The sequence below is a fragment of the Chrysoperla carnea genome, assembly GCF_905475395.1.
Source record: "Chrysoperla carnea chromosome X unlocalized genomic scaffold, inChrCarn1.1 SUPER_X_unloc_1, whole genome shotgun sequence".
Classification (NCBI taxonomy): Eukaryota; Metazoa; Arthropoda; class Insecta; order Neuroptera; family Chrysopidae; genus Chrysoperla; species Chrysoperla carnea.
The window spans coordinates 209919-282007 of record NW_025408044.1 but is presented as its reverse complement, the minus strand read 5'-3'; the positions used below and the strand labels follow the sequence as shown (position 1 = coordinate 282007).

The 72089-nt window shown below is 27.2% G+C and overlaps 5 non-coding genes across 5 annotated transcripts; 1 reads left to right on the top strand and 4 right to left on the bottom strand.

The window, feature by feature from the left end:
* Window positions 1-16924: 16924 nt before the first annotated feature.
* Window positions 16925-17043, bottom strand: LOC123303500. Its single transcript, XR_006535617.1, has one exon. It is a non-coding gene; the product is annotated as a 5S ribosomal RNA (ribosomal RNA).
* A 6425-nt stretch (window positions 17044-23468) lies between these two features.
* Window positions 23469-23587, bottom strand: LOC123303499. Its single transcript, XR_006535616.1, has one exon. It is a non-coding gene; the product is annotated as a 5S ribosomal RNA (ribosomal RNA).
* A 6412-nt stretch (window positions 23588-29999) lies between these two features.
* LOC123303498 lies at window positions 30000-30118 on the bottom strand. The gene has a single exon (XR_006535615.1). It is a non-coding gene; the product is annotated as a 5S ribosomal RNA (ribosomal RNA).
* Window positions 30119-36477: 6359 nt separating this feature from the next.
* Window positions 36478-36596, bottom strand: LOC123303496. The gene has a single exon (XR_006535613.1). It is a non-coding gene; the product is annotated as a 5S ribosomal RNA (ribosomal RNA).
* Window positions 36597-57998: 21402 nt separating this feature from the next.
* LOC123303529 lies at window positions 57999-58117 on the top strand. The gene has a single exon (XR_006535644.1). It is a non-coding gene; the product is annotated as a 5S ribosomal RNA (ribosomal RNA).
* Window positions 58118-72089: the final 13972 nt, after the last annotated feature.

Sequence of the window (72089 nt, the reverse complement as noted above, 5' to 3'; positions counted from 1 at the left end):
CAGCAGCTTTTAAATATTTTTTAATAAATGGTGAAATTTTATCAGAATCCACTTTATAATTTGCAGCTAAATATTTTTTAATTGCTTGTAATGATGAACCACCACGTTCTTTTAAATTTTTAATTGCGTTAACAACCATTTCTGATGTACGTGGATGTGTTGGTTTTGAATGTTGTTTTGTACGTTTAGCACCAGAAGCTGTTGCTTTTTTTGTTGGTGTTGTAGAAGCAGCAGTAACCGCAGTTGCTGCAACAGCTGTAGAATTTTCTTCGGCCATATTTTTTACTTTATAAAAATAATGTATTTATTATAAATATTTAAATGATAAAATATAATAATTCTATCAAATAAAAAATAAAGGTTTTCAATTATATCATTATTCACAATAATATAAGTCCCTATGTAAGTCAAAGTACCATGTAGAAAACACATAAAAATTAAATAGTATTTCTAATTTACTGTCGTAGTAAACATGATTTATTTTTTCAATTTCTATAATATATAAAATAATAAATTATAAATTTAATAATAATATTTATTTTATAAATTAAAATATATTTAATTTTTTTATTAACAATTATTAATAAACATAGTTTAATATTAATTATTTCAATCATACAAAACAATAATATTTTTAAGGTAAACTTAAAAAGTATATATTTTTATTTTTTATTTAATATCGATTTATTATAAATTATTAGTATATAAATAATTAAAAAATTTAATATATAAATATATATATTATAGTATAAGATTTCATTTTTAGAAAAACTTTTTTTGTCAATAATGAAAACGTATTATTATGAAATGTGTTAATCGAACATTGACAAAATATATTTCATTAGAAAATACTTTTATTTATGCATTAATATCAATAATTAACTATTAAATTAATTTTTTCATAATTATATAAAGAAATTTTATACTGATATAAGTATTTATATATTATAATATTTATTTTAAATATAAAAAAATTTATGACAAAATATATTATTAGAGTATTTGTTGAGATTAATATAAGATTATTTTAAATAAGAATTAATTTATATAATTATTAAAATATTATTAATTTTATGTTATGTAATTTTAATAAAAATAAATAATAATAATAAATATAAAAATTTTTTAACAATTTAAATTTTATATGATCTAAATAATTTTGTTAAGTACGATATGAGAAATCATTGTAAGCTTCGTTAAGAAACTTTGTAATATAAAATAATAATAATAATATTAAATATATAAATAAATAAAATAAATTTGATACATATTTTTGGTTCATTCTGTGTATAAATCAAAGGATACCGAATAATTGGTAACGGATGCGATATATTATAGTATCGAGTATTAAAACATAATATATAAATTTATCTTGTTATTCAAATTTTTTGTTACTTAACTTATGTATTTAGAAAATTTATAATATTATTTATATAATTGACATAAAATCTTATAAATTGAAATTTTATTAATATGTATCAAAAGAAGAGAGTAACGTATTGATATAATATCAAAGGATACTGATTATTTAAATAACGAATACGTCATATATTGTTTGTGTAACAAAGTTCACTTGGCCATCTAGTTGAAAATAACATTTTCAATAGAAAGTTTATATGCTTTTTTTTTTCTTTAATTATTAAAAAAATAAATTGAAATTTAATTCAATCAAATTTTATAATAATTTTTAAAAAATTTTTCCTTTTAAAAAATATTTTGTGATGTTGTGATAATATGTATTAATACAAGTGCATCCTGATACTTTTATCTCTAGTAAAGGTATGAGTATCATGAACAGTTTTGTTATCTAATGATATTATTTTGATAATATTTTGTGTATATTCTTATAATATTTTGTCTAAATATCATCATAATACAATATTATTTTGATAATATTTTATGAATATTCTTATAATATGTTACCTAAATGTCATCATAATATGATGAATTATTTCCATAATAACATATAAAAAAGAAAAAAAAAAAAAAGAATCATTAATTTATAATTATTTAAATTGATTCTTTAAAAAAATATTATAATATATTATTTATAAAAATAATTTTTACTCTTATTTTAAATAAATTTGTGGCCTTTTATTAAAAGGCCTATGATCGATGTATTATTATTATAAAAATTAATGCAATGTTTTTAATTTATGCTTTCTTTTCAGTTTTCTTTGGTAATAACACTGCTTGAATGTTTGGTAATACACCACCTTGAGCAATTGTTACACCAGATAATAATTTATTTAATTCTTCATCATTACGAATTGCCAATTGTAAATGACGTGGAATGATACGTGTTTTTTTGTTATCACGGGCAGCATTACCAGCTAACTCGAGAACTTCTGCAGCCAAATATTCCATAACAGCAGCCAAATATACTGGGGCACCAGCACCTACTCGTTCAGCATAATTTCCTTTTCGTAATAATCTGTGAATTCTTCCAACAGGAAATTGTAATCCTGCTCGGCTTGATCTTGACTTTGCCTTTCCCTTTACTTTACCACCTTTACCTCGTCCAGACATAGCGAATAAATTTATTTAATTAATATTTTTTTTTGTAAATATAATCACACAGATGTGTACGTTACGGGGATTGTAACATAAATGTTTAAAATGTTATTTGGGTATTTTAATTTATAATATTTATAAAATATAAAACTTTAAAAATAAACCAATCACCTTATAGTATTATTTTCAGCCAATCAGAGAGTAGTATTCATTTTTATTGTTATATCCATCTTCGCGTATATAATACGCTAGTTGTATACACGACACGCTCATACATATACTGACTGGTGTTCTGTAACTATCTGTGTATATTAATTGTTTGTAACAATGCCACCAAAAACAAGTGGAAAAGCAGCAAAAAAAGCTGGCAAAGCTCAAAAAAATATATCAAAGAGTGATAAGAAAAAGAAGAGGAAGCGCAAGGAATCATATGCAATTTACATTTACAAAGTATTAAAACAAGTGCATCCTGATACTGGTATCTCTAGTAAAGCTATGAGTATCATGAACAGTTTTGTTAATGATATTTTTGAACGTATTGCTGCTGAAGCATCACGTTTAGCACATTATAATAAACGTTCAACAATCACAAGTCGGGAAATTCAAACCGCAGTTCGATTATTATTACCTGGTGAATTGGCAAAGCACGCTGTTAGTGAAGGTACTAAAGCTGTTACAAAATATACAAGTTCAAAATAAATAAATCGAAAATATTATTTAATTGATAACATAAAAATACATCAACATATAAAAACGGCTCTCTTTTTAAGAGAGCCATCAAATTTTTTAAATAAGAGTAAATTATTTTTATATATACAAAAAAATTAAATAAACAATTATTAATATCATATTTAATATAAAATTTTATATATTAATAGCTTGAATATATCTATTATTAGTATATCAATATTATTAATTTTAAATATAATAAAGGATATCGCGGAATATATATCGTAAATCAATGTAATGCATTTGCATTACATTACCTTTATTATTTTCATTTTACATTTACTACTTGTTTATGTACGCTTATAATTATTAGAAAAATATTTTTAATAATTTTAAAAAATAAATGAAATAATAAAAATTTAATAATAAATTATTTATTGAAAGTATAAAAAATGGTATAGCAAAATCTTTATTTTCTTTGATTAAGGCGAAATGTTTTATTAGTTATAAATTCGATAATCTCCTATCGATACTTGTTACTCTTAACTTGTATATATAAAAAATATAATAGTATATTAATTTATAATAAAATTTTTTCAAAAATTCAATAAGTTATTGTAAAATAAAATAGATAATATACAAATTATAATTTATTATTGCAGATATATTACAATAAAAAAAAAAAATAAAAATATTTGGTAATGTATGTTATAAACAAAATAATTTGTTGTAAACAAATTATATAATATGTTATATTTATTAACAAATTTATTTACTCTTATATAAATAAAATTAGTGGCTTCCCAAAAAGGAAAGCCTGTTTAAATTTATCGGATGTATTAAATATTCTTTAATAAATTTACTAAATATTTTAAGTAAATTATTATATTTTCTTAACCTCCAAAACCATACAAAGTACGACCTTGTCGTTTTAATGCATATACAACATCCATAGCTGTAACTGTTTTACGTTTTGCGTGTTCAGTATATGTAACAGCATCCCGAATAACATTTTCAAGGAATACTTTAAGTACACCACGTGTTTCTTCATAAATTAAACCAGAGATACGTTTTACTCCACCTCGTCGTGCTAAACGACGAATTGCAGGTTTTGTAATACCTTGGATATTATCACGCAAAACTTTTCTATGACGTTTTGCACCCCCTTTTCCAAGACCCTTTCCACCTTTTCCTCTGCCAGTCATTTTAATAAAAAATTATTTACAATATTTTAACGAACGGATAACACGTGTGTTAACCTCACAAGTATTGTAATGTATGTGAGCGCCGGTACAATTGTGCCTTTTTATATAAAGCATTAAAGATTTTTTAAGCCACGCCTATACAATTTGATTAGTCCATACTCTGATAGCTATCCAATAGGATATGACAACAAAAATTTTGAAATTTCATATAAATATAAATACAACACATTTATTTCGCATTTAAACATTTGACTTTGTAGTATCAAATTGTCGAATATAATTTTTAAAATTGTGTGTTTTTTTGTAAAAACATTATTATTTGAAAATGGCTAGAACCAAGCAAACTGCACGTAAATCAACTGGTGGTAAAGCACCAAGAAAACAATTAGCAACGAAAGCTGCACGTAAAAGTGCACCAGCAACTGGTGGAGTAAAAAAACCACACAGATATCGTCCTGGTACAGTAGCTTTACGAGAAATTCGTCGTTATCAAAAAAGTACTGAATTGTTAATTCGTAAATTACCATTCCAACGTTTAGTACGTGAAATTGCACAAGATTTTAAAACCGATTTACGTTTTCAAAGTTCAGCTGTTATGGCATTACAAGAAGCTAGTGAAGCCTATTTAGTAGGTTTATTTGAAGATACCAATTTATGCGCAATTCATGCAAAGCGTGTTACAATTATGCCTAAGGATATACAATTGACGTATTCGTGGAGAACGTGCATAAGCGTTTTAAATGACAATTTAAAAAAAAAAAAACAAATAAGAAATATTTTCGGTCCTATATATAGGACCAACATATATTATTAAATAAGAGTATATTATTTTTATTAAAAAATATATATATATATATATATATATAAATTATTGAAATAAAATTAAACATTATTAAAATTTTGTTATAATTATAAGCGATTGCTATTTCTAAAAATAAATAAATTTCATAAAATTTATATTATTTTATATTCATTTGAAATATTAAAAAAACTTCTCGCTTTAAAGTAACCATGATATGAGTTATAAATGCAATAAAATTTTATACAAAAAATAATATTTATTTGTTGACGAATAATATAAAAGGTTTACATTTCTAAATAACATATATTTATATATGGTGTGTAAAAAAAAAGAAAAGAAGAAAAATAATATATATTTTTAATATAAAAAGGCAACCGCACACAGTGTTCCCAAGCGGTCACCCATCCAAGTACTGACTGTGCCCAATGTTGCTTAACTTCGGTGATCGGACGAGAACCTTCAACTTCAAAATAAACTTTATTAAAATTCAACAATTACATTCTATGTACAAGGCTGATTTACAACATTATAACATATTACATTTCATTTAATTACATTTATTAAAGGTTATTAGCCTTAAACATACGGCTTTCATCCTTAATTATAATAGAACTTTGTATGCCTGCTATAGCGCAATGCGTACTTAAACTAGTTTAGGTAGAATTTATTATGTTCCTTTTAAATTTTATAAAGTTTTTGATAATCTGTAGGAAACTAGCCAAAAACCTACTTTACTTAATAGGCAACTGTTTTTGCATATCTGCCGTTGCCTTGATGGTGTTGTTATGTTAGATTGATAATTTTTGTTCCCTGTGTTTACACTTCAATATGCTTGATATACAAAAATACAGCACACACTTTCATATTTTAAATCACTATTCACATAGTATTAGGTAATTTTAAATAAAATAAAAAAAAAAAAAATAAAAATAAAAATAAAATGTAACAGAAAAAAAAAGATTATGGAACTACCGGGCACCGAACATGGTGATTTTGAGTGGTGTCCGATGCTCTTACCACTGAGCTACGGAGACTTATGAAGAAGTGTTCATTATTCAAGTTTAAAGAGTAGTTCAAGTATTAGCCTTCCATTTGTAGTATATTGACTTATGTTTGTCGTTGGTGAGTGAGTTTGATGACAGCATGTGTTTGGTTAGTTCGCTGTTCATAATTGTTTTTGTATAGAATGTGTTCGACTGTTGCATTACGTAATTTTTAATTAATGTTATGTTCGTTCGTCTGTGTAGGTCATCAATTTTTGCGTATCTATCACGGTTGAGTACGAGCCTCAGACACTTATTTTGTATACGTTGTAGTTTGTGCAATGAAGTGTCTGAGACTCCGCTCCACACAGGGGCTGCGTAGGTCAGAATTGGTCTTATAACTGCAGTGTACAACAATTTTTTATTATTTGTGCTTAGGGCGCTGTATTTGTTCAGAAGTGGATATAGCAGCCGTATACACCCATGTCCCTTTTTGACAAGTTGGTTAATGTGCGGTGCGAAAGATAAGGTTTTATCCAGATACACCCCTAGATATTTTATCGGGTTTTTGGTCGGTTGAATTTTAACGCTTTCTATCTTAAGCGGGTCGTGAATTTTTATATTAGTGAATTTTTTACTAAATATTTTGAATTCAGTTTTGGATTGGTTGATTTTAATTTTCCATACCTTGGTATATTTTAGTATCATATCCAGGTGTATCTGGATTTGCTTAGTAGCCACTTGCGCGTTAAAGGAGTGGGTGTATACTGCAGTGTCATCCGCGTATACAGCTATCTTTGTTTTTGGAAAAAGCGGGATATCGTTGATAAGATAGTTAAATAGGGCTGGCCCGAGAACCGACCCTTGTGGTACCCCAGCTTTTGGCTCTCTAAGATCCGAGACACTATTGTTGACTTTAACATAAAAGTTCCTGTTTTTAAGGTAGCTGTCCAGTATTGCGATCAGGTACCGTGGGAAGTCGTATTTAATCAGTTTATATAATAAGCCGTCGATGTAGACGGTATCAAAGGCCTTTTCGATGTCCAGAAGGGCCACAGCAGTTACATTATTTTTGTTGAAATTAGTAGCAATATCGTTGGCGATTCTTGCCACCTGCATGCTTGTGCTGTGCCCACTTCTGAACCCGAATTGTTCATTTTTGATGATGTTTTTCTTTTGATTAAATTTGGTTATTCTTCCCAAGATAACCTTCTCGGCAATCTTGGACAGCGAGCTCAGTAAACTGATAGGTCTGTAGTTCAGCGGGTCCTGGTTATCTTTATTTGGTTTAGGTATGGGGACCACTATAGCAGTTTTCCATGCTTTGGGGAAATGTCCTGTTTTTAGCATAGCGTTAAAGATATAATTTAGTTGGACAATAGCTTTAGTTGAAAAGTTTTTAATTAGCTTATTGTCCACCTCATCTTTGCCAGGAGCTTTGTTGTTAGGAAGGGTTCGGATTATTTCCCTAATCTCTTGGGGAGAAGTGAGTTTTATTTTAGCTGTCCTTTCGGTTTGCGTGTTTAAAAAGTACTTTTCTAAGGTATCTTTTATTTCGATTTCAAGAGGAGATATAAGTTCGTTGGTTTGTATCTCCTCTAGCGTTTCGCTTATAATATTCGCTTTTGCTTTATCAGTCAGGTAGGTTTTGTTGTCTTTAATCAGAGTAGGGATGGTTTGTGGCACTTTTTTAAAGTTTTTGGCTATCCTCCACATGGCTTTGTCCCCAGGGCGAAGGTCCTTGAGGGTTTTTTCCCACTGTTCGTTAATCTTTCTTTTAATATTTGTCCTGATAAGTTTGTTGAGTTTATTGATGTCTTCCTTGAGATATGGCAGGTTGCGCTTTTGATAGAGCTTCCTCATACCATTTCTGGCTTTTATCAGGCGTTTTGTTTCATCGTCCAGGAGGTACCTGTTATTATTTATCATAACCCGCTTACTGTGGAGCTTTTTGGCATCTGTTATTGCTCGTGTAAGCGCCTCTACTTCATATTCGACCTCTTGCGCAGTTTTAATTTTGTTATTTATTTTGATTTTGGCGTTCAGAGTATTTCTGAACTCTGCCCAATTAGTCGTTTTGTATGAGGTAAAGTGCTTGTGTAGACTTTCCTTATGTTGATAAGTTAAGTTAAACAGTACCGGATTATGATCAGAGGGTAGCTCCGGAACGGAAACTGGGTCAGTGAGGTTCGATATATTTTTGTTAATCACAAGATCAATAAAGGTGGGGGTCATGCCATTTGAAGGATAGTGAGTGGGGTCCACCGTATTTTTGATGACAATATCGTTGTCAGTGGCGAATTTGTATAGTGTTCGTCCGTTAGTGTTAGTAATGTGATTGTTCCAGGTTGGGTGCCGGGAGTTTAGATCGCCTACTACTAACACCTTATTTCCTACCCCAAAGAGCGTTTCCAGGTCTTTTGTTGTAAATTTATTACACGGAGGGTTGTACACTGCAATTATGCTTAAGTTATTTTGCAACTGAATGCTAATAACTTCTAATGATACGGGGTCTTTAATTTTGGTTCTTTGGAACGGAATGCTGTTTTTTATTATTATGGCTACACCTCCACCATTGGCTGTGCGGTCTTCACGTATGACCGTGAAGTCTTTAATCTTGATTTTAATTTTTTCTGTGAGTTTTGTTTCGTTTATTAACATTAGGTCTATTTTTTTTCTCAAGAATGAAGGATCTGATTTCGCCAAGGTTTTGGTGTAGGCCATTTGCGTTCCAAGTACAACATTTTATGGTTGGCATTGGCTGCTACTGAAATATTTTTTACAGAAATTATTAAAAGTTATGAACTTTTCGAGTTCATTTTTACATTGTTTTAAGTGATAATTCAATTCATTTACATATGCAAACATTCGATCTACATTTATTAATTTGTTTAGTTCATCAAACTCACTTACCAGTTTAAACATACCGTCAGCAGCTTGTGAGTGTTGTTGTGTATTGGTAACGTTGTTTATTATAGAGGTGTGTTCACCATGAGCGTAGCCCTGGTGTACTTCAGCATTCTGAATTACATTTGTTGGTTTAAAAGGGGAACACCTGGACCAGGGATTTGTGGCTGGTTGAGGAGCTGCAATGAACTTCTGAGTTTTGTTTCGTAGTGTAGCGGCCTGAGATTGTTTCCTCCTTTCAATTTGTTCTATTTTTGCCCTGTAAACTGGGCAATTTGTTGAGTTTGCTGTGTGATTTTCTTTGCAGTTTGCACACTTGATTAATTTTTGGTTTTCATCATTTTTTTCAATGATGGTGCATTCTCTGGTCCAATGTGGACCTGCGCATTTTAAGCAGGTGGGCCTTGCGCGGCAGTTACTTGTGGCATGCGACCATTCTTGACAACGGTGACATTGGATGATTCTCTTGGCGTTATGATGACGTTCCCAAGAGATTCTTGTATTGTACACATAGCGCACATTTTGCACTATGTGTTTTAGTGTTGCTTTTTGATCCATAATTACTAGGAACAATGTCCTACGGGTGTTTTTCATTTTAAAAACGTTGATGATACGTATGTCGTGCCTAGTTTCAATGTCTTGTTTAATATCCTCCTCAGTGACGTCATTGGTTAGTCCACTGAGCACAAATGCGTGATGTTTCTCATCTTTTCCAGTAAAAGTATGGAACTCCTTACCGCTGTCATCCAGGGCACTAACATACTTTTTGTATTCTGTATTGTCGTGAATAAAAAGATTGGTTTTCTTTGTTGTGTATTTTATGTGGAACCCTTTCTTAATTCCTTGGTTAAGCTCCTGTATAAAGTCTTTATGACTTGTAGGAATGCCGTGTATAACTATCGGTGGTGGTTTCGATTTTTTGGCGTTATTGTTGCTTTGGTTAGTCACTTCGCCATCCTCGTTAGGTACGTCGTTGCCGCCTGGGAGTTTGTCCAGAGGGGCAAATCTATTTTGAGTTTGGACTTGTATTACGTCTTTCGTAAAGCTGGTTTTTATTGTCATTTCACTTTTGTCGGAACTAGGTCCGGCCACTGCACTATCACAGCCACACATTGTTTTTGTGGTATCACTGCTCGTGTCGTTACCTTCATTTGCTCGTGTTGTTTCAGGTGTTTGTTCTTGTTGTTGGGTATTTATAAAGTCATCTGATTGGACTTTCGGTAGTTTGCTTGCTGCTGGGGAGCGACCAGGTCGCCCCCTCTTTTTACCCGTTTCGGTACGCTCACTAATTTTGTTCACTATTATTTATAATATTTCACTTGATAATAAATGCAATGGTATTGTTTGTTTAAGTATTGGTTTATTATTTTTGTGCGTCAGAGTGTATTTATTTAAGTTGTAACAATTTAAATAATAATACGTCTATTCAGCACGGCTAATAGACTAAGAATCGGGACGAGAACCGGTGTTTTCAACGTGGTATGGCTGTTGCCAGTAATAAATGAAAATTTTTACAAATATATATTTTTCATAAATATCATTAATATTAAAGTATATTATTAAAATTTTCAATGAAGTAATCAATTTAAATATATACTTATTTATTATACCATATATTTTAAATAAAAATGCAACCGCACACAGTATTCTCAAGTGGCCACCCATCCGTGGTACTGACTGTGGCAAATGTTTCTAAACTATTATTTTATAAAATATTTATACAAAAAATAATTTACTCTTATCAAATATTAATTTGTGGCCTGTATTAAGGCCTATGTTATTTTCATTTTTTAGCAAAAATAATGAAATATTTCAATATATTATTAAAGTAACAGATCATTTCTTTTTTGGTGCTGCTTTTTTAATTTTTGTAGGAGATGATTTGGCAACAGAAGCTTTCTTAGCTTTTGGTGCTTTCGGTTTACGAGCAGGGCTACTTTTGGCAGCGGATTTTGTACTTTTTGCTGGTTTTGCTTTAACTGGTGCTTTTTTTGATGCCGCTGATGATTTTGCAGTAACTTTTTTAGCAGCAGTTGATGATGATGGAGTCGCTTTTTTTGCTTTAGGCTTTTTGGCTGCCAATGATGTAGTTGTGGCTTTCTTTTCTTTTGGTGCCCGTTTACTTTTAGCACTCTTTGCTGAACCTTTTGCTCCACTTTCTTTTTTGGATACTTTTGATTTAGCTGAAGAATTAGATGAAGCGGAAGCAGCCAATTTGAATGAACCAGATGCACCTTTACCTTTAGTTTGTACCAAGGCTCCCTCAGTTACAGCAGCTTTTAAATATTTTTTAATAAATGGTGAAATTTTATCAGAATCCACTTTATAATTTGCAGCTAAATATTTTTTAATTGCTTGTAATGATGAACCACCACGTTCTTTTAAATTTTTAATTGCGTTAACAACCATTTCTGATGTACGTGGATGTGTTGGTTTTGAATGTTGTTTTGTACGTTTAGCACCAGAAGCTGTTGCTTTTTTTGTTGGTGTTGTAGAAGCAGCAGTAACCGCAGTTGCTGCAACAGCTGTAGAATTTTCTTCGGCCATATTTTTTTACTTTATAAAAATAATGTATTTATTATAAATATTTAAATGATAAAATATAATAATTCTATCAAATAAAAAATAAAGGTTTTCAATTATATCATTATTCACAATAATATAAGTCCCTATGTAAGTCAAAGTACCATGTAGAAAACACATAAAAATTAAATAGTATTTCTAATTTACTGTCGTAGTAAACATGATTTATTTTTTCAATTTCTATAATATATAAAATAATAAATTATAAATTTAATAATAATATTTATTTTATAAATTAAAATATATTTAATTTTTTTATTAACAATTATTAATAAACATAGTTTAATATTAATTATTTCAATCATACAAAACAATAATATTTTTAAGGTAAACTTAAAAAGTATATATTTTTATTTTTTATTTAATATCGATTTATTATAAATTATTAGTATATAAATAATTAAAAAATTTAATATATAAATATATATATTATAGTATAAGATTTCATTTTTAGAAAAACTTTTTTTGTCAATAATGAAAACGTATTATTATGAAATGTGTTAATCGAACATTGACAAAATATATTTCATTAGAAAATACTTTTATTTATGCATTAATATCAATAATTAACTATTAAATTAATTTTTTCATAATTATATAAAGAAATTTTATACTGATATAAGTATTTATATATTATAATATTTATTTTAAATATAAAAAAATTTATGACAAAATATATTATTAGAGTATTTGTTGAGATTAATATAAGATTATTTTAAATAAGAATTAATTTATATAATTATTAAAATATTATTAATTTTATGTTATGTAATTTTAATAAAAATAAATAATAATAATAATAAATATACAAATTTTTTAACAATTTAAATTTTATATGATCTAAATAATTTTGTTAAGTACGATATGAGAAATCATTGTAAGCTTCGTTAAGAAACTTTGTAATATAAAATAATAATAATAATATTAAATATATAAATAAATAAAATAAATTTGATATATATTTTTAGTTCATTCTGTGTATAAATCAAAGGATACCGAATAATTGGTAACGGATGCGATATATTATAGTATCGAGTATTAAAACATAATATATAAATTTATCTTGTTATTCAAATTTTTTGTTACTTAACTTATGTATTTAGAAAATTTATAATATTATTTATATAATTGACATAAAATCTTATAAATTGAAATTTTATTAATATGTATCAAAAGAAGAGAGTAACGTATTGATATAATATCAAAGGATACTGATTATTTAAATAACGAATACGTCATATATTGTTTGTGTAACGAAGTTCACTTGGCCATCTAGTTTAAAATAACATTTTCAATAGAAAGTTTATATGCTTTTTTTTTTTTTTCTTTAATTATTAAAAAAATAAATTGAAATTTAATTCAATCAAATTTTATAATAATTTTAAAAAAATTTTTCCTTTTAAAAAATATTTTGTGATGTTGTGATAATATGTATTAATACAAGTGCATCCTGATACTTTTATCTCTAGTAAAGGTATGAGTATCATGAACAGTTTTGTTATCTAATGATATTATTTTGATAATATTTTGTGTATATTCTTATAATATTTTGTCTAAATATCATCATAATACAATATTATTTTGATAATATTTTATGAATATTCTTATAATATGTTACCTAAATGTCATCATAATATGATGAATTATTTCCATAATAACATATAAAAAAAGAAAAAAAAAAAAGAATCATTAATTTATAATTATTTAAATTGATTCTTTAAAAAAATATTATAATATATTATTTATAAAAATAATTTTTACTCTTATTTTAAATAAATTTGTGGCCTTTTATTAAAAGGCCTATGATCGATGTATTATTATTATAAAAATTAATGCAATGTTTTTAATTTATGCTTTCTTTTCAGTTTTCTTTGGTAATAACACTGCTTGAATGTTTGGTAATACACCACCTTGAGCAATTGTTACACCAGATAATAATTTATTTAATTCTTCATCATTACGAATTGCCAATTGTAAATGACGTGGAATGATACGTGTTTTTTTGTTATCACGGGCAGCATTACCAGCTAACTCGAGAACTTCTGCAGCCAAATATTCCATAACAGCAGCCAAATATACTGGGGCACCAGCACCTACTCGTTCAGCATAATTTCCTTTTCGTAATAATCTGTGAATTCTTCCAACAGGAAATTGTAATCCTGCTCGGCTTGATCTTGACTTTGCCTTTCCCTTTACTTTACCACCTTTACCTCGTCCAGACATAGCGAATAAATTTATTTAATTAATACTTTTTTTTGTAAATATAATCACACAGATGTGTACGTTACGGGGATTGTAACATAAATGTTTAAAATGTTATTTGGGTATTTTAATTTATAATATTTATAAAATATAAAACTTTAAAAATAAACCAATCACCTTATAGTATTATTTTCAGCCAATCAGAGAGTAGTATTCATTTTTATTGTTATATCCATCTTCGCGTATATAATACGCTAGTTGTATACACGACACGCTCATACATATACTGACTGGTGTTCTGTAACTATCTGTGTATATTAATTGTTTGTAACAATGCCACCAAAAACAAGTGGAAAAGCAGCAAAAAAAGCTGGCAAAGCTCAAAAAAATATATCAAAGAGTGATAAGAAAAAGAAGAGGAAGCGCAAGGAATCATATGCAATTTACATTTACAAAGTATTAAAACAAGTGCATCCTGATACTGGTATCTCTAGTAAAGCTATGAGTATCATGAACAGTTTTGTTAATGATATTTTTGAACGTATTGCTGCTGAAGCATCACGTTTAGCACATTATAATAAACGTTCAACAATCACAAGTCGGGAAATTCAAACCGCAGTTCGATTATTATTACCTGGTGAATTGGCAAAGCACGCTGTTAGTGAAGGTACTAAAGCTGTTACAAAATATACAAGTTCAAAATAAATAAATCGAAAATATTATTTAATTGATAACATAAAAATACATCAACATATAAAAATGGCTCTCTTTTTAAGAGAGCCATCAAATTTTTTAAATAAGAGTAAATTATTTTTATATATACAAAAAAATAAAATAAACAATTATTAATATCATATTTAATATAAAATTTTATATATTAATAGCTTGAATATATCTATTATTAGTATATCAATATTATTAATTTTAAATATAATAAAGGATATCGCGGAATATATATCGTAAATCAGTGTAATGCAAATGCATTACATTACCTTTATTATTTTCATTTTACATTTACTACTTGTTTATGTACGCTTATAATTATTAGAAAAATATTTTTAATAATTTTAAAAAATAAATGAAATAATAAAAATTTAATAATAAATTATTTATTGAAAGTATAAAAAATGGTATAGCAAAATCTTTATTTTCTTTGATTAAGGCGAAATGTTTTATTAGTTATAAATTCGATAATCTCCTATCGATACTTGTTACTCTTAACTTGTATATATAAAAAATATAATAGTATATTAATTTATAATAAAATTTTTTCAAAAATTCAATAAGTTATTGTAAAATAAAATAGATAATATACAAATTATAAGTTATTATTGCAGATATATTACAATAAAAAAAAAAAATAAATAAAAATATTTGGTAATGTATGTTATAAACAAAATAATTTGTTGTAAACAAATTATATAATATGTTATATTTATTAACAAATTTATTTACTCTTATATAAATAAAATTAGTGGCTTCCCAAAAAGGAAAGCCTGTTTAAATTTATCGGATGTATTAAATATTCTTTAATAAATTTACTAAATATTTTAAGTAAATTATTATATTTTCTTAACCTCCAAAACCATACAAAGTACGACCTTGTCGTTTTAATGCATATACAACATCCATAGCTGTAACTGTTTTACGTTTTGCGTGTTCAGTATATGTAACAGCATCCCGAATAACATTTTCAAGGAATACTTTAAGTACACCACGTGTTTCTTCATAAATTAAACCAGAGATACGTTTTACTCCACCTCGTCGTGCTAAACGACGAATTGCAGGTTTTGTAATACCTTGGATATTATCACGCAAAACTTTTCTATGACGTTTTGCACCCCCTTTTCCAAGACCCTTTCCACCTTTTCCTCTGCCAGTCATTTTAATAAAAAATTATTTACAATATTTTAACGAACGGATAACACGTGTGTTAACCTCACAAGTATTGTAATGTATGTGAGCGCCGGTACAATTGTGCCTTTTTATATAAAGCATTAAAGATTTTTTAAGCCACGCCTATACAATTTGATTAGTCCATACTCTGATAGCTATCCAATAGGATATGACAACAAAAATTTTGAAATTTCATATAAATATAAATACAACACATTTATTTCGCATTTAAACATTTGACTTTGTAGTATCAAATTGTCGAATATAATTTTTAAAATTGTGTGTTTTTTTGTAAAAACATTATTATTTGAAAATGGCTAGAACCAAGCAAACTGCACGTAAATCAACTGGTGGTAAAGCACCAAGAAAACAATTAGCAACGAAAGCTGCACGTAAAAGTGCACCAGCAACTGGTGGAGTAAAAAAACCACACAGATATCGTCCTGGTACAGTAGCTTTACGAGAAATTCGTCGTTATCAAAAAAGTACTGAATTGTTAATTCGTAAATTACCATTCCAACGTTTAGTACGTGAAATTGCACAAGATTTTAAAACCGATTTACGTTTCCAAAGTTCAGCTGTTATGGCATTACAAGAAGCTAGTGAAGCCTATTTAGTAGGTTTATTTGAAGATACCAATTTATGCGCAATTCATGCAAAGCGTGTTACAATTATGCCTAAGGATATACAATTGGCAAGACGTATTCGTGGAGAACGTGCATAAGCGTTTTAAATGACAATTTAAAAAAAAAAAAACAAATAAGAAATATTTTCGGTCCTATATATAGGACCAACATATATTATTAAATAAGAGTATATTATTTTTATTAAAAAATATATATATATATATATATATATAAATTATTGAAATAAAATTAAACATTATTAAAATTTTGTTATAATTATAAGCGATTGCTATTTCTAAAAATAAATAAATTTCATAAAATTTATATTATTTTATATTCATTTGAAATATTAAAAAAACTTCTCGCTTTAAAGTAACCATGATATGAGTTATAAATGCAATAAAATTTTATACAAAAAATAATATTTATTTGTTGACGAATAATATAAAAGGTTTACATTTCTAAATAACATATATTTATATATGGTGTGTAAAAAAAAAGAAAAGAAGAAAAATAATTTATATTTTTAATATAAAAAGGCAACCGCACACAGTGTTCCCAAGCGGTCACCCATCCAAGTACTGACTGTGCCCAATGTTGCTTAACTTCGGTGATCGGACGAGAACCGGTGTTTTCAACGTGGTATGGCTGTTGCCAGTAATAAATGAAAATTTTTACAAATATATATTTTTCATAAATATCATTAATATTAAAGTATATTATTAAAATTTTCAATGAAGTAATCAATTTAAATATATACTTATTTATTATACCATATATTTTAAATAAAAATGCAACCGCACACAGTATTCTCAAGTGGCCACCCATCCGTGGTACTGACTGTGGCAAATGTTTCTAAACTATTATTTTATAAAATATTTATACAAAAAATAATTTACTCTTATCAAATATTAATTTGTGGCCTGTATTAAGGCCTATGTTATTTTCATTTTTTAGCAAAAATAATGAAATATTTCAATATATTATTAAAGTAACAGATCATTTCTTTTTTGGTGCTGCTTTTTTAATTTTTGTAGGAGATGATTTGGCAACAGAAGCTTTCTTAGCTTTTGGTGCTTTCGGTTTACGAGCAGGGCTACTTTTGGCAGCGGATTTTGTACTTTTTGCTGGTTTTGCTTTAACTGGTGCTTTTTTTGATGCCGCTGATGATTTTGCAGTAACTTTTTTAGCAGCAGTTGATGATGATGGAGTCGCTTTTTTTGCTTTAGGCTTTTTGGCTGCCAATGATGTAGTTGTGGCTTTCTTTTCTTTTGGTGCCCGTTTACTTTTAGCACTCTTTGCTGAACCTTTTGCTCCACTTTCTTTTTTGGATACTTTTGATTTAGCTGAAGAATTAGATGAAGCGGAAGCAGCCAATTTGAATGAACCAGATGCACCTTTACCTTTAGTTTGTACCAAGGCTCCCTCAGTTACAGCAGCTTTTAAATATTTTTTAATAAATGGTGAAATTTTATCAGAATCCACTTTATAATTTGCAGCTAAATATTTTTTAATTGCTTGTAATGATGAACCACCACGTTCTTTTAAATTTTTAATTGCGTTAACAACCATTTCTGATGTACGTGGATGTGTTGGTTTTGAATGTTGTTTTGTACGTTTAGCACCAGAAGCTGTTGCTTTTTTTGTTGGTGTTGTAGAAGCAGCAGTAACCGCAGTTGCTGCAACAGCTGTAGAATTTTCTTCGGCCATATTTTTTTACTTTATAAAAATAATGTATTTATTATAAATATTTAAATGATAAAATATAATAATTCTATCAAATAAAAAATAAAGGTTTTCAATTATATCATTATTCACAATAATATAAGTCCCTATGTAAGTCAAAGTACCATGTAGAAAACACATAAAAATTAAATAGTATTTCTAATTTACTGTCGTAGTAAACATGATTTATTTTTTCAATTTCTATAATATATAAAATAATAAATTATAAATTTAATAATAATATTTATTTTATAAATTAAAATATATTTAATTTTTTTTATTAACAATTATTAATAAACATAGTTTAATATTAATTATTTCAATCATACAAAACAATAATATTTTTAAGGTAAACTTAAAAAGTATATATTTTTATTTTTTATTTAATATCGATTTATTATAAATTATTAGTATATAAATAATTAAAAAATTTAATATATAAATATATATATTATAGTATAAGATTTCATTTTTAGAAAAACTTTTTTTGTCAATAATGAAAACGTATTATTATGAAATGTGTTAATCGAACATTGACAAAATATATTTCATTAGAAAATACTTTTATTTATGCATTAATATCAATAATTAACTATTAAATTAATTTTTTCATAATTATATAAAGAAATTTTATACTGATATAAGTATTTATATATTATAATATTTATTTTAAATATAAAAAAATTTATGACAAAATATATTATTAGAGTATTTGTTGAGATTAATATAAGATTATTTTAAATAAGAATTAATTTATATAATTATTAAAATATTATTAATTTTATGTTATGTAATTTTAATAAAAATAAATAATAATAATAATAAATATACAAATTTTTTAACAATTTAAATTTTTATATGATCTAAATAATTTTGTTAAGTACGATATGAGAAATCATTGTAAGCTTCGTTAAGAAACTTTGTAATATAAAATAATAATAATAATATTAAATATATAAATAAATAAAATAAATTTGATATATATTTTTAGTTCATTCTGTGTATAAATCAAAGGATACCGAATAATTGGTAACGGATGCGATATATTATAGTATCGAGTATTAAAACATAATATATAAATTTATCTTGTTATTCAAATTTTTTGTTACTTAACTTATGTATTTAGAAAATTTATAATATTATTTATATAATTGACATAAAATCTTATAAATTGAAATTTTATTAATATGTATCAAAAGAAGAGAGTAACGTATTGATATAATATCAAAGGATACTGATTATTTAAATAACGAATACGTCATATATTGTTTGTGTAACGAAGTTCACTTGGCCATCTAGTTTAAAATAACATTTTCAATAGAAAGTTTATATGCTTTTTTTTTTTTTTTTTCTTTAATTATTAAAAAAATAAATTGAAATTTAATTCAATCAAATTTTATAATAATTTTAAAAAAATTTTTCCTTTTAAAAAATATTTTGTGATGTTGTGATAATATGTATTAATACAAGTGCATCCTGATACTTTTATCTCTAGTAAAGGTATGAGTATCATGAACAGTTTTTGTTATCTAATGATATTATTTTGATAATATTTTGTGTATATTCTTATAATATTTTGTCTAAATATCATCATAATACAATATTATTTTGATAATATTTTATGAATATTCTTATAAATATGTTACCTAAATGTCATCATAATATGATGAATTATTTCCATAATAACATATAAAAAAAGAAAAAAAAAAAAGAATCATTAATTTATAATTATTTAAAATTGATTCTTTAAAAAAATATTATAATATATTATTTATAAAAATAATTTTTACTCTTATTTTAAATAAATTTGTGGCCTTTTATTAAAAAGGCCTATGATCGATGTATTATTATTATAAAAATTAATGCAATGTTTTTTAATTTATGCTTTCTTTTCAGTTTTCTTTGGTAATAACACTGCTTGAATGTTTGGTAATACACCACCTTGAGCAATTGTTACACCAGATAATAATTTATTTAATTCTTCATCATTACGAATTGCCAATTGTAAATGACGTGGAATGATACGTGTTTTTTTTGTTATCACGGGCAGCATTACCAGCTAACTCGAGAACTTCTGCAGCCAAATATTCCATAACAGCAGCCAAATATACTGGGGCACCAGCACCTACTCGTTCAGCATAATTTCCTTTTCGTAATAATCTGTGAATTCTTCCAACAGGAAATTGTAATCCTGCTCGGCTTGATCTTGACTTTGCCTTTCCCTTTACTTTACCACCTTTACCTCGTCCAGACATAGCGAATAAATTTATTTAATTAATACTTTTTTTTTGTAAATATAATCACACAGATGTGTACGTTACGGGGATTGTAACATAAATGTTTTAAAATGTTATTTGGGTATTTTAATTTATAATATTTATAAAATATAAAACTTTAAAAATAAACCAATCACCTTATAGTATTATTTTCAGCCAATCAGAGAGTAGTATTCATTTTTATTGTTATATCCATCTTCGCGTATATAATACGCTAGTTGTATACACGACACGCTCATACTTATACTGCCTAGCGTCCTGTAAGTTCCAGTGTATATCAATTGTTTGTAACAATGCCACCAAAAACAAGTGGAAAAGCAGCAAAAAAAGCTGGCAAAGCTCAAAAAAATATATCAAAGAGTGATAAGAAAAAGAAGAGGAAGCGCAAGGAATCATATGCAATTTACATTTACAAAGTATTAAAACAAGTGCATCCTGATACTGGTATCTCTAGTAAAGCTATGAGTATCATGAACAGTTTTGTTAATGATATTTTTGAACGTATTGCTGCTGAAGCATCACGTTTAGCACATTATAATAAACGTTCAACAATCACAAGTCGGGAAATTCAAACCGCAGTTCGATTATTATTACCTGGTGAATTGGCAAAGCACGCTGTTAGTGAAGGTACTAAAGCTGTTACAAAATATACAAGTTCAAAATAAATAAATCGAAAATATTATTTAATTGATAACATAAAAATACATCAACATATAAAAACGGCTCTCTTTTTAAGAGAGCCATCAAATTTTTTAAATAAGAGTAAATTATTTTTATATATACAAAAAAATAAAATAAACAATTATTAATATCATATTTAATATAAAATTTTATATATTAATAGCTTGAATATATCTATTATTAGTATATCAATATTATTAATTTTAAATATAATAAAGGATATCGCGGAATATATATCGTAAATCAGTGTAATGCAAATGCATTACATTACCTTTATTATTTTCATTTTACATTTACTACTTGTTTATGTACGCTTATAATTATTAGAAAAATATTTTTAATAATTTTAAAAAATAAATGAAATAATAAAAATTTAATAATAAATTATTTATTGAAAGTATAAAAAATGGTATAGCAAAATCTTTATTTTCTTTGATTAAGGCGAAATGTTTTATTAGTTATAAATTCGATAATCTCCTATCGATACTTGTTACTCTTAACTTGTATATATAAAAAATATAATAGTATATTAATTTATAATAAAATTTTTTCAAAAATTCAATAAGTTATTGTAAAATAAAATAGATAATATACAAATTATAAGTTATTATTGCAGATATATTACAATAAAAAAAAAAAATAAATAAAAATATTTGGTAATGTATGTTATAAACAAAATAATTTGTTGTAAACAAATTATATAATATGTTATATTTATTAACAAATTTATTTACTCTTATATAAATAAAATTAGTGGCTTCCCAAAAAGGAAAGCCTGTTTAAATTTATCGGATGTATTAAATATTCTTTAATAAATTTACTAAATATTTTAAGTAAATTATTATATTTTCTTAACCTCCAAAACCATACAAAGTACGACCTTGTCGTTTTAATGCATATACAACATCCATAGCTGTAACTGTTTTACGTTTTGCGTGTTCAGTATATGTAACAGCATCCCGAATAACATTTTCAAGGAATACTTTAAGTACACCACGTGTTTCTTCATAAATTAAACCAGAGATACGTTTTACTCCACCTCGTCGTGCTAAACGACGAATTGCAGGTTTTGTAATACCTTGGATATTATCACGCAAAACTTTTCTATGACGTTTTGCACCCCCTTTTCCAAGACCCTTTCCACCTTTTCCTCTGCCAGTCATTTTAATAAAAAATTATTTACAATATTTTAACGAACGGATAACACGTGTGTTAACCTCACAAGTATTGTAATGTATGTGAGCGCCGGTACAATTGTGCCTTTTTATATAAAGCATTAAAGATTTTTTAAGCCACGCCTATACAATTTGATTAGTCCATACTCTGATAGCTATCCAATAGGATATGACAACAAAAATTTTGAAATTTCATATAAATATAAATACAACACATTTATTTCGCATTTAAACATTTGACTTTGTAGTATCAAATTGTCGAATATAATTTTTAAAATTGTGTGTTTTTTTGTAAAAACATTATTATTTGAAAATGGCTAGAACCAAGCAAACTGCACGTAAATCAACTGGTGGTAAAGCACCAAGAAAACAATTAGCAACGAAAGCTATGAGTCTGTCTGCGTTTGCTACTAGTCTAAGGCATTTATTTTGAATTCGTTGTAGTTTAATAAATTGCGTTTTGGATGCACTGCACCAGACCGGTGCTGCGTTTGTTATAACTGGTTTTATTATTGCATCGTACAGCAACTTTTTTGTTTTTAGCGTTAGTGCACTGTACCTGTTAAGCAATGGATACAGTGTACGCACTACCCCGTGACCCTTGGCCACCAGGTGGTTTATTTGAGGCACAAACGACATGCCCTTATCCAGATATAAGCTAGTGAAGCCTATTTAGTAGGTTTATTTGAAGATACCAATTTATGCGCAATTCATGCAAAGCGTGTTACAATTATGCCTAAGGATATACAATTGGCAAGACGTATTCGTGGAGAACGTGCATAAGCGTTTTAAATGACAATTTAAAAAAAAAAAAACAAATAAGAAATATTTTCGGTCCTATATATAGGACCAACATATATTATTAAATAAGAGTATATTATTTTTATTAAAAAATATATATATATATATATATATATATAAATTATTGAAATAAAATTAAACATTATTAAAATTTTGTTATAATTATAAGCGATTGCTATTTCTAAAAATAAATAAATTTCATAAAATTTATATTATTTTATATTCATTTGAAATATTAAAAAAACTTCTCGCTTTAAAGTAACCATGATATGAGTTATAAATGCAATAAAATTTTATACAAAAAATAATATTTATTTGTTGACGAATAATATAAAAGGTTTACATTTCTAAATAACATATATTTATATATGGTGTGTAAAAAAAAAGAAAAGAAGAAAAATAATATATATTTTTAATATAAAAAGGCAACCGCACACAGTGTTCCCAAGCGGTCACCCATCCAAGTACTGACTGTGCCCAATGTTGCTTAACTTCGGTGATCGGACGAGAACCGGTGTTTTCAACGTGGTATGGCTGTTGCCAGTAATAAATGAAAATTTTTACAAATATATATTTTTCATAAATATCATTAATATTAAAGTCTATTATTAAAATTTTCAATGAAGTAATCAATTTAAATATAAACTTATTTATTATACCATATATTTTAAATAAAAATGCAACCGCACACAGTATTCTCAAGTGGCCACCCATCCGTGGTACTGACTGTGGCAAATGTTTCTAAACTATTATTTTATAAAATATTTATACAAAAAATAATTTACTCTTATCAAATATTAATTTGTGGCCTGTATTAAGGCCTATGTTATTTTCATTTTTTAGCAAAAATAATGAAATATTTCAATATATTATTAAAGTAACAGATCATTTCTTTTTTGGTGCTGCTTTTTTAATTTTTGTAGGAGATGATTTGGCAACAGAAGCTTTCTTAGCTTTTGGTGCTTTCGGTTTACGAGCAGGGCTACTTTTGGCAGCGGATTTTGTACTTTTTGCTGGTTTTGCTTTAACTGGTGCTTTTTTTGATGCCGCTGATGATTTTGCAGTAACTTTTTTAGCAGCAGTTGATGATGATGGAGTCGCTTTTTTTGCTTTAGGCTTTTTGGCTGCCAATGATGTAGTTGTGGCTTTCTTTTCTTTTGGTGCCCGTTTACTTTTAGCACTCTTTGCTGAACCTTTTGCTCCACTTTCTTTTTTGGATACTTTTGATTTAGCTGAAGAATTAGATGAAGCGGAAGCAGCCAATTTGAATGAACCAGATGCACCTTTACCTTTAGTTTGTACCAAGGCTCCCTCAGTTACAGCAGCTTTTAAATATTTTTTAATAAATGGTGAAATTTTATCAGAATCCACTTTATAATTTGCAGCTAAATATTTTTTAATTGCTTGTAATGATGAACCACCACGTTCTTTTAAATTTTTAATTGCGTTAACAACCATTTCTGATGTACGTGGATGTGTTGGTTTTGAATGTTGTTTTGTACGTTTAGCACCAGAAGCTGTTGCTTTTTTTGTTGGTGTTGTAGAAGCAGCAGTAACCGCAGTTGCTGCAACAGCTGTAGAATTTTCTTCGGCCATATTTTTTTACTTTATAAAAATAATGTATTTATTATAAATATTTAAATGATAAAATATAATAATTCTATCAAATAAAAAATAAAGGTTTTCAATTATATCATTATTCACAATAATATAAGTCCCTATGTAAGTCAAAGTACCATGTAGAAAACACATAAAAATTAAATAGTATTTCTAATTTACTGTCGTAGTAAACATGATTTATTTTTTCAATTTCTATAATATATAAAATAATAAATTATAAATTTAATAATAATATTTATTTTATAAATTAAAATATATTTAATTTTTTTATTAACAATTATTAATAAACATAGTTTAATATTAATTATTTCAATCATACAAAACAATAATATTTTTAAGGTAAACTTAAAAAGTATATATTTTTATTTTTTATTTAATATCGATTTATTATAAATTATTAGTATATAAATAATTAAAAAATTTAATATATAAATATATATATTATAGTATAAGATTTCATTTTTAGAAAAACTTTTTTTGTCAATAATGAAAACGTATTATTATGAAATGTGTTAATCGAACATTGACAAAATATATTTCATTAGAAAATACTTTTATTTATGCATTAATATCAATAATTAACTATTAAATTAATTTTTTCATAATTATATAAAGAAATTTTATACTGATATAAGTATTTATATATTATAATATTTATTTTAAATATAAAAAAATTTATGACAAAATATATTATTAGAGTATTTGTTGAGATTAATATAAGATTATTTTAAATAAGAATTAATTTATATAATTATTAAAATATTATTAATTTTATGTTATGTAATTTTAATAAAAATAAATAATAATAATAATAAATATACAAATTTTTTAACAATTTAAATTTTATATGATCTAAATAATTTTGTTAAGTACGATATGAGAAATCATTGTAAGCTTCGTTAAGAAACTTTGTAATATAAAATAATAATAATAATATTAAATATATAAATAAATAAAATAAATTTGATATATATTTTTAGTTCATTCTGTGTATAAATCAAAGGATACCGAATAATTGGTAACGGATGCGATATATTATAGTATCGAGTATTAAAACATAATATATAAATTTATCTTGTTATTCAAATTTTTTGTTACTTAACTTATGTATTTAGAAAATTTATAATATTATTTATATAATTGACATAAAATCTTATAAATTGAAATTTTATTAATATGTATCAAAAGAAGAGAGTAACGTATTGATATAATATCAAAGGATACTGATTATTTAAATAACGAATACGTCATATATTGTTTGTGTAACGAAGTTCATTTGGCCATCTAGTTTAAAATAACATTTTCAATAGAAAGTTTATATGCTTTTTTTTTTTTTTTCTTTAATTATTAAAAAAATAAATTGAAATTTAATTCAATCAAATTTTATAATAATTTTAAAAAAATTTTTCCTTTTAAAAAATATTTTGTGATGTTGTGATAATATGTATTAATACAAGTGCATCCTGATACTTTTATCTCTAGTAAAGGTATGAGTATCATGAACAGTTTTGTTATCTAATGATATTATTTTGATAATATTTTGTGTATATTCTTATAATATTTTGTCTAAATATCATCATAATACAATATTATTTTGATAATATTTTATGAATATTCTTATAATATGTTACCTAAATGTCATCATAATATGATGAATTATTTCCATAATAACATATAAAAAAAGAAAAGAAAAAAAAGAATCATTAATTTATAATTATTTAAATTGATTCTTTAAAAAAATATTATAATATATTATTTATAAAAATAATTTTTACTCTTATTTTAAATAAATTTGTGGCCTTTTATTAAAAGGCCTATGATCGATGTATTATTATTATAAAAATTAATGCAATGTTTTTAATTTATGCTTTCTTTTCAGTTTTCTTTGGTAATAACACTGCTTGAATGTTTGGTAATACACCACCTTGAGCAATTGTTACACCAGATAATAATTTATTTAATTCTTCATCATTACGAATTGCCAATTGTAAATGACGTGGAATGATACGTGTTTTTTTGTTATCACGGGCAGCATTACCAGCTAACTCGAGAACTTCTGCAGCCAAATATTCCATAACAGCAGCCAAATATACTGGGGCACCAGCACCTACTCGTTCAGCATAATTTCCTTTTCGTAATAATCTGTGAATTCTTCCAACAGGAAATTGTAATCCTGCTCGGCTTGATCTTGACTTTGCCTTTCCCTTTACTTTACCACCTTTACCTCGTCCAGACATAGCGAATAAATTTATTTAATTAATACTTTTTTTTGTAAATATAATCACACAGATGTGTACGTTACGGGGATTGTAACATAAATGTTTAAAATGTTATTTGGGTATTTTAATTTATAATATTTATAAAATATAAAACTTTAAAAATAAACCAATCACCTTATAGTATTATTTTCAGCCAATCAGAGAGTAGTATTCATTTTTATTGTTATATCCATCTTCGCGTATATAATACGCTAGTTGTATACACGACACGCTCATACATATACTGACTGGTGTTCTGTAACTATCTGTGTATATTAATTGTTTGTAACAATGCCACCAAAAACAAGTGGAAAAGCAGCAAAAAGAGCTGGCAAAGCTCAAAAAAATATATCAAAGAGTGATAAGAAAAAGAAGAGGAAGCGCAAGGAATCATATGCAATTTACATTTACAAAGTATTAAAACAAGTGCAACCTGATACTGGTATCTCTAGTAAAGCTATGAGTATCATGAACAGTTTTGTTAATGATATTTTTGAACGTATTGCTGCTGAAGCATCACGTTTAGCACATTATAATAAACGTTCAACAATCACAAGTCGGGAAATTCAAACCGCAGTTCGATTATTATTACCTGGTGAATTGGCAAAGCACGCTGTTAGTGAAGGTACTAAAGCTGTTACAAAATATACAAGTTCAAAATAAATAAATCGAAAATATTATTTAATTGATAACATAAAAATACATCAACATATAAAAATGGCTCTCTTTTTAAGAGAGCCATCAAATTTTTTAAATAAGAGTAAATTATTTTTATATATACAAAAAAATAAAATAAACAATTATTAATATCATATTTAATATAAAATTTTATATATTAATAGCTTGAATATATCTATTATTAGTATATCAATATTATTAATTTTAAATATAATAAAGGATATCGCGGAATATATATCGTAAATCAGTGTAATGCAAATGCATTACATTACCTTTATTATTTTCATTTTACATTTACTACTTGTTTATGTACGCTTATAATTATTAGAAAAATATTTTTAATAATTTTAAAAAATAAATGAAATAATAAAAATTTAATAATAAATTATTTATTGAAAGTATAAAAAATGGTATAGCAAAATCTTTATTTTCTTTGATTAAGGCGAAATGTTTTATTAGTTATAAATTCGATAATCTCCTATCGATACTTGTTACTCTTAACTTGTATATATAAAAAATATAATAGTATATTAATTTATAATAAAATTTTTTCAAAAATTCAATAAGTTATTGTAAAATAAAATAGATAATATACAAATTATAAGTTATTATTGCAGATATATTACAATAAAAAAAAAAAATAAATAAAAATATTTGGTAATGTATGTTATAAACAAAATAATTTGTTGTAAACAAATTATATAATATGTTATATTTATTAACAAATTTATTTACTCTTATATAAATAAAATTAGTGGCTTCCCAAAAAGGAAAGCCTGTTTAAATTTATCGGATGTATTAAATATTCTTTAATAAATTTACTAAATATTTTAAGTAAATTATTATATTTTCTTAACCTCCAAAACCATACAAAGTACGACCTTGTCGTTTTAATGCATATACAACATCCATAGCTGTAACTGTTTTACGTTTTGCGTGTTCAGTATATGTAACAGCATCCCGAATAACATTTTCAAGGAATACTTTAAGTACACCACGTGTTTCTTCATAAATTAAACCAGAGATACGTTTTACTCCACCTCGTCGTGCTAAACGACGAATTGCAGGTTTTGTAATACCTTGGATATTATCACGCAAAACTTTTCTATGACGTTTTGCACCCCCTTTAAAATTCTAGGTTATTAGCTTGCGCTTTCATCCTAAATTTGTTTTGGATTTGCATGGCTTTTATTAGTTTGGAGGATTTGGGGGTGGTTAGGTTTTGAGTTACTTTATTTTTATTTATTGTTTGTTTGCTACAGAAAAAGTTGGTAAAAAAACTGTTTATATATTAAACTGACTTGTCAGTATAGGCTGTTGTTGTATTTTATTGCTATGTTGTGGTAGGTCGTGTTGTTTTTATTTTATTTTTATATTTTATTGCAGTCCGGGTTCCAGCGTGTGATATATTAATTTATGTTTTGCTGGTGCTGGCAGGTCTATTATCATATTTTTTGTCAGATTGCTTTTGTGTATTTGATGTTTGTAAAATTTTTCTGACATAGTTTTGATTACTTCTTTTATTGTTTTTGCGTCGGTTGTGCTGTGTAATTTTTTGATTGTGATGAGTCTGTCTGCGTTTGCTACTAGTCTAAGGCATTTATTTTGAATTCGTTGTAGTTTAATAAATTGCGTTTTGGATGCACTGCACCAGACCGGTGCTGCGTTTGTTATAACTGGTTTTATTATTGCATCGTACAGCAACTTTTTTGTTTTTAGCGTTAGTGCACTGTACCTGTTAAGCAATGGATACAGTGTACGCACTACCCCGTGACCCTTGGCCACCAGGTGGTTTATTTGAGGCACAAACGACATGCCCTTATCCAGATATAAGCTAGTGAAGCCTATTTAGTAGGTTTATTTGAAGATACCAATTTATGCGCAATTCATGCAAAGCGTGTTACAATTATGCCTAAGGATATACAATTGGCAAGACGTATTCGTGGAGAACGTGCATAAGCGTTTTAAATGACAATTTAAAAAAAAAAAAACAAATAAGAAATATTTTCGGTCCTATATATAGGACCAACATATATTATTAAATAAGAGTATATTATTTTTATTAAAAAATATATATATATATATATATATATAAATTATTGAAATAAAATTAAACATTATTAAAATTTTGTTATAATTATAAGCGATTGCTATTTCTAAAAATAAATAAATTTCATAAAATTTATATTATTTTATATTCATTTGAAATATTAAAAAAACTTCTCGCTTTAAAGTAACCATGATATGAGTTATAAATGCAATAAAATTTTATACAAAAAATAATATTTATTTGTTGACGAATAATATAAAAGGTTTACATTTCTAAATAACATATATTTATATATGGTGTGTAAAAAAAAAGAAAAGAAGAAAAATAATATATATTTTTAATATAAAAAGGCAACCGCACACAGTGTTCCCAAGCGGTCACCCATCCAAGTACTGACTGTGCCCAATGTTGCTTAACTTCGGTGATCGGACGAGAACCGGTGTTTTCAACGTGGTATGGCTGTTGCCAGTAATAAATGAAAATTTTTACAAATATATATTTTTCATAAATATCATTAATATTAAAGTATATTATTAAAATTTTCAATGAAGTAATCAATTTAAATATATACTTATTTATTATACCATATATTTTAAATAAAAATGCAACCGCACACAGTATTCTCAAGTGGCCACCCATCCGTGGTACTGACTGTGGCAAATGTTTCTAAACTATTATTTTATAAAATATTTATACAAAAAATAATTTACTCTTATCAAATATTAATTTGTGGCCTGTATTAAGGCCTATGTTATTTTCATTTTTTAGCAAAAATAATGAAATATTTCAATATATTATTAAAGTAACAGATCATTTCTTTTTTGGTGCTGCTTTTTTAATTTTTGTAGGAGATGATTTGGCAACAGAAGCTTTCTTAGCTTTTGGTGCTTTCGGTTTACGAGCAGGGCTACTTTTGGCAGCGGATTTTGTACTTTTTGCTGGTTTTGCTTTAACTGGTGCTTTTTTTGATGCCGCTGATGATTTTGCAGTAACTTTTTTAGCAGCAGTTGATGATGATGGAGTCGCTTTTTTTGCTTTAGGCTTTTTGGCTGCCAATGATGTAGTTGTGGCTTTCTTTTCTTTTGGTGCCCGTTTACTTTTAGCACTCTTTGCTGAACCTTTTGCTCCACTTTCTTTTTTGGATACTTTTGATTTAGCTGAAGAATTAGATGAAGCGGAAGCAGCCAATTTGAATGAACCAGATGCACCTTTACCTTTAGTTTGTACCAAGGCTCCCTCAGTTACAGCAGCTTTTAAATATTTTTTAATAAATGGTGAAATTTTATCAGAATCCACTTTATAATTTGCAGCTAAATATTTTTTAATTGCTTGTAATGATGAACCACCACGTTCTTTTAAATTTTTAATTGCGTTAACAACCATTTCTGATGTACGTGGATGTGTTGGTTTTGAATGTTGTTTTGTACGTTTAGCACCAGAAGCTGTTGCTTTTTTTGTTGGTGTTGTAGAAGCAGCAGTAACCGCAGTTGCTGCAACAGCTGTAGAATTTTCTTCGGCCATATTTTTTTACTTTATAAAAATAATGTATTTATTATAAATATTTAAATGATAAAATATAATAATTCTATCAAATAAAAAATAAAGGTTTTCAATTATATCATTATTCACAATAATATAAGTCCCTATGTAAGTCAAAGTACCATGTAGAAAACACATAAAAATTAAATAGTATTTCTAATTTACTGTCGTAGTAAACATGATTTATTTTTTCAATTTCTATAATATATAAAATAATAAATTATAAATTTAATAATAATATTTATTTTATAAATTAAAATATATTTAATTTTTTTATTAACAATTATTAATAAACATAGTTTAATATTAATTATTTCAATCATACAAAACAATAATATTTTTAAGGTAAACTTAAAAAGTATATATTTTTATTTTTTATTTAATATCGATTTATTATAAATTATTAGTATATAAATAATTAAAAAATTTAATATATAAATATATATATTATAGTATAAGATTTCATTTTTAGAAAAACTTTTTTTGTCAATAATGAAAACGTATTATTATGAAATGTGTTAATCGAACATTGACAAAATATATTTCATTAGAAAATACTTTTATTTATGCATTAATATCAATAATTAACTATTAAATTAATTTTTTCATAATTATATAAAGAAATTTTATACTGATATAAGTATTTATATATTATAATATTTATTTTAAATATAAAAAAATTTATGACAAAATATATTATTAGAGTATTTGTTGAGATTAATATAAGATTATTTTAAATAAGAATTAATTTATATAATTATTAAAATATTATTAATTTTATGTTATGTAATTTTAATAAAAATAAATAATAATAATAATAAATATACAAATTTTTTAACAATTTAAATTTTATATGATCTAAATAATTTTGTTAAGTACGATATGAGAAATCATTGTAAGCTTCGTTAAGAAACTTTGTAATATAAAATAATAATAATAATATTAAATATATAAATAAATAAAATAAATTTGATATATATTTTTAGTTCATTCTGTGTATAAATCAAAGGATACCGAATAATTGGTAACGGATGCGATATATTATAGTATCGAGTATTAAAACATAATATATAAATTTATCTTGTTATTCAAATTTTTTGTTACTTAACTTATGTATTTAGAAAATTTATAATATTATTTATATAATTGACATAAAATCTTATAAATTGAAATTTTATTAATATGTATCAAAAGAAGAGAGTAACGTATTGATATAATATCAAAGGATACTGATTATTTAAATAACGAATACGTCATATATTGTTTGTGTAACGAAGTTCACTTGGCCATCTAGTTTAAAATAACATTTTCAATAGAAAGTTTATATGCTTTTTTTTTTTTTTTCTTTAATTATTAAAAAAATAAATTGAAATTTAATTCAATCAAATTTTATAATAATTTTAAAAAAATTTTTCCTTTTAAAAAATATTTTGTGATGTTGTGATAATATGTATTAATACAAGTGCATCCTGATACTTTTATCTCTAGTAAAGGTATGAGTATCATGAACAGTTTTGTTATCTAATGATATTATTTTGATAATATTTTGTGTATATTCTTATAATATTTTGTCTAAATATCATCATAATACAATATTATTTTGATAATATTTTATGAATATTCTTATAATATGTTACCTAAATGTCATCATAATATGATGAATTATTTCCATAATAACATATAAAAAAAGAAAAGAAAAAAAAGAATCATTAATTTATAATTATTTAAATTGATTCTTTAAAAAAATATTATAATATATTATTTATAAAAATAATTTTTACTCTTATTTTAAATAAATTTGTGGCCTTTTATTAAAAGGCCTATGATCGATGTATTATTATTATAAAAATTAATGCAATGTTTTTAATTTATGCTTTCTTTTCAGTTTTCTTTGGTAATAACACTGCTTGAATGTTTGGTAATACACCACCTTGAGCAATTGTTACACCAGATAATAATTTATTTAATTCTTCATCATTACGAATTGCCAATTGTAAATGACGTGGAATGATACGTGTTTTTTTGTTATCACGGGCAGCATTACCAGCTAACTCGAGAACTTCTGCAGCCAAATATTCCATAACAGCAGCCAAATATACTGGGGCACCAGCACCTACTCGTTCAGCATAATTTCCTTTTCGTAATAATCTGTGAATTCTTCCAACAGGAAATTGTAATCCTGCTCGGCTTGATCTTGACTTTGCCTTTCCCTTTACTTTACCACCTTTACCTCGTCCAGACATAGCGAATAAATTTATTTAATTAATACTTTTTTTTGTAAATATAATCACACAGATGTGTACGTTACGGGGATTGTAACATAAATGTTTAAAATGTTATTTGGGTATTTTAATTTATAATATTTATAAAATATAAAACTTTAAAAATAAACCAATCACCTTATAGTATTATTTTCAGCCAATCAGAGAGTAGTATTCATTTTTATTGTTATATCCATCTTCGCGTATATAATACGCTAGTTGTATACACGACACGCTCATACATATACTGACTGGTGTTCTGTAACTATCTGTGTATATTAATTGTTTGTAACAATGCCACCAAAAACAAGTGGAAAAGCAGCAAAAAAAGCTGGCAAAGCTCAAAAAAATATATCAAAGAGTGATAAGAAAAAGAAGAGGAAGCGCAAGGAATCATATGCAATTTACATTTACAAAGTATTAAAACAAGTGCATCCTGATACTGGTATCTCTAGTAAAGCTATGAGTATCATGAACAGTTTTGTTAATGATATTTTTGAACGTATTGCTGCTGAAGCATCACGTTTAGCACATTATAATAAACGTTCAACAATCACAAGTCGGGAAATTCAAACCGCAGTTCGATTATTATTACCTGGTGAATTGGCAAAGCACGCTGTTAGTGAAGGTACTAAAGCTGTTACAAAATATACAAGTTCAAAATAAATAAATCGAAAATATTATTTAATTGATAACATAAAAATACATCAACATATAAAAATGGCTCTCTTTTTAAGAGAGCCATCAAATTTTTTAAATAAGAGTAAATTATTTTTATATATACAAAAAAATAAAATAAACAATTATTAATATCATATTTAATATAAAATTTTATATATTAATAGCTTGAATATATCTATTATTAGTATATCAATATTATTAATTTTAAATATAATAAAGGATATCGCGGAATATATAACGTAAATCAGTGTAATGCAAATGCATTACATTACCTTTATTATTTTCATTTTACATTTACTACTTGTTTATGTACGCTTATAATTATTAGAAAAATATTTTTAATAATTTTAAAAAATAAATGAAATAATAAAAATTTAATAATAAATTATTTATTGAAAGTATAAAAAATGGTATAGCAAAATCTTTATTTTCTTTGATTAAGGCGAAATGTTTTATTAGTTATAAATTCGATAATCTCCTATCGATACTTGTTACTCTTAACTTGTATATATAAAAAATATAATAGTATATTAATTTATAATAAAATTTTTTCAAAAATTCAATAAGTTATTGTAAAATAAAATAGATAATATACAAATTATAAGTTATTATTGCAGATATATTACAATAAAAAAAAAAAATAAATAAAAATATTTGGTAATGTATGTTATAAACAAAATAATTTGTTGTAAACAAATTATATAATATGTTATATTTATTAACAAATTTATTTACTCTTATATAAATAAAATTAGTGGCTTCCCAAAAAGGAAAGCCTGTTTAAATTTATCGGATGTATTAAATATTCTTTAATAAATTTACTAAATATTTTAAGTAAATTATTATATTTTCTTAACCTCCAAAACCATACAAAGTACGACCTTGTCGTTTTAATGCATATACAACATCCATAGCTGTAACTGTTTTACGTTTTGCGTGTTCAGTATATGTAACAGCATCCCGAATAACATTTTCAAGGAATACTTTAAGTACACCACGTGTTTCTTCATAAATTAAACCAGAGATACGTTTTACTCCACCTCGTCGTGCTAAACGACGAATTGCAGGTTTTGTAATACCTTGGATATTATCACGCAAAACTTTTCTATGACGTTTTGCACCCCCTTTTCCAAGACCCTTTCCACCTTTTCCTCTGCCAGTCATTTTAATAAAAAATTATTTACAATATTTTAACGAACGGATAACACGTGTGTTAACCTCACAAGTATTGTAATGTATGTGAGCGCCGGTACAATTGTGCCTTTTTATATAAAGCATTAAAGATTTTTTAAGCCACGCCTATACAATTTGATTAGTCCATACTCTGATAGCTATCCAATAGGATATGACAACAAAAATTTTGAAATTTCATATAAATATAAATACAACACATTTATTTCGCATTTAAACATTTGACTTTGTAGTATCAAATTGTCGAATATAATTTTTAAAATTGTGTGTTTTTTTGTAAAAACATTATTATTTGAAAATGGCTAGAACCAAGCAAACTGCACGTAAATCAACTGGTGGTAAAGCACCAAGAAAACAATTAGCAACGAAAGCTGCACGTAAAAGTGCACCAGCAACTGGTGGAGTAAAAAAACCACACAGATATCGTCCTGGTACAGTAGCTTTACGAGAAATTCGTCGTTATCAAAAAAGTACTGAATTGTTAATTCGTAAATTACCATTCCAACGTTTAGTACGTGAAATTGCACAAGATTTTAAAACCGATTTACGTTTCCAAAGTTCAGCTGTTATGGCATTACAAGAAGCTAGTGAAGCCTATTTAGTAGGTTTATTTGAAGATACCAATTTATGCGCAATTCATGCAAAGCGTGTTACAATTATGCCTAAGGATATACAATTGGCAAGACGTATTCGTGGAGAACGTGCATAAGCGTTTTAAATGACAATTTAAAAAAAAAAAAACAAATAAGAAATATTTTCGGTCCTATATATAGGACCAACATATATTATTAAATAAGAGTATATTATTTTTATTAAAAAATATATATATATATATATATATATATATATAAATTATTGAAATAAAATTAAACATTATTAAAATTTTGTTATAATTATAAGCGATTGCTATTTCTAAAAATAAATAAATTTCATAAAATTTATATTATTTTATATTCATTTGAAATATTAAAAAAACTTCTCGCTTTAAAGTAACCATGATATGAGTTATAAATGCAATAAAATTTTATACAAAAAATAATATTTATTTGTTGACGAATAATATAAAAGGTTTACATTTCTAAATAACATATATTTATATATGGTGTGTAAAAAAAAAGAAAAGAAGAAAAATAATATATATTTTTAATATAAAAAGGCAACCGCACACAGTGTTCCCAAGCGGTCACCCATCCAAGTACTGACTGTGCCCAATGTTGCTTAACTTCGGTGATCGGACGAGAACCGGTGTTTTCAACGTGGTATGGCTGTTGCCAGTAATAAATGAAAATTTTTACAAATATATATTTTTCATAAATATCATTAATATTAAAGTATATTATTAAAATTTTCAATGAAGTAATCAATTTAAATATATACTTATTTATTATACCATATATTTTAAATAAAAATGCAACCGCACACAGTATTCTCAAGTGGCCACCCATCCGTGGTACTGACTGTGGCAAATGTTTCTAAACTATTATTTTATAAAATATTTATACAAAAAATAATTTACTCTTATCAAATATTAATTTGTGGCCTGTATTAAGGCCTATGTTATTTTCATTTTTTAGCAAAAATAATGAAATATTTCAATATATTATTAAAGTAACAGATCATTTCTTTTTTGGTGCTGCTTTTTTAATTTTTGTAGGAGATGATTTGGCAACAGAAGCTTTCTTAGCTTTTGGTGCTTTCGGTTTACGAGCAGGGCTACTTTTGGCAGCGGATTTTGTACTTTTTGCTGGTTTTGCTTTAACTGGTGCTTTTTTTGATGCCGCTGATGATTTTGCAGTAACTTTTTTAGCAGCAGTTGATGATGATGGAGTCGCTTTTTTTGCTTTAGGCTTTTTGGCTGCCAATGATGTAGTTGTGGCTTTCTTTTCTTTTGGTGCCCGTTTACTTTTAGCACTCTTTGCTGAACCTTTTGCTCCACTTTCTTTTTTGGATACTTTTGATTTAGCTGAAGAATTAGATGAAGCGGAAGCAGCCAATTTGAATGAACCAGATGCACCTTTACCTTTAGTTTGTACCAAGGCTCCCTCAGTTACAGCAGCTTTTAAATATTTTTTAATAAATGGTGAAATTTTATCAGAATCCACTTTATAATTTGCAGCTAAATATTTTTTAATTGCTTGTAATGATGAACCACCACGTTCTTTTAAATTTTTAATTGCGTTAACAACCATTTCTGATGTACGTGGATGTGTTGGTTTTGAATGTTGTTTAAAATAAATATTATTATTAAATTTATAATTTATTATTTTATATATTATAGAAATTGAAAAAATAAATCATGTTTACTACGACAGTAAATTAGAAATACTATTTAATTTTTATGTGTTTTCTACATGGTACTTTGACTTACATAGGGACTTATATTATTGTGAATAATGATATAATTGAAAACCTTTATTTTTTATTTGATAGAATTATTATATTTTATCATTTAAATATTTATAATAAATACATTATTTTTATAAAGTAAAAAAATATGGCCGAAGAAAATTCTACAGCTGTTGCAGCAACTGCGGTTACTGCTGCTTCTACAACACCAACAAAAAAAGCAACAGCTTCTGGTGCTAAACGTACAAAACAACATTCAAAACCAACACATCCACGTACATCAGAAATGGTTGTTAACGCAATTAAAAATTTAAAAGAACGTGGTGGTTCATCATTACAAGCAATTAAAAAATATTTAGCTGCAAATTATAAAGTGGATTCTGATAAAATTTCACCATTTATTAAAAAATATTTAAAAGCTGCTGTAACTGAGGGAGCCTTGGTACAAACTAAAGGTAAAGGTGCATCTGGTTCATTCAAATTGGCTGCTTCCGCTTCATCTAATTCTTCAGCTAAATCAAAAGTATCCAAAAAAGAAAGTGGAGCAAAAGGTTCAGCAAAGAGTGCTAAAAGTAAACGGGCACCAAAAGAAAAGAAAGCCACAACTACATCATTGGCAGCCAAAAAGCCTAAAGCAAAAAAAGCGACTCCATCATCATCAACTGCTGCTAAAAAAGTTACTGCAAAATCATCAGCGGCATCAAAAAAAGCACCAGTTAAAGCAAAACCAGCAAAAAGTACAAAATCCGCTGCCAAAAGTAGCCCTGCTCGTAAACCGAAAGCACCAAAAGCTAAGAAAGCTTCTGTTGCCAAATCATCTCCTACAAAAATTAAAAAAGCAGCACCAAAAAAGAAATGATCTGTTACTTTAATAATATATTGAAATATTTCATTATTTTTGCTAAAAAATGAAAATAACATAGGCCTTAATACAGGCCACAAATTAATATTTGATAAGAGTAAATTATTTTTTGTATAAATATTTTATAAAATAATAGTTTAGAAACATTTGCCACAGTCAGTACCACGGATGGGTGGCCACTTGAGAATACTGTGTGCGGTTGCATTTTTATTTAAAATATATGGTATAATAAATAAGTATATATTTAAATTGATTACTTCATTGAAAATTTTAATAATATACTTTAATATTAATGATATTTATGAAAAATATATATTTGTAAAAATTTTCATTTATTACTGGCAACAGCCATACCACGTTGAAAACACCGGTTCTCGTCCATTTTAACAAAAGTAACGTCACGGCCATGGCCCTTCTGGATATTGAGAAAGCCTTTGACACGGTATATATTGATGGACTGATTTACAAACTAATAAATTATGACTTCCCAAGATGGCTAATAGCACTACTGGACAGTTACCTCAGAGGAAGGGGATTCTATGTAAAAATAAACAACAGCACATCGGAACTCCGACACCCAAAAGCAGGTGTGCCACAAGGATCGGTACTTGGGCCCATATTGTTCACCTACTTTATTAATGATATCCCAAAATTTGCCAAAACAAAAACTGCGATATACGCGGATGACACTGCCGTGTACGCCCACTCCTTTAATGCTCAGGTGGCAACAAAACAACTACAAATACACCTGGATATGATACTGAAGTTTGCCAGGGACTGGAAAATCAAAATAAATAACAACAAAACTGAACATATAATTTTTAGCAAAAAATTTACAAATATCAAAATCTACGATCCACTTAAGGTAGACGGCGTAGCCATAGTCCCTGCCAAGCACAAAGTAAAGTACCTAGGTGTGTACCTTGACAAAACATTATCGTTTGTCCCACATATCAACCACCTGATCAGTAAAGGAAATGGGTGTATACGACAACTTTACCCACTCCTGAACAAATACAGCAAACTCAGCACCAAAAATAAAAAAATGTTATACACTGCAATAATAAGACCAACTATAACCTACGGAGCCCCTGTGTGGAACAGCGTTTCAGACACGACATATCTAAGACTGCAACGTATACAGAACAAATGCCTCCGACTTACACTAAACAAAGATAGATACGCTAGAATACAAGACATACATAGAGAGACAGACATACCGACAATCAAAGACTATACCAAACATGTAACGCATTCTTTCTACACTAAGTTGATTAAAAACAGCTACTTAACCAAAAATATGGTGAAGTCAAACTCACTAACCAAAAAACACAAACAAATATATACAAAATATTTAAATAATGTATAACAAAATATTTTACAGTAAATAATAAAGATAAAATACCCATTCCTTACAAGAGCCTGTGGCGTCGTGCCAGCGTTCCCGACTGGCACTCCGAAAGCAGGCGTTCAAGTCCCACGCAAGGCATTAAATTTTTTCTTTTTTTCTTTTCTTTTTAAATCTAATTTTACATGCAAAAACACATAGGCAATGGGCAATATAAGTTTGCCACAGCTATTGCCTAAAACATAAAACAGGTTTTTAAAAATTTTCCTGTAAAGAGCATATCAACAAAAATTAACTTAACATATACCTGCTCAAACAAATAAATTAAATATCATAAGCATAATTGCGACACAGCAATCTGCATGAAAGAAAAATAAGTTAGGATGAAAGCCTTTTAAGGCTAATAACCTATAATAGTAAATAAAAGTTTTGTAATATATGTTATGTATGTAATGTATTGTATTTTTAAATGTTGATTAATAAACTGTTTTTTGAATTTGAATTTGGTTCTCGTCCGATCACCGAAGTTAAGCAACATTGGGCACAGTCAGTACTTGGATGGGTGACCGCTTGGGAACACTGTGTGCGGTTGCCTTTTTATATTAAAAATATATATTATTTTTCTTCTTTTCTTTTTTTTTACACACCATATATAAATATATGTTATTTAGAAATGTAAACGTTTTATATTATTCGTCAACAAATAAATATTATTTTTTGTATAAAATTTTATTGCATTTATAACTCATATCATGGTTACTTTAAAGCGAGAAGTTTTTTTAATATTTCAAATGAATGTAAAATAATATAAATTTTATGAAATTTATTTATTTTTAGAAATAGCAATCGCTTATAATTATAACAAAATTTTAATAATGTTTAATTTTATTTCAATAATTTATATATATATATATATATATATATTTTTTAATAAAAATAATATACTCTTATTTAATAATATATGTTGGTCCTATATATAGGACCGAAAATATTTCTTATTTGTTTTTTTTTTTTTAAATTGTCATTTAAAACGCTTATGCACGTTCTCCACGAATACGTCTTGCCAATTGTATATCCTTAGGCATAATTGTAACACGCTTTGCATGAATTGCGCATAAATTGGTATCTTCAAATAAACCTACTAAATAGGCTTCACTAGCTTCTTGTAATGCCATAACAGCTGAACTTTGGAAACGTAAATCGGTTTTAAAATCTTGTGCAATTTCACGTACTAAACGTTGGAATGGTAATTTACGAATTAACAATTCAGTACTTTTTTGATAACGACGAATTTCTCGTAAAGCTACTGTACCAGGACGATATCTGTGTGGTTTTTTTACTCCACCAGTTGCTGGTGCACTTTTACGTGCAGCTTTCGTTGCTAATTGTTTTCTTGGTGCTTTACCACCAGTTGATTTACGTGCAGTTTGCTTGGTTCTAGCCATTTTCAAATAATAATGTTTTTACAAAAAAACACACAATTTTAAAAATTATATTCGACAATTTGATACTACAAAGTCAAATGTTTAAATGCGAAATAAATGTGTTGTATTTATATTTATATGAAATTTCAAAATTTTTGTTGTCATATCCTATTGGATAGCTATCAGAGTATGGACTAATCAAATTGTATAGGCGTGGCTTAAAAAATCTTTAATGCTTTATATAAAAAGGCACAATTGTACCGGCGCTCACATACATTACAATACTTGTGAGGTTAACACACGTGTTATCCGTTCGTTAAAATATTGTAAATAATTTTTTATTAAAATGACTGGCAGAGGAAAAGGTGGAAAGGGTCTTGGAAAAGGGGGTGCAAAACGTCATAGAAAAGTTTTGCGTGATAATATCCAAGGTATTACAAAACCTGCAATTCGTCGTTTAGCACGACGAGGTGGAGTAAAACGTATCTCTGGTTTAATTTATGAAGAAACACGTGGTGTACTTAAAGTATTCCTTGAAAATGTTATTCGGGATGCTGTTACATATACTGAACACGCAAAACGTAAAACAGTTACAGCTATGGATGTTGTATATGCATTAAAACGACAAGGTCGTACTTTGTATGGTTTTGGAGGTTAAGAAAATATAATAATTTACTTAAAATATTTAGTAAATTTATTAAAGAATATTTAATACATCCGATAAATTTAAACAGGCTTTCCTTTTTGGGAAGCCACTAATTTTATTTATATAAGAGTAAATAAATTTGTTAATAAATATAACATATTATATAATTTGTTTACAACAAATTATTTTGTTTATAACATACATTACCAAATATTTTTATTTATTTTTTTTTTTTATTGTAATATATCTGCAATAATAAATTATAATTTGTATATTATCTATTTTATTTTACAATAACTTATTGAATTTTTGAAAAAATTTTATTATAAATTAATATACTATTATATTTTTTATATATACAAGTTAAGAGTAACAAGTATCGATAGGAGATTATCGAATTTATAACTAATAAAACATTTCGCCTTAATCAAAGAAAATAAAGATTTTGCTATACCATTTTTTATACTTTCAATAAATAATTTATTATTAAATTTTTATTATTTCATTTATTTTTTAAAATTATTAAAAATATTTTTCTAATAATTATAAGCGTACATAAACAAGTAGTAAATGTAAAATGAAAATAATAAAGGTAATGTAATGCATTTGCATTACACTGATTTACGATATATATTCCGCGATATCCTTTATTATATTTAAAATTAATAATATTGATATACTAATAATAGATATATTCAAGCTATTAATATATAAAATTTTATATTAAATATGATATTAATAATTGTTTATTTTATTTTTTTGTATATATAAAAATAATTTACTCTTATTTAAAAAATTTGATGGCTCTCTTAAAAAGAGAGCCGTTTTTATATGTTGATGTATTTTTATGTTATCAATTAAATAATATTTTCGATTTATTTATTTTGAACTTGTATATTTTGTAACAGCTTTAGTACCTTCACTAACAGCGTGCTTTGCCAATTCACCAGGTAATAATAATCGAACTGCGGTTTGAATTTCCCGACTTGTGATTGTTGAACGTTTATTATAATGTGCTAAACGTGATGCTTCAGCAGCAATACGTTCAAAAATATCATTAACAAAACTGTTCATGATACTCATAGCTTTACTAGAGATACCAGTATCAGGATGCACTTGTTTTAATACTTTGTAAATGTAAATTGCATATGATTCCTTGCGCTTCCTCTTCTTTTTCTTATCACTCTTTGATATATTTTTTTGAGCTTTGCCAGCTTTTTTTGCTGCTTTTCCACTTGTTTTTGGTGGCATTGTTACAAACAATTAATATACACAGATAGTTACAGAACACCAGTCAGTATATGTATGAGCGTGTCGTGTATACAACTAGCGTATTATATACGCGAAGATGGATATAACAATAAAAATGAATACTACTCTCTGATTGGCTGAAAATAATACTATAAGGTGATTGGTTTATTTTTAAAGTTTTATATTTTATAAATATTATAAATTAAAATACCCAAATAACATTTTAAACATTTATGTTACAATCCCCGTAACGTACACATCTGTGTGATTATATTTACAAAAAAAAGTATTAATTAAATAAATTTATTCGCTATGTCTGGACGAGGTAAAGGTGGTAAAGTAAAGGGAAAGGCAAAGTCAAGATCAATCCGAGCAGGATTACAATTTCCTGTTGGAAGAATTCACAGATTATTACGAAAAGGAAATTATGCTGAACGAGTAGGTGCTGGTGCCCCAGTATATTTGGCTGCTGTTATGGAATATTTGGCTGCAGAAGTTCTCGAGTTAGCTGGTAATGCTGCCCGTGATAACAAAAAAACACGTATCATTCCACGTCATTTACAATTGGCAATTCGTAATGATGAAGAATTAAATAAATTATTATCTGGTGTAACAATTGCTCAAGGTGGTGTATTACCAAACATTCAAGCAGTGTTATTACCAAAGAAAACTGAAAAGAAAGCATAAATTAAAAACATTGCATTAATTTTTATAATAATAATACATCGATCATAGGCCTTTTAATAAAAGGCCACAAATTTATTTAAAATAAGAGTAAAAATTATTTTTATAAATAATATATTATAATATTTTTTTAAAGAATCAATTTAAATAATTATAAATTAATGATTCTTTTTTTTTTTTCTTTTTTTATATGTTATTATGGAAATAATTCATCATATTATGATGACATTTAGGTAACATATTATAAGAATATTCATAAAATATTATCAAAATAATATTGTATTATGATGATATTTAGACAAAATATTATAAGAATATACACAAAATATTATCAAAATAATATCATTAGATAACAAAACTGTTCATGATACTCATACCTTTACTAGAGATAAAAGTATCAGGATGCACTTGTATTAATACATATTATCACAACATCACAAAATATTTTTTAAAAGGAAAAATTTTTTTAAAATTATTATAAAATTTGATTGAATTAAATTTCAATTTATTTTTTTAATAATTAAAGAAAAAAAAAAAAAAAAAGCATATAAACTTTCTATTGAAAATGTTATTTTAAACTAGATGGCCAAGTGAACTTCGTTACACAAACAATATATGACGTATTCGTTATTTAAATAATCAGTATCCTTTGATATTATATCAATACGTTACTCTCTTCTTTTGATACATATTAATAAAATTTCAATTTATAAGATTTTATGTCAATTATATAAATAATATTATAAATTTTCTAAATACATAAGTTAAGTAACAAAAAATTTGAATAACAAGATAAATTTATATATTATGTTTTAATACTCGATACTATAATATATCGCATCCGTTACCAATTATTCGGTATCCTTTGATTTATACACAGAATGAACTAAAAATATATATCAAATTTATTTTATTTATTTATATATTTAATATTATTATTATTATTTTATATTACAAAGTTTCTTAACGAAGCTTACAATGATTTCTCATATCGTACTTAACAAAATTATTTAGATCATATAAAATTTAAATTGTTAAAAAATTTGTATATTTATTATTATTATTATTTATTTTTATTAAAATTACATAACATAAAATTAATAATATTTTAATAATTATATAAATTAATTCTTATTTAAAATAATCTTATATTAATCTCAACAAATACTCTAATAATATATTTTGTCATAAATTTTTTTATATTTAAAATAAATATTATAATATATAAATACTTATATCAGTATAAAATTTCTTTATATAATTATGAAAAAATTAATTTAATAGTTAATTATTGATATTAATGCATAAATAAAAGTATTTTCTAATGAAATATATTTTGTCAATGTTCGATTAACACATTTCATAATAATACGTTTTCATTATTGACAAAAAAAGTTTTTCTAAAAATGAAATCTTATACTATAATATATATATTTATATATTAAATTTTTTAATTATTTATATACTAATAATTTATAATAAATCGATATTAAATAAAAAATAAAAATATATACTTTTTAAGTTTACCTTAAAAATATTATTGTTTTGTATGATTGAAATAATTAATATTAAACTATGTTTATTAATAATTGTTAATAAAAAAATTAAATATATTTTAATTTATAAAATAAATATTATTATTAAATTTATAATTTATTATTTTATATATTATAGAAATTGAAAAAATAAATCATGTTTACTACGACAGTAAATTAGAAATACTATTTAATTTTTATGTGTTTTCTACATGGTACTTTGACTTACATAGGGACTTATATTATTGTGAATAATGATATAATTGAAAACCTTTATTTTTTATTTGATAGAATTATTATATTTTATCATTTAAATATTTATAATAAATACATTATTTTTATAAAGTAAAAAAATATGGCCGAAGAAAATTCTACAGCTGTTGCAGCAACTGCGGTTACTGCTGCTTCTACAACACCAACAAAAAAAGCAACAGCTTCTGGTGCTAAACGTACAAAACAACATTCAAAACCAACACATCCACGTACATCAGAAATGGTTGTTAACGCAATTAAAAATTTAAAAGAACGTGGTGGTTCATCATTACAAGCAATTAAAAAATATTTAGCTGCAAATTATAAAGTGGATTCTGATAAAATTTCACCATTTATTAAAAAATATTTAAAAGCTGCTGTAACTGAGGGAGCCTTGGTACAAACTAAAGGTAAAGGTGCATCTGGTTCATTCAAATTGGCTGCTTCCGCTTCATCTAATTCTTCAGCTAAATCAAAAGTATCCAAAAAAGAAAGTGGAGCAAAAGGTTCAGCAAAGAGTGCTAAAAGTAAACGGGCACCAAAAGAAAAGAAAGCCACAACTACATCATTGGCAGCCAAAAAGCCTAAAGCAAAAAAAGCGACTCCATCATCATCAACTGCTGCTAAAAAAGTTACTGCAAAATCATCAGCGGCATCAAAAAAAGCACCAGTTAAAGCAAAACCAGCAAAAAGTACAAAATCCGCTGCCAAAAGTAGCCCTGCTCGTAAACCGAAAGCACCAAAAGCTAAGAAAGCTTCTGTTGCCAAATCATCTCCTACAAAAATTAAAAAAGCAGCACCAAAAAAGAAATGATCTGTTACTTTAATAATATATTGAAATATTTCATTATTTTTGCTAAAAAATGAAAATAACATAGGCCTTAATACAGGCCACAAATTAATATTTGATAAGAGTAAATTATTTTTTGTATAAATATTTTATAAAATAATAGTTTAGAAACATTTGCCACAGTCAGTACCACGGATGGGTGGCCACTTGAGAATACTGTGTGCGGTTGCATTTTTATTTAAAATATATGGTATAATAAATAAGTATATATTTAAATTGATTACTTCATTGAAAATTTTAATAATATACTTTAATATTAATGATATTTATGAAAAATATATATTTGTAAAAATTTTCATTTATTACTGGCAACAGCCATACCACGTTGAAAACACCGGTTCTCGTCCATTATCTGTACAGCGTTCATACAGTACAGTACAGTGAATTGTTGAAGCAAATTATTGTATAATTACATTCAAAGCGAAAACAATTTCATACACACACCTACAGAACAAGTTAAATCAAATATAAAAAAGTATAAAAACAAACTATAAAATAAGTGACGGGCGTAGCCAAACAAAAAAAAGGGGGCGACCGAGTCGCTCCCCTGCTATCACTAAAGTTTTAAAAGTGCAACCCGATGACGTCGGAATACAACAAAGCACCGAAGAAGAAGCCAACAAAATAGAAAAAATAGTTAGTGAAAATAGCGAGAACACAAGTGCAGTGCCTCCAAGAATGGAAAACCAAAACAAAAACAATATACAAAACATTTTCAAAAAACAAACAGAAGTGCAAGTGCAAGTGCCCACAAAAAACAGATTTAATCCCCTAACCACTGAAGAAGGTCAAATAGTGGAAGATGTGGAACAAGAAGACACAGACCCAAAAGAAATTAATGAAAATGACAAAAACACAGAAAGGACACAAGGAGGTAAGAATAAACCACCTCCAATTGTTATACACAGCACTCCAAATAACCATAAGGAGTTCATGGAGCAAATAAAGGAACATGTGAAAAAGGGATTCCATGTGAAATACACGTTCAAAAAAACGAATCTATTCATCCATGACTCAAATGAATATAAAAACTACGTCAAAATGCTAGACAACGAAAACATGGAGTTCCATACATACACGGAAAGGACAGAAAAACACCACGCCTTCGTATTGGTCGGGCTACCAAGAGGAATCGACGAAGAGGAAATTAAGCAAGACATAGAGAAATGCCTCAAAACAAACATTATTAAAGTATATCCAATGAGATCCTCCTACAGATCTCTATATCTTGTGATCACCGGACAAAGCACGTCCCTAAAACAACTAACCCAAGAAGTTAAATATGTGTACAACGTAAAAATTACCTGGGAAAGGCACAGGAACGCCAAACTAATTATCCAGTGTCACAGATGTCAGGCCTGGTCACATGCCACTACGAACTGTAGAATGAACCCAAAGTGCCTAAAATGCGCAGGACCTCACTGGAGCCGTGACTGTACAATAAAAGAAAACACGGAAGAAAATAAAAAACTTTTAAAATGTGCAAACTGTGAAAATAACCACCCGGCAAACTCTACAGAATGCCGAATTTATATCAACAAAATCGAGCAGATAGAAAGGAGAAGAAAAACAAACACGGTCCCTGTAAGAAATCAACAAAAATTCGTGCCAGCACCACTACCTCCAACAAATGCCTGGGCAACGGGAAACCCATTCACTCAAAATGATAGACCCACCCAAGTGTACGCTCATGTACACAGCCAAGCACCAACACAAACAACATCCATATCTACTACTACTAACATAAACAATTTGGTAAGTGAGTTTGACACATTAAACAAATTAATAGATGTAGAAAGAATGCTAAAATATGTAAAAGACCTAAACCATGACCTTATGAAATGCAAAAACGAATTAGAGAAATTCATGGTTTTCAACAACTTTTGCACAAAAAATTTTAGCCAATGTCCGCCGTAAAATGTGCGACATGGAATGCTAATGGGCTACGCCAAAACCTTGGTGAACTTAGATCGTTCATCAGAGAACAAAAGGTGGACATTATGATGATAAATGAAACCAAATTATCAGGAGAACATAAAATAAAAATTAGAAATTTTAATATAATTAGGAAAGATAGAACAACACAAGGCGGAGGTGTAGCAATAATAATAAAAAATAGCATTCCGTTTCGCACATTTGAAATCAATGGTTCCGTATCCATAGAATGCGTCGGAATCGAACTATTAAATAATATAAAAATTATTGCAGTGTATAACACTCCCGCTAACAAGTTCCCCATGGAGGATCTAGCAAAATTGTTCAGGATGGGTAACAAAATATTAGTAATAGGTGATCTTAATGCTCGCCATACGGCATGGAAGAATCATGTATCAAACACAAACGGACGAACATTACATAAATTCACTAACGACAATAACATCGTCATCCAACACACAGACAACCCCACACATTTTCCAACTAACGGAATGACACCCACCTTCATTGATCTTGTGATTAATAAAAATGTTAACAACATCACGCACCCAACCTCAATACCAGAGTTATCATCAGACCACAACCCGGTAATATTTAATATTACAAACTTAAATAAAGACAACACCAAACACATTGTCACTTCCTATAAATCAACCGATTGGGCAGAGTTTAGAAAAAAATTAAATTCAACAATAAAAATCAATAATAAAATAAACAATGCCCAAGAAGTTGATCAGGAAATAGATAACTTCACAAAAGGGGTGCAACAAGTCCAAAAAGCTCACAGCCGACGGGTCGTGATAGTTGATAACAGGTATCTCCCTGATGATAACACAAAAAACTTAATCAAATATAAAAATGCGATGAGGAAACTGTACCAAAAAAGATTTATACCAGGCCTCAAAGCAGATATAAACAAAATCACGAAAATGATCAGGAGGAACATTAAAAACAAGATCAATGAACAGTGGGAAAAAACACTAACGGACTTACGACCCGGTGACAGAACAATGTGGCGAATAACGAAGACGTTTAAAAAACCGAGACAACAAATCCCCACAATCACCACGAACGATAATAATTACATGACGGACAAAGACAAAGCTGACATAATAAGTGAAACTTTAGAGGAGATCCAGACTAACGAACAGACTACTCCACTAGAAGAGGACATAAAACGAAGAATACATGAATTCTTTCATACCACACAAACACCACAAAACAACACCAAAATAAAGCTCACAACCCCCCAAGAAATTAAAAACATAATTAAAACCCTCCCAAATAACAAAGCCCCAGGACAAGACGGGATAGACACCAAAATAATCAAAAACTTTACCACCAAAGCTATAGTACAACTTCAGTACATAATAAATGCAATCCTGAGGATAGGATACTTCCCTGAGTCCTGGAGAACGGCAATAGTGATCCCAGTACCGAAACCTAACAAGGATCATAGTAATCCCAAAAATTACAGACCAATAAGCCTCCTGAGCACGCTGTCCAAGATAGCGGAAAAAGTCATTTTGGAAAGAATAAACAAGATAAGTCAGTCCAAAAATATAATAATACACGAACAATTCGGATTCAGAAGTGGTCATGGCACTTGCATGCAAGTTGCCAGAATAGCAAGTGACATAATACAAAATTTTAACAAAAGTAACGTCACGGCCATGGCCCTTCTGGATATTGAGAAAGCCTTTGACACGGTATATATTGATGGACTGATTTACAAACTAATAAATTATGACTTCCCAAGATGGCTGATAGCACTACTGGACAGTTACCTCAGAGGAAGGGGATTCTATGTAAAAATAAACAACAGCACATCGGAACTCCGACACCCAAAAGCAGGTGTGCCACAAGGATCGGTACTTGGGCCCATATTGTTCACCTACTTTATTAATGATATCCCAAAATTTGCCAAAACAAAAACTGCGATATACGCGGATGACACTGCCGTGTACGCCCACTCCTTTAGTGCTCAGGTGGCAACAAAACAACTACAAATACACCTGGATATGATACTAAAGTTTGCCAGGGACTGGAAAATCAAAATAAATAACAGCAAAACTGAACATATAATTTTTAGCAAAAAATTTACAAATGTCAAAATCTACGATCCACTTAAGGTAGACGGCGTAGCCATAGTCCCTGCCAAGCACAAAGTAAAGTACCTAGGTGTGTACCTTGATAGGACATTATCGTTTGTCCCACATATCAACCACCTGATCAGTAGGGGAAATGGGTGTATACGACAACTATACCCACTCCTGAACAAATACAGCAAACTCAGCACCAAAAATAAAAAAATGTTATACACTGCAATAATAAGACCAACTATAACCTACGGAGCCCCTGTGTGGAACAGCGTTTCAGACACGACATATCTAAGACTGCAACGTATACAGAACAAATGCCTCCGACTTACACTAAACAAAGATAGATACGCTAGAATACAAGACATACATAGAGAGACAGACATACCGACAATCAAAGACTATACCAAACATGTAACGCATTCTTTCTACACTAAGTTGATTAAAAACAGCTACTTAACCAAAAATATGGTGAAGTCAAACTCACTAACCAAAAAACACAAACAAATATATACAAAATATTTAAATAATGTATAACAAAATATTTTACAGTAAATAATAAAGATAAAATACCCATTCCTTACAAGAGCCTGTGGCGTCGTGCCAGCGTTCCCGACTGGCACTCCGAAAGCAGGCGTTCAAGTCCCACGCAAGGCATTAAATTTTTTTTTTTAAATCTAATTTTACATGCAAAAACACATAGGCAATGGGCAATATAAGTTTGCCACAGCTATTGCCTAAAACATAAAACAGGTTTTTAAAAATTTTCCTGTAAAGAGCATATCAACAAAAATTAACTTAACATATACCTGCTCAAACAAATAAATTAAATATCATAAGCATAATTGCGACACAGCAATCTGCATGAAAGAAAAATAAGTTAGGATGAAAGCCTTTTAAGGCTAATAACCTATAATAGTAAATAAAAGTTTTGTAATATATGTTATGTATGTAATGTATTGTATTTTTAAATGTTGATTAATAAACTGTTTTTGAATTTGAATTTGGTTCTCGTCCGATCACCGAAGTTAAGCAACATTGGGCACAGTCAGTACTTGGATGGGTGACCGCTTGGGAACACTGTGTGCGGTTGCCTTTTTATATTAAAAATATATATTATTTTTCTTCTTTTCTTTTTTTTTACACACCATATATAAATATATGTTATTTAGAAATGTAAACCTTTTATATTATTCGTCAACAAATAAATATTATTTTTTGTATAAAATTTTATTGCATTTATAACTCATATCATGGTTACTTTAAAGCGAGAAGTTTTTTTAATATTTCAAATGAATATAAAATAATATAAATTTTATGAAATTTATTTATTTTTAGAAATAGCAATCGCTTATAATTATAACAAAATTTTAATAATGTTTAATTTTATTTCAATAATTTATATATATATATATATATATATATTTTTTAATAAAAATAATATACTCTTATTTAATAATATATGTTGGTCCTATATATAGGACCGAAAATATTTCTTATTTGTTTTTTTTTTTTTTAAATTGTCATTTAAAACGCTTATGCACGTTCTCCACGAATACGTCTTGCCAATTGTATATCCTTAGGCATAATTGTAACACGCTTTGCATGAATTGCGCATAAATTGGTATCTTCAAATAAACCTACTAAATAGGCTTCACTAGCTTCTTGTAATGCCATAACAGCTGAACTTTGGAAACGTAAATCGGTTTTAAAATCTTGTGCAATTTCACGTACTAAACGTTGGAATGGTAATTTACGAATTAACAATTCAGTACTTTTTTGATAACGACGAATTTCTCGTAAAGCTACTGTACCAGGACGATATCTGTTTTTACTCCACCAGTTGCTGGTGCACTTTTACGTGCAGCTTTCGTTGCTAATTGTTTTCTTGGTGCTTTACCACCAGTTGATTTACGTGCAGTTTGCTTGGTTCTAGCCATTTTCAAATAATAATGTTTTTACAAAAAAACACACAATTTTAAAAATTATATTCGACAATTTGATACTACAAAGTCAAATGTTTAAATGCGAAATAAATGTGTTGTATTTATATTTATATGAAATTTCAAAATTTTTGTTGTCATATCCTATTGGATAGCTATCAGAGTATGGACTAATCAAATTGTATAGACGTGGCTTAAAAAATCTTTAATGCTTTATATAAAAAGGCACAATTGTACCGGCGCTCACATACATTACAATACTTGTGAGGTTAACACACGTGTTATCCGTTCGTTAAAATATTGTAAATAATTTTTTATTAAAATGACTGGCAGAGGAAAAGGTGGAAAGGGTCTTGGAAAAGGGGGTGCAAAACGTCATAGAAAAGTTTTGCGTGATAATATCCAAGGTATTACAAAACCTGCAATTCGTCGTTTAGCACGACGAGGTGGAGTAAAACGTATCTCTGGTTTAATTTATGAAGAAACACGTGGTGTACTTAAAGTATTCCTTGAAAATGTTATTCGGGATGCTGTTACATATACTGAACACGCAAAACGTAAAACAGTTACAGCTATGGATGTTGTATATGCATTAAAACGACAAGGTCGTACTTTGTATGGTTTTGGAGGTTAAGAAAATATAATAATTTACTTAAAATATTTAGTAAATTTATTAAAGAATATTTAATACATCCGATAAATTTAAACAGGCTTTCCTTTTTGGGAAGCCACTAATTTTATTTATATAAGAGTAAATAAATTTGTTAATAAATATAACATATTATATAATTTGTTTACAACAAATTATTTTGTTTATAACATACATTACCAAATATTTTTATTTATTTTTTTTTTTTATTGTAATATATCTGCAATAATAAATTATAATTTGTATATTATCTATTTTATTTTACAATAACTTATTGAATTTTTGAAAAAATTTTATTATAAATTAATATACTATTATATTTTTTATATATACAAGTTAAGAGTAACAAGTATCGATAGGAGATTATCGAATTTATAACTAATAAAACATTTCGCCTTAATCAAAGAAAATAAAGATTTTGCTATACCATTTTTTATACTTTCAATAAATAATTTATTATTAAATTTTTATTATTTCATTTATTTTTTAAAATTATTAAAAATATTTTTCTAATAATTATAAGCGTACATAAACAAGTAGTAAATGTAAAATGAAAATAATAAAGGTAATGTAATGCATTTGCATTACACTGATTTACGATATATATTCCGCGATATCCTTTATTATATTTAAAATTAATAATATTGATATACTAATAATAGATATATTCAAGCTATTAATATATAAAATTTTATATTAAATATGATATTAATAATTGTTTATTTTATTTTTTTGTATATATAAAAATAATTTACTCTTATTTAAAAAATTTGATGGCTCTCTTAAAAAGAGAGCCATTTTTATATGTTGATGTATTTTTATGTTATCAATTAAATAATATTTTCGATTTATTTATTTTGAACTTGTATATTTTGTAACAGCTTTAGTACCTTCACTAACAGCGTGCTTTGCCAATTCACCAGGTAATAATAATCGAACTGCGGTTTGAATTTCCCGACTTGTGATTGTTGAACGTTTATTATAATGTGCTAAACGTGATGCTTCAGCAGCAATACGTTCAAAAATATCATTAACAAAACTGTTCATGATACTCATAGCTTTACTAGAGATACCAGTATCAGGATGCACTTGTTTTAATACTTTGTAAATGTAAATTGCATATGATTCCTTGCGCTTCCTCTTCTTTTTCTTATCACTCTTTGATATATTTTTTTGAGCTTTGCCAGCTTTTTTTGCTGCTTTTCCACTTGTTTTTGGTGGCATTGTTACAAACAATTAATATACACAGATAGTTACAGAACACCAGTCAGTATATGTATGAGCGTGTCGTGTATACAACTAGCGTATTATATACGCGAAGATGGATATAACAATAAAAATGAATACTACTCTCTGATTGGCTGAAAATAATACTATAAGGTGATTGGTTTATTTTTAAAGTTTTATATTTTATAAATATTATAAATTAAAATACCCAAATAACATTTTAAACATTTATGTTACAATCCCCGTAACGTACACATCTGTGTGATTATATTTACAAAAAAAAGTATTAATTAAATAAATTTATTCGCTATGTCTGGACGAGGTAAAGGTGGTAAAGTAAAGGGAAAGGCAAAGTCAAGATCAATCCGAGCAGGATTACAATTTCCTGTTGGAAGAATTCACAGATTATTACGAAAAGGAAATTATGCTGAACGAGTAGGTGCTGGTGCCCCAGTATATTTGGCTGCTGTTATGGAATATTTGGCTGCAGAAGTTCTCGAGTTAGCTGGTAATGCTGCCCGTGATAACAAAAAAACACGTATCATTCCACGTCATTTACAATTGGCAATTCGTAATGATGAAGAATTAAATAAATTATTATCTGGTGTAACAATTGCTCAAGGTGGTGTATTACCAAACATTCAAGCAGTGTTATTACCAAAGAAAACTGAAAAGAAAGCATAAATTAAAAACATTGCATTAATTTTTATAATAATAATACATCGATCATAGGCCTTTTAATAAAAGGCCACAAATTTATTTAAAATAAGAGTAAAAATTATTTTTATAAATAATATATTATAATATTTTTTTAAAGAATCAATTTAAATAATTATAAATTAATGATTCTTTTTTTTTTTTCTTTTTTTATATGTTATTATGGAAATAATTCATCATATTATGATGACATTTAGGTAACATATTATAAGAATATTCATAAAATATTATCAAAATAATATTGTATTATGATGATATTTAGACAAAATATTATAAGAATATACACAAAATATTATCAAAATAATATCATTAGATAACAAAACTGTTCATGATACTCATACCTTTACTAGAGATAAAAGTATCAGGATGCACTTGTATTAATACATATTATCACAACATCACAAAATATTTTTTAAAAGGAAAAATTTTTTTAAAATTATTATAAAATTTGATTGAATTAAATTTCAATTTATTTTTTTAATAATTAAAGAAAAAAAAAAAAAAAAGCATATAAACTTTCTATTGAAAATGTTATTTTAAACTAGATGGCCAAGTGAACTTCGTTACACAAACAATATATGACGTATTCGTTATTTAAATAATCAGTATCCTTTGATATTATATCAATACGTTACTCTCTTCTTTTGATACATATTAATAAAATTTCAATTTATAAGATTTTATGTCAATTATATAAATAATATTATAAATTTTCTAAATACATAAGTTAAGTAACAAAAAATTTGAATAACAAGATAAATTTATATATTATGTTTTAATACTCGATACTATAATATATCGCATCCGTTACCAATTATTCGGTATCCTTTGATTTATACACAGAATGAACTAAAAATATATATCAAATTTATTTTATTTATTTATATATTTAATATTATTATTATTATTTTATATTACAAAGTTTCTTAACGAAGCTTACAATGATTTCTCATATCGTACTTAACAAAATTATTTAGATCATATAAAATTTAAATTGTTAAAAAATTTGTATATTTATTATTATTATTATTTATTTTTATTAAAATTACATAACATAAAATTAATAATATTTTAATAATTATATAAATTAATTCTTATTTAAAATAATCTTATATTAATCTCAACAAATACTCTAATAATATATTTTGTCATAAATTTTTTTATATTTAAAATAAATATTATAATATATAAATACTTATATCAGTATAAAATTTCTTTATATAATTATGAAAAAATTAATTTAATAGTTAATTATTGATATTAATGCATAAATAAAAGTATTTTCTAATGAAATATATTTTGTCAATGTTCGATTAACACATTTCATAATAATACGTTTTCATTATTGACAAAAAAAGTTTTTCTAAAAATGAAATCTTATACTATAATATATATATTTATATATTAAATTTTTTAATTATTTATATACTAATAATTTATAATAAATCGATATTAAATAAAAAATAAAAATATATACTTTTTAAGTTTACCTTAAAAATATTATTGTTTTGTATGATTGAAATAATTAATATTAAACTATGTTTATTAATAATTGTTAATAAAAAAATTAAATATATTTTAATTTATAAAATAAATATTATTATTAAATTTATAATTTATTATTTTATATATTATAGAAATTGAAAAAATAAATCATGTTTACTACGACAGTAAATTAGAAATACTATTTAATTTTTATGTGTTTTCTACATGGTACTTTGACTTACATAGGGACTTATATTATTGTGAATAATGATATAATTGAAAACCTTTATTTTTTATTTGATAGAATTATTATATTTTATCATTTAAATATTTATAATAAATACATTATTTTTATAAAGTAAAAAAATATGGCCGAAGAAAATTCTACAGCTGTTGCAGCAACTGCGGTTACTGCTGCTTCTACAACACCAACAAAAAAAGCAACAGCTTCTGGTGCTAAACGTACAAAACAACATTCAAAACCAACACATCCACGTACATCAGAAATGGTTGTTAACGCAATTAAAAATTTAAAAGAACGTGGTGGTTCATCATTACAAGCAATTAAAAAATATTTAGCTGCAAATTATAAAGTGGATTCTGATAAAATTTCACCATTTATTAAAAAATATTTAAAAGCTGCTGTAACTGAGGGAGCCTTGGTACAAACTAAAGGTAAAGGTGCATCTGGTTCATTCAAATTGGCTGCTTCCGCTTCATCTAATTCTTCAGCTAAATCAAAAGTATCCAAAAAAGAAAGTGGAGCAAAAGGTTCAGCAAAGAGTGCTAAAAGTAAACGGGCACCAAAAGAAAAGAAAGCCACAACTACATCATTGGCAGCCAAAAAGCCTAAAGCAAAAAAAGCGACTCCATCATCATCAACTGCTGCTAAAAAAGTTACTGCAAAATCATCAGCGGCATCAAAAAAAGCACCAGTTAAAGCAAAACCAGCAAAAAGTACAAAATCCGCTGCCAAAAGTAGCCCTGCTCGTAAACCGAAAGCACCAAAAGCTAAGAAAGCTTCTGTTGCCAAATCATCTCCTACAAAAATTAAAAAAGCAGCACCAAAAAAGAAATGATCTGTTACTTTAATAATATATTGAAATATTTCATTATTTTTGCTAAAAAATGAAAATAACATAGGCCTTAATACAGGCCACAAATTAATATTTGATAAGAGTAAATTATTTTTTGTATAAATATTTTATAAAATAATAGTTTAGAAACATTTGCCACAGTCAGTACCACGGATGGGTGGCCACTTGAGAATACTGTGTGCGGTTGCATTTTTATTTAAAATATATGGTATAATAAATAAGTATATATTTAAATTGATTACTTCATTGAAAATTTTAATAATATACTTTAATATTAATGATATTTATGAAAAATATATATTTGTAAAAATTTTCATTTATTACTGGCAACAGCCATACCACGTTGAAAACACCGGTTTTCGTCCGATCACCGAAGTTAAGCAACATTGGGCACAGTCAGTACTTGGATGGGTGACCGCTTGGGAACACTGTGTGCGGTTGCCTTTTTATATTAAAAATATATATTATTTTTCTTCTTTTCTTTTTTTTTACACACCATATATAAATATATGTTATTTAGAAATGTAAACCTTTTATATTATTCGTCAACAAATAAATATTATTTTTTGTATAAAATTTTATTGCATTTATAACTCATATCATGGTTACTTTAAAGCGAGAAGTTTTTTTAATATTTCAAATGAATATAAAATAATATAAATTTTATGAAATTTATTTATTTTTAGAAATAGCAATCGCTTATAATTATAACAAAATTTTAATAATGTTTAATTTTATTTCAATAATTTATATATATATATATATATATATATATTTTTTAATAAAAATAATATACTCTTATTTAATAATATATGTTGGTCCTATATATAGGACCGAAAATATTTCTTATTTGTTTTTTTTTTTTTAAATTGTCATTTAAAACGCTTATGCACGTTCTCCACGAATACGTCTTGCCAATTGTATATCCTTAGGCATAATTGTAACACGCTTTGCATGAATTGCGCATAAATTGGTATCTTCAAATAAACCTACTAAATAGGCTTCACTAGCTTCTTGTAATGCCATAACAGCTGAACTTTGGAAACGTAAATCGGTTTTAAAATCTTGTGCAATTTCACGTACTAAACGTTGGAATGGTAATTTACGAATTAACAATTCAGTACTTTTTTGATAACGACGAATTTCTCGTAAAGCTACTGTACCAGGACGATATCTGTGTGGTTTTTTTACTCCACCAGTTGCTGGTGCACTTTTACGTGCAGCTTTCGTTGCTAATTGTTTTCTTGGTGCTTTACCACCAGTTGATTTACGTGCAGTTTGCTTGGTTCTAGCCATTTTCAAATAATAATGTTTTTACAAAAAAACACACAATTTTAAAAATTATATTCGACAATTTGATACTACAAAGTCAAATGTTTAAATGCGAAATAAATGTGTTGTATTTATATTTATATGAAATTTCAAAATTTTTGTTGTCATATCCTATTGGATAGCTATCAGAGTATGGACTAATCAAATTGTATAGGCGTGGCTTAAAAAATCTTTAATGCTTTATATAAAAAGGCACAATTGTACCGGCGCTCACATACATTACAATACTTGTGAGGTTAACACACGTGTTATCCGTTCGTTAAAATATTGTAAATAATTTTTTATTAAAATGACTGGCAGAGGAAAAGGTGGAAAGGGTCTTGGAAAAGGGGGTGCAAAACGTCATAGAAAAGTTTTGCGTGATAATATCCAAGGTATTACAAAACCTGCAATTCGTCGTTTAGCACGACGAGGTGGAGTAAAACGTATCTCTGGTTTAATTTATGAAGAAACACGTGGTGTACTTAAAGTATTCCTTGAAAATGTTATTCGGGATGCTGTTACATATACTGAACACGCAAAACGTAAAACAGTTACAGCTATGGATGTTGTATATGCATTAAAACGACAAGGTCGTACTTTGTATGGTTTTGGAGGTTAAGAAAATATAATAATTTACTTAAAATATTTAGTAAATTTATTAAAGAATATTTAATACATCCGATAAATTTAAACAGGCTTTCCTTTTTGGGAAGCCACTAATTTTATTTATATAAGAGTAAATAAATTTGTTAATAAATATAACATATTATATAATTTGTTTACAACAAATTATTTTGTTTATAACATACATTACCAAATATTTTTATTTATTTTTTTTTTTTATTGTAATATATCTGCAATAATAAATTATAATTTGTATATTATCTATTTTATTTTACAATAACTTATTGAATTTTTGAAAAAATTTTATTATAAATTAATATACTATTATATTTTTTATATATACAAGTTAAGAGTAACAAGTATCGATAGGAGATTATCGAATTTATAACTAATAAAACATTTCGCCTTAATCAAAGAAAATAAAGATTTTGCTATACCATTTTTTATACTTTCAATAAATAATTTATTATTAAATTTTTATTATTTCATTTATTTTTTAAAATTATTAAAAATATTTTTCTAATAATTATAAGCGTACATAAACAAGTAGTAAATGTAAAATGAAAATAATAAAGGTAATGTAATGCATTTGCATTACACTGATTTACGATATATATTCCGCGATATCCTTTATTATATTTAAAATTAATAATATTGATATACTAATAATAGATATATTCAAGCTATTAATATATAAAATTTTATATTAAATATGATATTAATAATTGTTTATTTTATTTTTTTGTATATATAAAAATAATTTACTCTTATTTAAAAAATTTGATGGCTCTCTTAAAAAGAGAGCCGTTTTTATATGTTGATGTATTTTTATGTTATCAATTAAATAATATTTTCGATTTATTTATTTTGAACTTGTATATTTTGTAACAGCTTTAGTACCTTCACTAACAGCGTGCTTTGCCAATTCACCAGGTAATAATAATCGAACTGCGGTTTGAATTTCCCGACTTGTGATTGTTGAACGTTTATTATAATGTGCTAAACGTGATGCTTCAGCAGCAATACGTTCAAAAATATCATTAACAAAACTGTTCATGATACTCATAGCTTTACTAGAGATACCAGTATCAGGATGCACTTGTTTTAATACTTTGTAAATGTAAATTGCATATGATTCCTTGCGCTTCCTCTTCTTTTTCTTATCACTCTTTGATATATTTTTTTGAGCTTTGCCAGCTTTTTTTGCTGCTTTTCCACTTGTTTTTGGTGGCATTGTTACAAACAATTAATATACACAGATAGTTACAGAACACCAGTCAGTATATGTATGAGCGTGTCGTGTATACAACTAGCGTATTATATACGCGAAGATGGATATAACAATAAAAATGAATACTACTCTCTGATTGGCTGAAAATAATACTATAAGGTGATTGGTTTATTTTTAAAGTTTTATATTTTATAAATATTATAAATTAAAATACCCAAATAACATTTTAAACATTTATGTTACAATCCCCGTAACGTACACATCTGTGTGATTATATTTACAAAAAAAAGTATTAATTAAATAAATTTATTCGCTATGTCTGGACGAGGTAAAGGTGGTAAAGTAAAGGGAAAGGCAAAGTCAAGATCAAGCCGAGCAGGATTACAATTTCCTGTTGGAAGAATTCACAGATTATTACGAAAAGGAAATTATGCTGAACGAGTAGGTGCTGGTGCCCCAGTATATTTGGCTGCTGTTATGGAATATTTGGCTGCAGAAGTTCTCGAGTTAGCTGGTAATGCTGCCCGTGATAACAAAAAAACACGTATCATTCCACGTCATTTACAATTGGCAATTCGTAATGATGAAGAATTAAATAAATTATTATCTGGTGTAACAATTGCTCAAGGTGGTGTATTACCAAACATTCAAGCAGTGTTATTACCAAAGAAAACTGAAAAGAAAGCATAAATTAAAAACATTGCATTAATTTTTATAATAATAATACATCGATCATAGGCCTTTTAATAAAAGGCCACAAATTTATTTAAAATAAGAGTAAAAATTATTTTTATAAATAATATATTATAATATTTTTTTAAAGAATCAATTTAAATAATTATAAATTAATGATTCTTTTTTTTTTTTTTTTTTTTATATGTTATTATGGAAATAATTCATCATATTATGATGACATTTAGGTAACATATTATAAGAATATTCATAAAATATTATCAAAATAATATTGTATTATGATGATATTTAGACAAAATATTATAAGAATATACACAAAATATTATCAAAATAATATCATTAGATAACAAAACTGTTCATGATACTCATACCTTTACTAGAGATAAAAGTATCAGGATGCACTTGTATTAATACATATTATCACAACATCACAAAATATTTTTTAAAAGGAAAAATTTTTTTAAAATTATTATAAAATTTGATTGAATTAAATTTCAATTTATTTTTTTAATAATTAAAGAAAAAAAAAAAAAAAAGCATATAAACTTTCTATTGAAAATGTTATTTTAAACTAGATGGCCAAGTGAACTTCGTTACACAAACAATATATGACGTATTCGTTATTTAAATAATCAGTATCCTTTGATATTATATCAATACGTTACTCTCTTCTTTTGATACATATTAATAAAATTTCAATTTATAAGATTTTATGTCAATTATATAAATAATATTATAAATTTTCTAAATACATAAGTTAAGTAACAAAAAATTTGAATAACAAGATAAATTTATATATTATGTTTTAATACTCGATACTATAATATATCGCATCCGTTACCAATTATTCGGTATCCTTTGATTTATACACAGAATGAACTAAAAATATATATCAAATTTATTTTATTTATTTATATATTTAATATTATTATTATTATTTTATATTACAAAGTTTCTTAACGAAGCTTACAATGATTTCTCATATCGTACTTAACAAAATTATTTAGATCATATAAAATTTAAATTGTTAAAAAATTTGTATATTTATTATTATTATTATTTATTTTTATTAAAATTACATAACATAAAATTAATAATATTTTAATAATTATATAAATTAATTCTTATTTAAAATAATCTTATATTAATCTCAACAAATACTCTAATAATATATTTTGTCATAAATTTTTTTATATTTAAAATAAATATTATAATATATAAATACTTATATCAGTATAAAATTTCTTTATATAATTATGAAAAAATTAATTTAATAGTTAATTATTGATATTAATGCATAAATAAAAGTATTTTCTAATGAAATATATTTTGTCAATGTTCGATTAACACATTTCATAATAATACGTTTTCATTATTGACAAAAAAAGTTTTTCTAAAAATGAAATCTTATACTATAATATATATATTTATATATTAAATTTTTTAATTATTTATATACTAATAATTTATAATAAATCGATATTAAATAAAAAATAAAAATATATACTTTTTAAGTTTACCTTAAAAATATTATTGTTTTGTATGATTGAAATAATTAATATTAAACTATGTTTATTAATAATTGTTAATAAAAAAATTAAATATATTTTAATTTATAAAATAAATATTATTATTAAATTTATAATTTATTATTTTATATATTATAGAAATTGAAAAAATAAATCATGTTTACTACGACAGTAAATTAGAAATACTATTTAATTTTTATGTGTTTTCTACATGGTACTTTGACTTACATAGGGACTTATATTATTGTGAATAATGATATAATTGAAAACCTTTATTTTTTATTTGATAGAATTATTATATTTTATCATTTAAATATTTATAATAAATACATTATTTTTATAAAGTAAAAAAATATGGCCGAAGAAAATTCTACAGCTGTTGCAGCAACTGCGGTTACTGCTGCTTCTACAACACCAACAAAAAAAGCAACAGCTTCTGGTGCTAAACGTACAAAACAACATTCAAAACCAACACATCCACGTACATCAGAAATGGTTGTTAACGCAATTAAAAATTTAAAAGAACGTGGTGGTTCATCATTACAAGCAATTAAAAAATATTTAGCTGCAAATTATAAAGTGGATTCTGATAAAATTTCACCATTTATTAAAAAATATTTAAAAGCTGCTGTAACTGAGGGAGCCTTGGTACAAACTAAAGGTAAAGGTGCATCTGGTTCATTCAAATTGGCTGCTTCCGCTTCATCTAATTCTTCAGCTAAATCAAAAGTATCCAAAAAAGAAAGTGGAGCAAAAGGTTCAGCAAAGAGTGCTAAAAGTAAACGGGCACCAAAAGAAAAGAAAGCCACAACTACATCATTGGCAGCCAAAAAGCCTAAAGCAAAAAAAGCGACTCCATCATCATCAACTGCTGCTAAAAAAGTTACTGCAAAATCATCAGCGGCATCAAAAAAAGCACCAGTTAAAGCAAAACCAGCAAAAAGTACAAAATCCGCTGCCAAAAGTAGCCCTGCTCGTAAACCGAAAGCACCAAAAGCTAAGAAAGCTTCTGTTGCCAAATCATCTCCTACAAAAATTAAAAAAGCAGCACCAAAAAAGAAATGATCTGTTACTTTAATAATATATTGAAATATTTCATTATTTTTGCTAAAAAATGAAAATAACATAGGCCTTAATACAGGCCACAAATTAATATTTGATAAGAGTAAATTATTTTTTGTATAAATATTTTATAAAATAATAGTTTAGAAACATTTGCCACAGTCAGTACCACGGATGGGTGGCCACTTGAGAATACTGTGTGCGGTTGCATTTTTATTTAAAATATATGGTATAATAAATAAGTATATATTTAAATTGATTACTTCATTGAAAATTTTAATAATATACTTTAATATTAATGATATTTATGAAAAATATATATTTGTAAAAATTTTCATTTATTACTGGCAACAGCCATACCACGTTGAAAACACCGGTTCTCGTCCATTCTCTGTACAACAGCTGTAGTGAACACATCGTTGTGACTACAACTTAATTACAGACTTACATAACACAATTTTATTTTTTTGTTATATGCAAATTTTTAACAAACAAAAAAACAATATCAAGTCAGTGCATGAAGCCTAAGCCTCGTGGCTTAAAACGCCTCAATAATGATGGGCAAAGCCCATCAAAAACAAAAAATAAAGTGCTTGTACTCAATATACAAGATGCCAGTGAAATAAATCAGGAAAATGTAGAAAATATAGTGGGAAAAGACACATTAAACAGTGAAACGGACACAAAAAATAGTGAAGTGAACATATTAAATAGTGAAAAAGACACAACAAATAGTGAACTGAACACAAAAAAGTGTGAAACGAAAATTAACGACAGTGAAAAAGACACAAATAATAAAGGTACAGTAAACATTAAACTAAATCAAGTGAATGTTGAAAACAATAATACAACAACGACAACCGAAATGATCGTTGATGACAACACAACCAAAAATATGGATTTAAGCTCAATGTTCGTCAAGCCATCGACCTCAAGGGGAACCGGCAAGCCCACACCAAAACCCCCAACAATACCGCTAAAAAACCGATTTGCGCCTTTAGAAAACGATGAAAATGAAGAAGACGACGACAATGACTCAATTGAACTGGGTCAAAACAAACCAAAAAAGCCACCACCACTTGTTATACACGCCAAAACTACCGACCACAAAACATACGTAAAATCACTCGAAAACGAAATAAACAAAGGATTCCACATCAAATACACCGCAAACAACACAAACTTGTACATTTATGATCATGAAGAATACAAAAAGTACAAAGAAATTCTAAATGAAGGCAAAGTGGAATACCACACATACACCCCAAAAGCGGACAGAAAACACGCCTTTATCTTAAGAGGGCTAGACAACAGCACTGACACCGAAGAAATCATCGAAGATCTAGAAGAAAAATATAAATTAAACGTCGAAAAGGTATTCAAACTGAAAAACACAAAAAAAGGACTCTTTCTGGTAATCTGTGATAGCACAATAAACCTTAAATATCTCAACAAAAACATACAATACGTGAACAGGACAAAAATATCCTGGGAAATGCGGCACAACACGCCCGAAATCATCCAATGTAGGCGGTGCCAGTCCTGGGGCCATAGTACTACCCACTGCCGCGCGGCTCCACACTGCCTCAAATGCGCAGAAGGACATTGGACCAGAGAATGCGACAAAGTGCGCAAAGAGGACCCGACAACCGCCAAAAACATCAAATGTGTTAACTGCCAGGGTAAACACCTAGCATTCCACAAAGAATGCCCAGTATACATCAAAAAACTGGAATTGAAAAAAGTAAAATACGTCCCAGCTCCTCCCCCAACAACAAATCCCTGGAACAGAAACATGCACCTACAACCAACACAACCGGCACAAACTCCACCGGTTCAACAAAACACTCAACCACAACAACCGCGTCAAAACTTACAAAATCCTATGGGCAATCTAAATGAATTGACAGCAGAAATACGAAACCTCAACAACCTAATAAACATCGAGCAAATGCTGGAACTCGTAAAACAACTAAACACAGCCCTAAGAAACTGCAAGAGCGAACTGGAAAAGTTCATCACATTTAATAATTTCCTTCGTGCTAAGTTTGCCCAATGTCCATAAACATAGGATCATGGAACGCGTGCGGTCTAAGGCATAACGTCCAAGAACTTAGACATTACGTTGAAAAACACAATATACATATTATGACAATAAACGAGACAAAACTGACACCGGACATAAAAATAAAAATAAAAAATTTTAATATTTTGAGAAGGGATCGCACTGCACACGGAGGTGGTGTGGCTATTCTAATAAAAAACAATATCCCGTACATAACAGTTGACGTTCAGAATAGAACATCTATTGAACATCTTGCCATCAAGCTAATTAATAACATTTTTATTGTTGCAGCGTACAACAACCCACGCAACATATTCACGGACCTTGACCTAAAGACACTGACCGACATAGGAACAAAAACATTGATAATAGGAGACTTGAACGCTCGACATCACACCTGGAAAAACCACATAACAAACACAAACGGACGTACTTTATACAAACACATAACAGACAAAAACATGATCGTACTACACACAGAAGAGCCTACACACTTCCCACACAACAACGCAACACCAACGTACATTGACATCGTCATAAACAAAAACGTAAACAAAATAACTAAACTCACAACACACACAGAACTGACATCAGACCATAACCCAATCATGTTTACATTAAACGATCAACACACAGACAACACAACAACAAAGTGTACATCATATAAAACAACTGACTGGGTCAAGTTTAGAAAAACACTAAATAATAACATAAACATAAATAAAAAAATAAAAACAAACAGAGATGTTGACATGGCGCTAGCCGAATTAACAAGTGCAATAATAAACACCAAAAACAAACACACAAAGCAAATTAAAATAAATTTTTCTAAACTTGACCTTAGTCAAGAAATTATAAACCTTATCAAAGCGCGTAACGCTCTACGTAGACTGGACCACAGACGAGTAATACAAACAATCAAACCCGACATCAACAAACTAAACAAGGTGATAAGACAAAAAATAAGGCAACAGTTGAATCAGCAATGGGAAGACACCCTTAAATCCCTCAAGCCAGGGGACAAATCATTGTGGAGAATAACGAAATCATTTAGGCACAAAAAGGAAAATATTCCCACATTGATAAAAGACAACACTAACTACATGAGCGACAAACAAAAGGCGGATCTCATTGCTGACTCAATTGAAGCCGTACAACAAAACAACAACATATCACCCCTTGACAACACAGTCCGTCAGTCCGTAATAGAACTACAAAACAAAAACGATCGCCCAAAGAAACGAATCAAACTGACGTCGCCACAGGAAATAAAACAAACAATCAGAAAATTACCTAACAACAAAGCCCCCGGACAAGACAATATACAAAACAAAGACGTCAAAAACCTCTCAACAAAAGCGTTAGTGCAACTTACATACATTGTTAACGCAATGTTTGCATTGGGGTACTATCCCGAGGCCTGGAAAACAGCGTTGGTGGTCCCAATACTGAAGCCCAACAAAAACCCAACAGACCCAGCAAGCTACAGGCCAATTAGTCTGCTGAGCTCGCTATCTAAAGTGGTCGAAAAGCTCATTCTATCTAGACTGAACAAAGTCATTACACAAAAAAATATACTAATCGACGAGCAATTCGGCTTCCGGGAGGGTCACGGAACCACCATGCAAGTGGCAAGAATCGCGGATTCAATAACTAAAAACTTCAACAAAGGAAACGTCACTTCCATGGTCCTCCTGGATGTCGAAAAAGCATTCGACACGGTCTGGATAGAAGGGGCTATTCACAAAATCTACAAAACTGGTATTCCAACCCAACTCAGCAGGCTGATGGCCTGCTATCTCCAAAATCGAAACTTTCGGCTGAAAATGAAAACCAAAAAATCAACTGTAAGGGAAATAAGGGCAGGAGTCCCACAGGGATCAGTTTTGGGACCAATCATCTTCAATATCTACATAAACGACATGCCCAAATTCGCCAAAACAAACCTGGCCGTATATGCGGACGACACCGCCATATACGCGCACTCATTTAACGCCCAGGTGGCGACAAAACAAGTCCAGATACACCTGGATATGATCCTAAAATTCGCCAATGACTGGAAAATTAAAATAAACGACTCAAAAACCGAACACATCCTGTTCACCAAAAAATTCACTAACATCAAAATCACAAGCCCCCTTAAGGTGAACGGGATGAGTATCTCAACCAGCAACAAGGTGAAATATCTGGGTGTATATCTGGATAAGGGCATGTCGTTTGTGCCTCAAATAAACCACCTGGTGGCCAAGGGTCACGGGGTAGTGCGTACACTGTATCCATTGCTTAACAGGTACAGTGCACTAACGCTAAAAACAAAAAAGTTGCTGTACGATGCAATAATAAAACCAGTTATAACAAACGCAGCACCGGTCTGGTGCAGTGCATCCAAAACGCAATTTATTAAACTACAACGAATTCAAAATAAATGCCTTAGACTAGTAGCAAACGCAGACAGACTCATCACAATCAAAAAATTACACAGCACAACCGACGCAAAAACAATAAAAGAAGTAATCAAAACTATGTCAGAAAAATTTTACAAACATCAAATACACAAAAGCAATCTGACAAAAAATATGATAATAGACCTGCCAGCACCAGCAAAACATAAATTAATATATCACACGCTGGAACCCGGACTGCAATAAAATATAAAAATAAAATAAAAACAACACGACCTACCACAACATAGCAATAAAATACAACAACAGCCTATACTGACAAGTCAGTTTAATATATAAACAGTTTTTTTACCAACTTTTTCTGTAGCAAACAAACAATAAATAAAAATAAAGTAACTCAAAACCTAACCACCCCCAAATCCTCCAAACTAATAAAAGCCATGCAAATCCAAAACAAATTTAGGATGAAAGCGCAAGCTAATAACCTAGAAAACAAAATAAAATATTTAAAATGTACATTATATATAATTTTGCATTGTATATTAATTGTATAACGTTTGTTAATTTTGTGACAATAAAGATTTATTTTAAAGTTAAAGGTTCTCGTCCGATCACCGAAGTTAAGCAACATTGGGCACAGTCAGTACTTGGATGGGTGACCGCTTGGGAACACTGTGTGCGGTTGCCTTTTTATATTAAAAATATATATTATTTTTCTTCTTTTCTTTTTTTTTACACACCATATATAAATATATGTTATTTAGAAATGTAAACGTTTTATATTATTCGTCAACAAATAAATATTATTTTTTGTATAAAATTTTATTGCATTTATAACTCATATCATGGTTACTTTAAAGCGAGAAGTTTTTTTAATATTTCAAATGAATATAAAATAATATAAATTTTATGAAATTTATTTATTTTTAGAAATAGCAATCGCTTATAATTATAACAAAATTTTAATAATGTTTAATTTTATTTCAATAATTTATATATATATATATATATATATATATTTTAATAAAAATAATATACTCTTATTTAATAATATATGTTGGTCCTATATATAGGACCGAAAATATTTCTTATTTGTTTTTTTTTTTTTAAATTGTCATTTAAAACGCTTATGCACGTTCTCCACGAATACGTCTTGCCAATTGTATATCCTTAGGCATAATTGTAACACGCTTTGCATGAATTGCGCATAAATTGGTATCTTCAAATAAACCTACTAAATAGGCTTCACTAGCTTCTTGTAATGCCATAACAGCTGAACTTTGGAAACGTAAATCGGTTTTAAAATCTTGTGCAATTTCACGTACTAAACGTTGGAATGGTAATTTACGAATTAACAATTCAGTACTTTTTTGATAACGACGAATTTCTCGTAAAGCTACTGTACCAGGACGATATCTGTGTGGTTTTTTTACTCCACCAGTTGCTGGTGCACTTTTACGTGCAGCTTTCGTTGCTAATTGTTTTCTTGGTGCTTTACCACCAGTTGATTTACGTGCAGTTTGCTTGGTTCTAGCCATTTTCAAATAATAATGTTTTTACAAAAAAACACACAATTTTAAAAATTATATTCGACAATTTGATACTACAAAGTCAAATGTTTAAATGCGAAATAAATGGGTTGTATTTATATTTATATGAAATTTCAAAATTTTTGTTGTCATATCCTATTGGATAGCTATCAGAGTATGGACTAATCAAATTGTATAGGCGTGGCTTAAAAAATCTTTAATGCTTTATATAAAAAGGCACAATTGTACCGGCGCTCACATACATTACAATACTTGTGAGGTTAACACACGTGTTATCCGTTCGTTAAAATATTGTAAATAATTTTTTATTAAAATGACTGGCAGAGGAAAAGGTGGAAAGGGTCTTGGAAAAGGGGGTGCAAAACGTCATAGAAAAGTTTTGCGTGATAATATCCAAGGTATTACAAAACCTGCAATTCGTCGTTTAGCACGACGAGGTGGAGTAAAACGTATCTCTGGTTTAATTTATGAAGAAACACGTGGTGTACTTAAAGTATTCCTTGAAAATGTTATTCGGGATGCTGTTACATATACTGAACACGCAAAACGTAAAACAGTTACAGCTATGGATGTTGTATATGCATTAAAACGACAAGGTCGTACTTTGTATGGTTTTGGAGGTTAAGAAAATATAATAATTTACTTAAAATATTTAGTAAATTTATTAAAGAATATTTAATACATCCGATAAATTTAAACAGGCTTTCCTTTTTGGGAAGCCACTAATTTTATTTATATAAGAGTAAATAAATTTGTTAATAAATATAACATATTATATAATTTGTTTACAACAAATTATTTTGTTTATAACATACATTACCAAATATTTTTATTTATTTTTTTTTTTTATTGTAATATATCTGCAATAATAAATTATAATTTGTATATTATCTATTTTATTTTACAATAACTTATTGAATTTTTGAAAAAATTTTATTATAAATTAATATACTATTATATTTTTTATATATACAAGTTAAGAGTAACAAGTATCGATAGGAGATTATCGAATTTATAACTAATAAAACATTTCGCCTTAATCAAAGAAAATAAAGATTTTGCTATACCATTTTTTATACTTTCAATAAATAATTTATTATTAAATTTTTATTATTTCATTTATTTTTTAAAATTATTAAAAATATTTTTCTAATAATTATAAGCGTACATAAACAAGTAGTAAATGTAAAATGAAAATAATAAAGGTAATGTAATGCATTTGCATTACACTGATTTACGATATATATTCCGCGATATCCTTTATTATATTTAAAATTAATAATATTGATATACTAATAATAGATATATTCAAGCTATTAATATATAAAATTTTATATTAAATATGATATTAATAATTGTTTATTTTATTTTTTTGTATATATAAAAATAATTTACTCTTATTTAAAAAATTTGATGGCTCTCTTAAAAAGAGAGCCGTTTTTATATGTTGATGTATTTTTATGTTATCAATTAAATAATATTTTCGATTTATTTATTTTGAACTTGTATATTTTGTAACAGCTTTAGTACCTTCACTAACAGCGTGCTTTGCCAATTCACCAGGTAATAATAATCGAACTGCGGTTTGAATTTCCCGACTTGTGATTGTTGAACGTTTATTATAATGTGCTAAACGTGATGCTTCAGCAGCAATACGTTCAAAAATATCATTAACAAAACTGTTCATGATACTCATAGCTTTACTAGAGATACCAGTATCAGGATGCACTTGTTTTAATACTTTGTAAATGTAAATTGCATATGATTCCTTGCGCTTCCTCTTCTTTTTCTTATCACTCTTTGATATATTTTTTTGAGCTTTGCCAGCTTTTTTTGCTGCTTTTCCACTTGTTTTTGGTGGCATTGTTACAAACAATTAATATACACAGATAGTTACAGAACACCAGTCAGTATATGTATGAGCGTGTCGTGTATACAACTAGCGT